At 38.1% G+C, this 68,574-nt stretch overlaps 1 protein-coding gene across 1 annotated transcript; it reads left to right on the forward strand.

Moving 5' to 3' along the window:
• The first annotated feature begins 8,581 nt into the window (after positions 1–8,581).
• GALNT3 (polypeptide N-acetylgalactosaminyltransferase 3) lies at positions 8,582–60,423 on the forward strand. The gene is made up of 11 exons (XM_027558840.1): positions 8,582–8,868; positions 37,358–37,980; positions 41,779–41,951; positions 46,585–46,734; positions 48,427–48,661; positions 49,134–49,251; positions 50,681–50,881; positions 52,934–53,065; positions 53,265–53,366; positions 58,440–58,592; positions 59,318–60,423. Exons 2-11 carry the CDS (start codon positions 37,466–37,468, stop codon positions 59,438–59,440), a joined length of 1,902 nt encoding a protein of 633 aa, XP_027414641.1. The 5' UTR covers positions 8,582–8,868; positions 37,358–37,465; the 3' UTR covers positions 59,441–60,423.
• Positions 60,424–68,574: the final 8,151 nt, after the last annotated feature.

Consider the following 68,574-nt stretch of genomic DNA (forward strand, 5'->3'; position numbering starts at 1 on the left):
TGCATGTCAGAAGTTTTCTCTGTACGATCAGGGAGAGTACAAAGGGAGCACAAACATAAAACAAAGGGTACTTGCTCTTGTTGAGAGACCAAATTTAGATGAACTTGTTAAATACATTAAAAAACTCAAAAAAATAAAAAATAAAAAAACTCCCCCCGAAACTTAAAAGAACAAATTAATCCTTTTCATGATTTTGTGGTTGGTCAGGAGAGTAAAAAGGCTGACTTAAAACTCAACATTCAAAAAACTAAGATTGTGGCATTTGGTCTCATCACTTCATGGCAAGTAGATGGGGAGACAATGGAAACAGTGACAGACTTTATTTTGCTGGTCTTCAAAATCACTTCTGATGGTGACTGCAGCCATGAAATTAAAAGACACTTGCTCCTGGAAGAAAAGCTATGACAAAACTAGACAGCATTTTAAAAAGCAGAGACAATACTTTGCTGACAAAGGTCCTTCTAGTCAAAGCTATGGTTTTTCCAGTAATTATGTATGGATGTGAGAGTTGGACCAAAAGTAAGTTGAGTGCCGAAGAATTGATGCTTTTAAACTGTGGTGTTGGAGAAGACTCTTGAGAGCCCCTTGGACTGCCAGGAGGTCAAACCAGTCAATCCTAAAGGAAATCAGTCCTGAATATTCATTGGAAGAACTGATGCTGAAGCTGATGCTCCAACACTTTGGTCACTTGATGTGAAGAACTGACTCATTGGAAAGACCCTGATGCTGGGAAAGATTGAAGGCGGGAGAAGAAGGGGGACGACAGAGGATGAGATGGTTGGGTGGCATCACTGACTCAATGGACATGAATTTGAGCAAGCTCCAGGAATTGGTGATGGACAGAGAAGACTCTCATGCTACAGTCCATGGCGTTGCAAAGAGTCAGACATGTCTGAGCAACTGAAATGACTGACTGACTGAGGTGATTCTTTAGCTGGTATCTACCTGGGCTCTGACACAGAGTTACATTTAGCTGATGGATGGCTGGAGTCTGAGCTCAGCTGGGCATCTGGGACATTTGGGCCTCTCTCTCTCCCCATGGTTTTCCATTTCAGGCTTCTTCATGATATGATGAAGCAACATTCCAAGAGACTAAACACAGAATGTGAAAAGTCTTCTAACGCCTAGTCTTAGAAGTCACAGAACACCACCTCCACCATATTCTGTTGGTCAACACAAGTGGCATAATACTCCATGTTTAAAAGGTGAGAAAACAGATTTTACCTGAGGGACACCAGGTTGTGTGAGCTGAGCCCTGCTTGCATCATGGAATCCTGTCAATAGACAAGTAGGGCTGAAATGCACCCTGAGCTCCCTTCAGCCACCTGGATACCCTGGAGTGAATTTACATCTACTGGGAGGATAGGCTCATCCCCTTGGCTCATCACAAGCCATGAGCCTGTGAATTCTCTCTGCCCATTAGTGACATTCTCTAATCCACACTCGCACACACACACACACAAGACACTGTTGAGGCTGGTAGAGGCCCAGTTGAATATCATCTGAGTTTGAATCGAATACACACTAGGTCTTGATGAAGGCTAAAGGCTTTCCCACATAATTAGGTGGTTATTCCAAGGCTGCATAGAGTTTGCAATCGGGGGAGAAAGGGAGAGGAAAAGAAGTTGGACATTGTTCCTGATTTACCTCCTCTGCTCCCTGTTCACTCCCAGGAGTGAAGCCACATTATTAGGCCTTGGGAGGAACGTGTCCCCAAGATTGTTCTTAAGCCTTCAGAGGATGTCCCACATGGATGAGTCCTTTGTCCTCTACTCCTTCTTTATCATGTCTATGCTATTTAATCCCTTTCTGCAGTATCTCCATCTCCGCTTGCCTTTTCTCTGTGGTCCATCAACTCTTCTAACAGAAATAAACACATTTCCTTCCCTAGCAGTGATTTTGTGTGTGTGTGGCCTCAAATGTCAGTTACTTGTCAGGGACTCCTATTATTGAAGTTTTGCTGAGGGGAGGATCGGGCTGTTTTAGCGTTGGCTGACTCCCTCAGGAATAGAGAACAGGTGCATCCCAACTCTGTGATTGGACATATGTAAGGAGGAAATGACTTTTCTGTTAATCAACTAAAAACAAAGCCACTGAAAAATATAATTTCCTTCAAAGTTTTCCTTCTAGTATGCATGAAAAATCAATATTTCTCTCTTAAACTTAATTATAATGATGCTATTTCTTTTTGGTATAATACCTTAGACGTATTTTGCTAAAAGAGCATCCCTATCTTCAATGATTAAAATTATGGATAGATTTTATAACTATTTAGCAATAAATGATACCACACCTAGGTAGCATCTCTCAACAATTCTCCCTTTATGATACTGGAGTAAGGAGGAGGGAAGGACCAAGAGAGGAGGGAGGGTTATTTTATGCCATTGCAAGGAATGGAAAAATATCAAGGTGATTTGGATTGATTTTGGAGGCTTGCTAGTAGACCAGGGTCTTCAGCTGTGTTAAAGAGTCTTTGGAGAGATGGAGGGAAGAATACTGTATCAAAAGATGTACAAATTTTCAAAAGTGGGAAGCTAAGTGTGGTATGATCAGGAGACCCTAAAAGATTTAACTTATTTAAAATAAGGGGGCACATCCATATTTCTAAAGTAATAAGGTTTTAATTACAATGAACATCCTTTACATAAAGGCTTGGTAACTAAGATTCTTACAAATAGAAAATGCTAATTTGTTTCTATATTTTACTGTTTGGGATAAGATTCTTCTAGTGATATCATCATTGTTTAGGATCTTGAATGGCTGATATAAAAGTCAGAAGGAAATCATTACAAATGTTTCAACAGATGAAGACAGTAGTGACTAGATGAAGAGCATGATCATCATAGTACTGTTTGCAATAACAAAATTTGGAGACAGTCTTCACTATCCAGTAATAAATGACCGATTAAGTACATCTACACAAAAAGAAACAATGCTGTAATTTGTTGCAAATTACAAATACAAAATAATGTTGTAGAGAAGTGAATTAATTGATGTGGAAGTATATGTTAAGCAGAAAACTTTACAGAACAAGATCCCAAAATGATCTAGATTTTATTTTAAAGATGTGTCTCTATCTCCCTTCACATCTCACATTCCTCTCCCCCAACTTTTTCCAATAAAATATCTTTGGAAAGATATACAATGAAAACAGGTCTGGTAATTAGTACTGATTTATCCTCATGGCAGAAATTCTGGATTTTTCAAAATTCATCTGCATTTTCTGATATTTCTATAGTGAACATGAATTGCTTTATAATTTATTCAATCATTTTAAAGAAAACAGAGAGATAAATTGTGGGGAAAAACAGATCAAGGATACTTGGAGAACTTCTCTGAGGTTAACGTCATGCAGGACTATCACCATCTTTTCCCACAAAACATCCTTTGGTGCCACTGTCAGAATTTAAAATCAGCTAGATTGAATTTAGCCTGACTCAGCATAGCATTTGTTTTTTTTGTCTTATGCTAATGCTTGAAAGCTTGAAACTCTGCACTCTATTCAATCCATTTCATCAAATATTTATTGAGCACCTACTATGTGCCAAGCATTAAGGATACAAGATTAACAAGACATAATTCTGTTGCAACTTAAGTCAATAAGTGCCCTCATAGAAATCTGTATGTCTTAGAAAGTCCCAGATGGTTGTTCTGATGATATTCTTCAAGGGAAAAATCATAAACAATCCTCATACAAGACAATGTCCAAAAGACTTCATACTAAAAATAATCTATCCATGTTTTCACTCATAATATTTTAAGCACAATGTAGAATTATGCTGAATCACTATTTTTAAAAAAACACTCACATATTTGTGGCTCTTCACTATGATACCAGCACCATTCTCCTTTTAACTCAATAGCTTTTCAATTCTTTTAGTAGAAATTATTTCAATCTTTTTAGTCTTTGAGTCAAAACTGTCAGTTTGACTTTGATCCTGAACTGGAGACTCCAGTTTCCACACAAGGAAAAACTGTTTTTAAAGTTTAAATCAGGCAGTATGTTTCAAACTAAAGTTGCTAAGTTCAGGAAAACGAAAAATGAAACAGTTAGCAAATCCAAAACACTTAAAGTTGGACTTGGTGAATCTGAACAATTTCACTAGTTATATTACATAATTAATTTTTGAATTAAAATTTCAGTCTCAGTTAAGTAATTTATGTGTTTTCATTTTTGTTTTCTTTTAGAGGTTTTTTTTTTCCCCCTGACAATTTTCATGGCATTTACATGAATCAGTGTGTAAAGGAACTTGGCAATCACATTATACCATTGTCTTATTTTGTGGAAAAGAAAATGTAATCCCAGAAACAAGTAACTCATAGGGGTGTAAGTTTCTTTGCATCAGTTCAGTTCAGTCGCTCAGTCGTGTCCGACTCTTTGCGACCCCATGAATCGCGGCACGTCAGGCCTCCCTGTCCATTACCAACTCCTGGAGTTGACTCAAACTCACGTCCATCGAGTCAGTGATGCCATCCAGCCATCTCATCCTCTGTCGTCCCCTTCTCCTCCTGCCCTCAATCCCTCCCAGGATCAGAGTTTTTTCCAATGAGTCAGCTCTTCACATCAAGTGGCCAAAGTATTGGAGTTTCAGCTTTAGCATCAGTCCTTCCAATGAATACCCAAGACTGATCTCCTTTAGGATGGACTGGTTGGATCTCCTTGCAGTCCAAGGGACTCTCAAGAGTCTTCTCCAACAGTGCCTTTGAAATATAAGTATGTGATAACTGGTAACTACTGTTATTAGAAACTTGTCCCTCAGATTCCTAGTCCATTACTCTTACTTGCCTAAATTATTTCTCCAAACTGTTTGGTTAAAGCATTCTTTTGGGCTTGTACCCAGCTCAAGACACTCTGATTATTGTTTTTTTCATGATATTTAGTGGATCTATTTATTAATTTAACAAATATTTATTGAGTACCTATTAAATTTCAGATACTGGTCTTGCCACTACTTTATATATTAACAGAAATTATTAAATAGTGAGTATTATTTTGGGAGTGGTTTAGTTGCTAAGTGCTGTTCGACTCTTGCAACCCACGGACTGTTGCCCACCAGGCTCCTCTATCCATGGGATTCCCCAGGCAAGAATACTGGAGTGAGTTGCCATTTCCTTCTCCAGGGGATCTTTCTAATCTAGGGATTGAACCTGCATCTCCTGTTCTGCAGGCAGTCTTCTGCATTGCAGGTGGATTCTTTACAGATGAACCACCAGAGAGGCCCGAGTATTATTTTAAACCCATATAAATGAGCATTTTGTGGTTAGTCTTGTGTGTGTGTGTGTGTGTGTGTGTTTTCCTGTGGCAGAGGGGAGTGGAGGTGAGAGAATGTCTGTCTTCCTTCCTGTGTAAAATCTGCTTGGTTTTCTATCTTAACTGACATTTTATACCAAATATGTAGTGTTAAGATAAGCTTGTTTCAGGAACTTCCCTGGTGGTCCAGTGGTTAGGACTCAGCATTTCTGGTTCAGGAGATGCAGGTTCAATCCCTGGTCTGGGAACTGGGGTCTGCCTGCTTCATATAGTAGCCAAAAAAAAAATAAAGCTTATATATGTATATATAAAATATGCTTGTTTCTGAGAAGCATGTCTACACTAAGTCTCCTGGGTTTTATTTTATGATGAAATACTGATTTCCTCTTTATAAAACAAATTCTTTATTTCATAATTTTGAATAACATGATACTTTCAAAAACCCTTTGTCTGATTAGATTTAGGACATTAAACATTTCAGCATAACAGTATTTTCCTCTGGGCCTGCGGCATTTTAATTTTATTGTTAAGGAATAACTTTCATTAATTTTAAGACTTTGCTTCAGAATGAAATGAAACAGTATGTGTAATGCAAATAGTAATGCCAGACAAAGAAATATTGTTTTTCTTATTTAAATGATTTGTCTTCATTGTAAAAGTGACCATCAATTTTTAGCTCTTTCTGATTTTTCCTGGTCTTTTTTCACTCATGCAGCATTTTGGTCCTATTTACTTGTTCTCCCCTAGCTTCTCTTTCGGCTTCCCAGGTGGCTCAGTCAATGGAGGAGACTGTCTGGAGTACAGGAGACAAGTGTTCAATCCCTGGGTTGGGAAATTCCCCTGGAGTAGGAAATGGAAACCCACTCCAGTTTTCTTGCCTGAAAAATCCATGAACAGAGTAGCCTGGCAGTTATTATTTGACTTAGAATTGCCGTCAAAGAATTTCAGTTCTTGGATTCCAGGTTGCTTTTCTATATTCATCTGCTCTATCCTGCCCTGTTAGTGAAAATTGCTTGTTGCTTGGTGGGACATCAAAAATCTGATAGTCTTTGGCTCCTGCCTCATTTAGGGATGAGGAGTACCAGATAAGAAACATAGACTCCTTGGTTTAGGATTTCTTAGTTTATTAATTTCTCGGTTCAAGTTTATTGGCTTCGTATTTCTCCCCAATTTCGCAAAGGCTGACACTCTAATATCTGCTTAAAAGCAAACAACAAAGAAAGTAGCGGAATTTTTTAAAAAGGAGCTGGGGGATGTGGAATTTAGGTAGTGTTTTTAGCTCTGGATCTAACAACAAATATGATCAAGTTGGTATGGTAATACACATAAGTAGCTCCTGAACTTTTGTGGGAAGAAAGGGAGAGCTTAAAAAATTGCAGGCAAGTACTGATATAAAAGGGGCTTTTCAGGTGGTGATAGTGGTACAGAACCTGCCTGCTAACCCAGAAGACATAAAGAAACAAGGGTTTGATCCCTGGGCAGGGAAGATCCACTGAAAGAGGACACAGCAACCCAACTCTAGTATTCTTGCCTGGAGAATCCTTTGGACAGAGGAGCCTGGCAGGCTGCAGTCCATAGGGTCACTAAGAGTCAGACATGGCTGAAGCAACTTAGCACACACACACACACACACACACACACACACACACACATATTAAAATGTCATAAACATAAAATGGTTTCTTGATGCTTGCAGTTCAGTTCAGCCGCTCAGTTGTGTCCAACTCTTTGCGACCCCATGGACTGCGGCACACCAGGCCTCCTTGTCCATCAACAACTCCTGGAGTTTACTTAAACTCACGACCATTGAGTCAGTGACGCCATCCGACCATCTCATCCTCTGTTGTCACCTTCTTCTCCTGCCTTCAATCTTTCCCAGCATCAGGGTCTCTTCCAGTGAGTCAGTTCTTCACATCAGCTGGCCAAAGTATTGGAGTTTCAGCTTCAGGTAACCACAATATACAAAATAAACAACTAACTAAAGTTTTAAACCCGATTTATGACTGTAATATAAAATAGTACTGTGGATGCTAAAACCAATGTTAGATGAACCAAGTCCTAAAACTACACCTGTTGATACTGTACTGACCAGTATTTCTAAGCCTTTACTTTTCAGTTCAGTTCAGCCACTAAGTCGTGTCTGACTCTTTGTGAACAAACCTTTACTTTAGTAAAGTAAAACTAGTAAAGTACTTTAGGTTAAGAGTATGTACCAAAATGCTGGAGGAAGGCCACAGGTAAACTTTATGGAAAAACCTGCCACCAGGTAATTAAGCATGCCACTGAAACATTTTCAGCTATTTTTCTCTTAATAGTCCCATGTACATTCAAGATACAGCTAAATAAATGAGTAAGTTCATAGGAAGGTAGAAAGGTCATTTTAAGTCCTGGTTTCGGGTGTGTCAATGCTTGTCAGAACAGCAGCAGGAAGACTGAAACAGAAAGTTGTATCTATCATAGAAAGATTTAAAATTTGTCTTTCTTTCTTCTTTTGGTTTTGGGAAGAACAGCAAATCCCACCAGTTCCTTAGAGACTGCGTTCTCACTTCCCAATAGATGTTGGGTTTAAGCAAAACTGCGGAGAAGCAAGCCCTCTCTAGGAAACCTCAGCGTCTTTGCAAACAAGGACAGCGGGTTGTTCTCTACTGTCGCTGCTTTCCCTCTCATCTGGCAATCGGTTTGCCTTTCGATAGCAACCCAGGAAGGAGTGGCGCGCCCCAAATTCGCGAGGCTCTGCCAAATACCAGAAGCTCTTCTTTGGAAGACAGAGGCTCCTCCTTTGGACGTGAGGCGCCCCTACCAGAGCGCGCGCTTGCAGAAACGGAAACCACTAGCTGCGCTGAAGTGAGTCAAGTGATGAAATCAAGACTGCATGGGAAGGAAGCTCACCCAATAGCTCACGAACCTAAGTGGTGACAGACGCTGCTGAACTCTGCTCGTGGAAACCCTACGAGCCAACCGTCGCTAGTCATGAGGTGGTCCTCGGAGGCACGGGACACCCCGATCTCCGGACAGCCCACCCCTTCATTTTGGTAAAACGCTGAGGAAGACAAGTGTGTCTGAGGGATATCTAGATCCTCTGGTTCCCTAAGGACTCAGACTGTGTCCCGGTTACAAGGTGACCCCTGACATCAGGTCAGCGCAGGACTCCTCAGGGTAGACAGGCTGAGACTCGCCCGGAACGGAGAACCAGACTCGCCTCTCGCGCGGACAGAGGAGCCGCGCGGCGGCTGCGCGCGGCCAGGGACTGCGCCCTCGCCCCGAGCGCGGACCTCGGTCCTCACCTGGAGCGCTCAGGTAGAGCTTGGGCGGGGCGGGAGGCTGGCGCGCAGGCGCGGGGCGGGGGCCTCGCCCTTGCCGACGTCGCAGGCTGGAGCTCACCTGGGAGACTCCGAGAGGAAGCGGAGCCTCGGTTCGGCCTCTCCTGGCAACGCCGGAGGCCCAGCGGGAAGGCAGGAGGCGGCGGCGGAGGAGGAGCTGGACTAAGCGGCAACTGTAGCGACAGCAACCGGAGCCGTCGCCGCCGCCACCTGCACCTGGCGCCCGGCCCACGTCCAGCGCCCGCCGTGCCGCCGCTTCCCGCCGCCCTGCCCTGCCCTGCCCTGCCCACCCGCCAGGTGAGTCGGCGGGCCGGCGCTGGTGTCGGGGCTGGGGACCCGTTGTCCCAGGGCAGCATCGGAGGTGGGGAGGGGGGTCGGATGGACGCGGAGGCTTACGTGGCGGGGAGACCGGGACGGTCCTGGTGGCCGGTTGGAAATGGTCTCGAGAGCGGTGTTTCAGTTGCCCTTCGGGAGAGGCCGAAAGAGGTGCCCGAGGCCGGGGGAGGTGACGCCCCGGGGGTCACTCTGTCACCCGCGGTGCCCTCTGTAAGGAGGCTCCAGAAGATCCAGCCCCGGGCCGAAGTCCCGGGGGCCCGGAGCCTGTCCCTTTGAGGGTCGCGGACTGGGGGTGGGGTGGGGAGGTGTGAAGGGCAGGGACCGGGGCGGCCGCGCTTCCTCTCGGGCTAACAGGTTGTAGGTCTCCTCCCTCCCCGGTGTGGGTGCCGGAGCGGCGAGCCCGCGGCGGGAAGGGCCGAGCTTGGCAGACAACTTTCCCAGCCGGACCCCAGACAGTCCTAACTGGAAACCGCGGCCGCCGAGCCATTCGAATGGTTTCCGAGTGGTTTGGAAGGCGCTCTGTGGTCGGGACGCGGACATCCTTCTCTCTCTGTCTGTTTGGTCTCTGCACTTTTCCGGGTGCGCTCCCTAAGCCAGAGCTGCGCCCACTTTCCGGTTTGATCAAGAAGCTATTTTCTTCGTGTCAGGAGGAAATCCAACTGCCACTCACCGACCGCACACCATCTCGTTAAAGGACCTGTTGACTTAACAACCTGCATATCGCGGGTTTGGTCTGCCTGTGGCATATGACTCAAAGGTTCAAAAAAACTTTGTTTCAGGAACCTGCCACGTCTGAACCTGGGTGTGCCAGGCCCAAATTCCTTTCCCTGCCTAATTAGGCTTTTCTGAAGCCCAAGAAATGAGGGTAAAACCGGTGCTTACCTTAGATTTTTATTTTCTTTTCTTTCAAAGTCCATCGAACACCTTATTTTAAAATTGATCAAATAACTGTTTCTGTTTTAAGAACTCCATGGAGTTACCAATTCTTCTGGTTTTCAAAATACCTTATCAAGTGAACAGTGAACATAATTTGCTATAGAAGTTATGCTGCAATATTGAAGACATTTTAATTCAATTTGTATTATTAAAAATCAAAGTTGCTGCCTTTATTTGAGAGTTTCTGGTTGTGGGGAAATCTATTGCTTTTTTTACTATGCAAATTTTTCCTTGAATTTGTGGCTAAACTATGTAAGGTTAGAATCATGCCCTACAAATAAATTTCTTTAAATTTAACTTTTAATATCTGTAGTCTAGCATACATATTAGTTGAAACATTCTGAACAGTTTGTACCAAGCATCTTTCTTTTTGCATTGCTTTGACTAACATTTTTACATAGAAATTTTAATAATATACAGTCTCACTGTCTAGATTTTTTTAGTTCTATCTTTGCTAATTTTTTTTAACATAGTTTAAATTGAACACTTAAAATGCCTTACGAAACACAAATAATATTTTAAGGTGCAATTAAAGTTAAAAATTCAATCACAGCACAATAGGAGATTATTATTAATGACAGCTTTAACCAGTGCGTTTTGCTTTTCATAAAAGAGCCTCACCTTCCCTCTTCTCGCCATACAGAGAAATATATGTGCTAAATACTGTTTAAAAATTAGATATGGGTATTGCTCTCTCTTCTGAGGGGCTTCACAGGTGGGTCAGTGGTAAAGAATCTATCTGCCAGAGCAGGAGATGAGAGTTCGATCCCTGGGTGGGAAAGATCACCTGGAGAACGAAAGGGCAACCCATTCAAGTATTCTTGCCTGGGAATCCCATGGATAGAGGAGCCTGGCAGACTACAGTCTGCAGGGTCATAGTCAGACAGGACTGAGCAACTGAGCGCACACACATTGCTCTCTTGAGTGTATGGTATTAATTTAATCTTATTGATTATTGGGCCAGATGTTATTAGATTATCTTTGCTTTTAATTCTAGAGAGAAATGTAACATATCTGCATTATCTAGAGTAACAGTGTGTCTCATTTAAACTATCTGTAAAATAGAAAAAAATAATACTTCCCTAGATTAAGATAATGAGGACTTAAGTCAGGACTGCCTTCTAGCCCTACCATTCTTAGGATCCCCTTCTCACATTGGATATCCAGTCAACCCATCCATTTTGTGATGAACTGAAGCTGAGAAGAGATTCTAACTTCAGTTCACCTAGCAAGTTAATAGTAGACATGGCCTTATTTGAGTGACTTGACTCAAGACCCATGTTATTCACCACCCACCTTCTCATTTATCTTAAGATGTTTATCTTTCTGTCTTTCATATAGTTTGTAAGTCCTTTGTAATTACAGAACAGTCAATTGTTCTTTGTCCAGCTCTGATTTACTCTAATTTCTACTGCCCAGATGATGCCTGACTCCAGGGAGACTGAGTGAGGCTGTCAGTCTTTTCTCTCACTGTGAGCACATGTGTATTGATGATGATATGTGGCTTGAGATTTTTAATCCTTCCTTGGTATTTCAGAGCCACATTTAATTTTTTGACTCAACTTGGACGACATAATTTAGTCTTCTGATCTTTTATTATATTGGCTTAAAATGTATTTTATTTTAAGCCAATAAAACATCAATGTTTTTAAAACTTTTTTTTTTTTTTTTGGACTGCAGTCCTCAGAATTGCATTCTATTCTTCAATACAATAGCCTGAAGTATGTGTATATATAAATGAAGCAAGGTTTACAAGGCAGTACTAACCTTACAACTGGATGTTCTCTATTATTTACTGTAAAAAATATTGGTCCTAAAACACTGCATTGATTTTATGGGCCCAGATGGGCTGGAACCTACAATAAAAATGGTGATGTCCTATTGAATTTACATTTTTTTAAGGCTGATTTTTCTAGCAGTTTATGTCTCTCTCTCACACACACATTCACGGGGAAGAAAATCAAACTGTACTTTAAAAAATGTATAAAATTATACTGTAATCCTTATGAAACATTTATTGGATGGCTAGAGGCTCTAGGACCTGGTGCTAGACCAATCTCTCAAACATTAGGAACTGCATGAAACCTTATTGTACATCATTGTTATCTTAAATGAGTTCTCAGTATATTGTGGTATGTTTGGGGATAGGAAAAATTGGAAAGGTTTTTCTGAAGGGATTTCAGTGGTAACTATTATCAAATGAAAGCTTGAGAGAGAAAAAGAATTATGTCCAGCTCTAAGTGCTAACTTTTATGGCTGAGTTATATGGTGGGTAGAGGGTGAAAAATATTATTATAGTAAACTGGCAAGTTTATTCTTTGGTTTGTCGTTTGTTAATGTATGTTTTCCTTTTACTATGAAACAAACATAAGACATATTGTAGAAATCATACCATTTACCCACCCCCTGCAAAAACTAGATTGGGAAATTGAGAAATTTGACTGGATCCCTAAAGGACCTGTAGGGATGTACGCTTGGAAACTCTGATTGGATGATTAAGCCTTCCATAGAAGCTTTTAATTTTAACCTGCCTTCTGATTCCTGGTAAAAGGAATCTTTCTCCAAAAGCAAATATTACTGTTTTAATATTTTGGAAATGATTAATGCCCAGATCATCTTCAGATGTATTTAACTTTTTGGTCCATAGAATATAAAAATACATTTGTTATGCTAGATCTTTTATGACTGTAAAATCTTATTGAGAAAGAAATATTTTTAATCACCTATCTAATTACGCATCTAGTTAGGATCAGAATGATTAGTTTGTTATAATTTGAGTAATCAAAACACAATTACTATGGGGCCAATGCTGCTGCTGCTAAGTCGCTTCACTCATGTCCGACTCTGTGCGACCCCATAGACGGCAGCCCACCAGGCTCCCCCGTCCCTGGGATTCTCCAGGCAAGAACACTGGAGTGGGTTGCCATTTCCTTCTCCAATGCATGAAAGGGAAAAGTGAAAGTGAAGTCGCTCAGTCGTGTCCGACTCTAACAACCCCAGCGACCCCATGGACTGCAGCCTACCAGGCTCCTCTGTCCATGGGATTTTCCAGGCAAAAGTACTGGAGCAGCAATGAATTCAAATAGTGCCAGTAAAGACAAAAGACCAACATGCATTAACTTATGGCAAAGCAGAGACAAGTAGGACTCTGAATTCTAGGTCATTAGTGACTACTGGCAATTAGATGAAATCTTCTTCAGTCATTCTCTGGGTTGGCCTCATATTTTTGGCGCTAAACAGAGATTATTTTCCCAAGTACACATTTTTCCCCTATAATTGTTACAGTTTCAAACTGTCCAAACTAGTTTTTTCATCTCATCTATCCCATTGCCTGCTGGACATCTTTAAGATGTCATAATTACCTGAGATTATACATGTGTAAACCAGAACCTTCATCCCATCAAAACAGCAGCAGCAACAGCAAAAGACAACCTCTTTTACTTCCTGTATCTTCTTTATGAGCATTAGTACATTTACTGTATCTTATCCACAAATCCAAAACCAAAAGAATCTCTGATAACAAAAATTTTTTTGGTTAACTCATTTTTCAGTAGAATTCAGTACATTTGCCATGAAACCTGAGTGAATTGTCAGGAAGCTGTTTATCATCTACTCTGCTTGGTGGATGTGTCTGGCTGAAGAAATAGTTCTGTGCTTGTTTGAGTGTGTGTGTGCCAAGTCATTTCAGTCATGTCTGACTCTGTGCGACCCTGTGGATTGTAGCCCTCCAGGCTCCTCTGTCCATGGGATTCTCCAGGAAAGAATACTGGAGTGGGTTGACATGCCCTTTTCCAGAGGATCTTCCTGACCCAGGGATTAAACCCTCCTTTCTTACATCTCCTGCATTGGCAGGCGGGTTCTTTACCACTAGCTCCACCTGGGAAACCCCTCTGTGTGTGTTTGCTGCTGCTGCTGCTGCTGCTAAATCGCTTCAGTCGTGTCCGACTCTGTGTGACCCCACAGACAGCAGCCCACCAGGCTCCCCCGTCCCTGGGATTCTCCAGGCAAGAACACTGGAATGGGATGCCATTTCCTTTTCCAGTGCATAAAAGTGAAAAGTGAAAGTGAAGTTGCTCAGTTGTGTCCGACTCTTAGTGACCCCATGGACTGCAGCCCACCAGGGTCCTCCGTCCATGGGATTTTCCAGGCAAGAGTACTGGAGTGGGGTGCCATTGCCTTCTCCGGTGTTTGACTACATGGTACCATCCAAGTGCTGCTGGGGGATACTCTGTTATATTGGCTATGTAAACCATATCTCCTTTATAACATCCAAAATATCTCAATTTTTGAAACATATTAGGCTCCTGGGATTTTGGAGAAGGGGTTATTGATCTGTATCACCATTCAGGTGTCATGCCAGAAATCCAGAGGTCATTTTTTACTCTCATTTTAGCTTCTAGAACTATCAGAATACTGAATCTCTTTAAGGTTTTCCACCTATTTTTTTTTTTTTTCTTGTTTCACAAATTCCTCTCCTACTTCTACTGCTCTAGTTCAGGATCTCGTCACCTTTTGTCTTGGGTACCATAGTCCCCTGCCACCTGATATCTCAACGGATAGTGTTAAGCTCAAATCCATCCTCAGAAGAACCCCTGAGGTGCTAATCTCTTTAAAAATATAAACCTGAACTTCTTTCTCCTCTGCTTCAAATCATGTAATGACTTTTCATAGCTCACAGGATAGAGAATCTATGGCCCTTAATATGGCCCCACCAGGTATGACCCTCATTTAACTATGGATTTATACTCAGAATTTTTTATTTCAGCAACAGATGTCATCTGTTTGGTTTGTTTTTGTTGTTCCTCTGCACTGCTCAGAGCACCTTCCCTCTTATGTTTACTTCTATAACTTTTTCTGATTCTTAAGAGTCAACTGAGATCTCACATCATTTAGGATACTGCCACCCCAAGCAACATATACTCCACATACACCTGAGCTGGGTGAGGTGTCTTTTTATCATGTGACTTACATATGTGATATAATATAGTCTGCTGGCTCACCTGTGAACTCACACACAATTTTTATTAATAAATTATTTGCAAAACATGTAAAATTTCTCTTTCCACTTAAACTATTATGGAATAAAAATATTGGAGTAAAAATGGCACAGAAAGGAGAGAGAGGCATTGGGCAGGAAGAATATTTGCTTTTTTTAATAGACATTGCAGAAATTGGGAAGTAGGAAACATACTTAATTAGGCTATTTAATTTATATTGCTATTATTTCCATCTGATTTCTGTGAATTCAGTGTTATTTTTGTGCCTTTTGGTTCTGTTCCAAGATCTGGGTTTTACCATTTAGAAGTGAAAAGTTAATTTTGTGATTGAAATGCCTTGCAGCTTTTGTTTGCAAATATTCTACAATTGAGTACATTTGTATTGGTGAGAAGTTTGAGAGATCAGCTTTCACGTAAAGAATATAATGTAATTAGACTAGACCAGAAAAAAAAGATGAAAGATTCCTTCCTGGAAGTCTCCCTTCGCCAAGTTCTGTCAGTTTTACCTCTTAAATAAATATTTCTCAAATCCATCTACTTTTCTCTATTCCTAGCACTAGCATCTCTTGCCTGAACTTTGGCAATGTGTCCTCCCTGTTGCCTCTCTGAACTTCTTTCTAGTTGCTTCGCAGGGTACCTAGAGGGATCTTCTCAGAATATTGGTCTTCTTACCCAGCTGCTTAAAGCCTTTCATTGCCTCAGGGTAAGTCAAACTCCTTAAGATAGCCTAAAGGCATGGCTTGATTTAGTTCCTGCCCAGAGCACATCTCTCTCATCATCACTCTCTGTTCTAGCTCTCAGTTCGGTTTAGTCACTCAGTCCTGTCTGACTCTTTGTGACCCCATGGACTGCAACACACCAGGCCTCCCTGTCCATCAACAACTCCCAGAGCTTGCTCAAACTCATGTCCATCGAGTCGATGATGCCATCCAACCATCTCATCCTCTGTCATCCCCTTCTCCCACCTTCAATCTTTCCCAGCATCAGGGTCTTTTCAAATGAGTCAGCTCTTCGCATGAGGCGGCCGAAGTTTTGGAGCTTCAGCATCAGTCCTTCCAATGAATATTCAGGGTTGATTTCCTTTAGGATGGACTGGTTTGATCTCTTTGCAGTTCAAGGGACTCTCAAGAGTCTTCTCCAACACCACAGTTCAAAAGCATCAATTCTTTGGCGCTCAGCTTTCTTTATTGTCCAACTCTCACATCCATACATGACTACCGGAAAAACCATAGCTTTGACTAGATTGATCTTTGTTGGCAAGTAATGTCTCTGCTTTTTAATATGCTGTCTAGGTTGGTCATAATTTTCCTTCCAAGGAGCAAGCGTCTTTTAATTTCATGGCTACAGTCACCACCTGCAGTGATTTTGGAGCCTAAGAAAATAAAGTCAGCTACTGTTTCTACTGTTTCCCCATCTATTTGCCATGAAGTGCTGGGACTGGATGCCATGATCTTAGTTTTTTTAATGTTGAGTTTTAAGCCAGCTTTTTTGTTCTCTCTTTCACCTTCATCAAAGGGCTCTTTAGTCCCTCTTGGCTTTCTGTCATAAGGGTGGTGTCATTTTCTGCATATCTGAGGTTATTGATATTTCTCCCAGAAAACTTGATTCCAACTTTAGCTTCATCCCACCCAGCATTTTGCATGATGTACTCTGCATATAAGTTAAATAAGCAGGGTGACAATATACAGCCTTGATATACTCCTTTCCCAATTTTAAACCAGTCCATTGTTCCATATCCAGTTCTAATTGTTGCTTCTTGACCTGCATGCAGATTTCTCAGGAGGCAGGTAAGATGGTCTGGTATTCCCAACTCTTTAAGAATTTTCCAGTTTGTTGTGATCCACACAGTCAAAGGCTTTGGTGTAGTCAGTAAAGCAGAAGTAGATGTGTTTCTGGAACTCTCTTGCTTTTTTGATGATTCAGCACATATTGGCAATTTGATCTCTGGTTCCTCTGCCTTTTCTAAATCCAGCTTGAACATCTGGAGGTTCATGGTTCATGTACTGTTGAAGCCTGGCTTGGAGAATTTTGAGCATTACTTTGCTAGCATGTGAGATGAGTGCAATTGCGCAGTAGTTTGAACATTCTTTGGTATTGCCTTCCTTTGGGATTGGAACTGACCTTTTCCAGTCCTGTGGCCACTGCTGAGTTTTCCAAATTTGCTGGCATATTGAGTGCAGCATTTTAACAGCATCATCTTTGAGGATTTGAAATAGTTCAACTGGAATGCCATCACTTCCTCTAGCTTTGTTTATAGTGATGCTTCCTAAGGCCCACTTGACTTCCAGGATGTCTGGCTCTAGGTGAGTTATCACATCATTGTGATTATCTGGGTCATGAAGATCTTTTTTGTATAGTTCTTCTGTGTATTCTTGCCACCTCTTAATATCTTCTGCTTCTGCTAAGTCCATACCATTTCTGTCCTTTATTGTGCGTGTCCTTTATTCTAGCTCTACTAGCTTTTTTTCTTTCCTTTTCTTTTACCAAGTCCCTCCTGCCTTTAGGTCTTTGTGTCATTCTTCCTGCCTGGAACTCTCCTTCCCCTTTCACCCTATCTAGCTAAAACTTACCTTCTGATTCCAATTTAAGCTCTTACTGTAACTGGAATTTTTCATGGGTCTTTTTCCCCACCTCCAGCTATGGATTAAAGTGAAGACTGAAGCCTAAAGAGGTAAAGTCCTACTTAATTACTGGGAATATTACCTTAAATAAAATTAAAGTTTCCTCTGCTCCTAAAAGGAGCAGACTTTCGTATGTGACTCATATGTATAAAAAATAGATTTTAGTTATTAATGCCTTTATATTTTTACCAAATAACAGTAGTTAATATTTATTGTCTTAATAATTTTTGTCCTCAGTTACTATTTTACTACTGAGCAGTTATGTGCCAGGCATATTTTAGGAACTTACGTGAATGAGTTATTTAATTTTCAAAGCTGCTCTGTGAAGTGCATGTTTTTGCCCCTAATTTAGAGATAGGAAAATTGAAAAATAAGTAATTTTCCTCTATCTACAAGGCTAGTGAAATGTCAGAGCCAAGATTCAAATCTAAGTCATCTCATTCCAAATCCTATACTTCTCCTGACTTACATGTAAATAAAATTAAGTAGGATTTAAAAGATTCTGCAATAGCAACAGAAATCCTCTCAACCCTCATCTCTCCCAATCGTGCTATGAGAAGGCAATCGCTTTCACCTCTTTTAGATGTTTCTTCCCATTTTTACCTTTTGAAATAATATGCTTATACTGCTATTTCTTAATGTATTATTTTGACATTACCTACTGACTGCCCACATGGTAGATAAATCTTAAGCTTTTGCACACACATACTCACTGCACTCCCTACCTTGATTTGCCAATAGATGTCACAGTATAGTCTCACATTTTGTTGGCATTTTAGTATGTATTTATTGTTAAGTCTTGTTCACCAGTGAGCCGAGCAAGTCTATTATGAACATGCTTCCTTGTAGAATTTTTAAAAATCTTTGAGTTAATCATAAACTCACTTAAGAAAAAAGAACGTGTTTAGTTTTTCCATATATGGTTTTCTATATAACCCAACACTGTCTCAGTAAGATATTTTTCACCTAATCAAACCTATCAAATTCATGGGTCCCTTCCTAGAGCTCTCTGTCTTCTTGTTTCTGTTTGGACTATTGCTTTCTAGTCCTGTTCCATAGCAATTGTTTGGGCTCTTTCTTTGCTGACTTCTGACAGAGTTCGTATTTATTAGATACCATGACTTCTGTTGTTTTCGCGCTCCCTAATTTGGATGGAACACCCCCAGCATCCAGTAGCCCTTTTCCTTTCACTGTGTCCTTTAATACCCAGTTTTCCTCTCTGGAGGCAATTAATGCTTTTTCTTTTAAAAAAAAAAAAAAAGATGTATATATTTTCTCTGTTTTTGAAATGCAAATAAATTTTGCTTTTTTTTCCCCCATTTAACTGTATTGTGGAACTAACATCGTATCAGCATATAAAGTTGCTTCTTTGTTTTTAACTTTGCTTACTATTCCATCATATGACTCTATCATTATTTATCTAGTTCCCTTTTGGTAGAGTTGTAGGCTGTTTCAACATTTTGATATTAAAAAGAATGCTTTACCCTGGAGAAGAAAATGGTGACCCACTCCAGTATTCTTGCCTGGAAAATCCAATGGACAGGAGCCTGGTGGGCTACGGTTCATGGGGTCGCAAAGAGTCGGACATGACTTGGCAACTAAACAACAACGACAAACATGGAAGCTGTTCTTTTTTCTTTTATATGTTTTAGAATTTTCCATAATAGAAACTTCAATAGAAATTTTAAAAAAAGAATGCTTTAATGTAAAAACTTTACAGGTTGTCATTTCACTTGAATACTAACATGTGTGGGATAAATTTCTAGAAATTATTCTCATACTTGGTTGATACTTTGATGGAGATCTGGGTAGTATAAGACCTTGCATGTTGGATGATTCTGCATCAAATGGGGTAAGAATAAAGGGTAAAAGAATACGTGGGTAATACTGGTGATAAGTGGGCCCTTCTGGAGAGCCATTAATAGTGCAGAGAGGGTTTCTAATGCAAATTGTTTTCTTTGAGCTTTTGACCATGACATTTGTTTTTTCAGATATGACCCATCTCTTTGAACTTTGTCATCACCTCCTTTAGTGTTCATGGCTTCTTGCTCCATTACTTTAGCTCCAGGTCTACCCCTGAAGTAATCCAGAGCGGAGATTATGTTGTTATTTTTCAGTCACTTAGTCGTGTCCAACTTTTTTGTGACCCCCATGGACTGTAGCCTGCCAGGTTCCTCTGTCCGTGGGATTTCTCTGGCAGGAATACTGAAGTGGATTGCCATTTGCTTCCCCAGAGGATCTTCTTGACCCAGGGATTGAATCTGCATCTCCTGAATTGCAGGCAGATTCTTTACCACTGAACCACCAGGGAAGCCCAAGCATGTCATTACGTGGTCTTTTTCAGCAAGCCAAGAACCTATCTTTAACACACTTCACAGCTCAACAACCTTCCCAAACTCCACACTGATTTATTTGTTGAGTTCAGCTAACTCTTTATTTCCAAATCGTATCCTGAGCCTCCACACCTCTTCTGCTCTCACCTGGATTACTTTTACTAGTTTCCTAATTGCCTTCAGCCTCCTCTCTGGCTTTCCCAACCATCTCCCCTCAGGGGGAAAAAAATCTATATTCATCACAGCTTCAAGAGCAATCATTTTAAATTTCAGTTCTGATTAGTTCATCACCCTGCTTAAAATCCAATAAAACCTCTTCCCTTTGCCTGAAGGTTTAAGTGTAAATACAGATCCCACAGAATTAGGTACCCCTCCCTTCTCTACATGGAGCTTGGCATTCAACATGTGTTTCACAGGCCTCAGTGTGTGGTATCGTCCTGACAAAAATTGCCCTACTTGAGGTCATCTGTTGAAAGAAGAATTAAAGTTTAGGCTGACATTGTTTTATTTCCAACTGAAACATACATTAAAAGGATTTTTTCATACTTTAACCATAGGATGCAGAAATTTCAAATGATAACTGAATCAGTGGAGGGATATCGTGTGCTTCAAATCAGGCACATGTCTGGCCTAATCTTAAAGGAAGACATTGCTTTTATGCATAATTAAAATAAATAATGTTATGGATTTATGGAGAATATATTTTGTTCTTTTATATCTGGGGATGTGTTAGCTAATGGAAATGGGGTAAGTAAGGGAAATATATAAATGCTGAGGTGGAAGTTTTTTTTTTTAATTTCTAGGCTAGAGGGTTGGCAAACAGCCCTTGGGCCAAATTCAGTCTACCACCTGTTTTTGTAGAGAAAATTTTATGAGGACCAGCTATGCCCTTTTATTTATATATTGTCTATAGCTGTTTCTACACCATAAAAATAGAGTTGAGGAGTTGCAATATGGATGATTTCCGCCCACAGAGCAAAAAATATTTATTGTTTCGCCCTTTCCAGAGAGTTTGCTGACACTTTCTAGAGAGGAATGGAAGTTGAGAGCTTGAGAGCAAGTATTTACTAAATGAGTTGTACATAAACCTGTAGAAAGATGAATGCAGAGGGATAAAGGTTTGAGCAAGCAATCTTCACTTCTCCCCTGTTTCTTAATACTCTGAGACCTCAAAAGAAGAGTGCATGGACAGGCATATATCTGCAACTTGTGAGTTTTGGACCCCAAAAGGAATGTTTGATTGGATTTATTGTGTGCAACTTGCACACCCATCTTCCAACTGTATTCCATGACAAGGCCCCATGCACACTTCCTTCACGAAGATATTGAGAAAAAAACAATGAAGGGGCCCCTGCATTGTTGAAAAAATCTATAGTTGCTATCTTTAGTAACCCATGAGATTGGCTCCCTAATTTCAGTGGAGATGGTGGAATCCTATAGCAGCAGAAACCAAGTGGCAACATTTAACCACCAAGGATGAATCGGGTTACCTGTGCAATAAAGGAAAGCAGGGACATAGGTGTAATCAGAAGGCATTGGCCCTCAGATGGGGCCAAAACCCCAAATGGTTTTGTGGGTGAAGTCATCAACAGACTTCTGGCACTTTGTGTATTTCACAGGAGAAGCTCTAGATCAGGTAGCAAAAAGCTTTAGTGGCCACAGTTGAGCGTCATGACCTTTCATCCAGTTTCCAAACCTAAGTCAGTTCCCAAGTTGAGAGTGATTTGATTGATGTGCCGCCCTGTTCCCCTAGAGGAAGAGCACTGTGTCACTGCCTCAAACATATACCATAAACCTTTCTCTAAGCCTTTCCCAAAGGAACCTGTAGCCATTTGTTAAACTGCAGTTTGAGGAAAAGGAAATAATCATAGCTTTCACACTTAATTCCTGAGGACCAAAAATATCCTTGTGGTCCACCAGTGAAAATGGGGACTTAGAATGGATGTGGAGTATATGGAGTCTTAGCTCAAGCCTGACTCACGGTATGCTCAGATGGTCAGAAGATCCACTCTGTGGATCTTCCCCCAGTTTCTCAAAGTATAATTGGAATAGATATACAATATAACTATATTAGCTTTCTAAATCACAGGTCCAGAACCACTATGGTAGGGGACCTAAGTGGAAGACCTTAGGACTTTTCCTTTGTAAGACAGTAGATCAGAAGCAATGCTATATCCCAGAGGAAATTGTTGAGATTAATGCCACCATCAAAGGCTTGAAATAAGACTAGTGATATTTGTCACATCTCCATTTACCTCACTTATTTGGCCTGTGCAAAAGTTGGATAAATCTTAGAGAATGACTGGACTACCATAAATTTGGCTGATTCCACATTACAGCTGACCTTTGAACAATATGCAGGTAGGGGCACCAACCCTCCAAATAGTTAAAAATCTGAGTATAATTTATAGTCAGCCTTCCAACTGTGTAGTTTCTCTGTATTGGCAGTTCTGCATCCGCAGATTCAAAAAACCTCAGATTGCATAATGCTATAGTATTTACTATTGAAAACATACACGTGTAAGTGGACTCATTTATTTCAAACCCATGTTGTCCAAGGGGCAGCTGTAGTTGCTGACCCAGATATAGTATCTTTACTTGATCAAATCAGCACAGCCCCTGGCTTTTGGTGTGTACCTACTGATATGATGAATTTACCAGGACTACCAAAAGCAATTTGCTTTTATTTAGCAGGGCCAACCATATATTGTCACAGTTTTGCCTCAGGGTCAGGTTAGTCCTTCTGTTCTAGAAATCTTAATCATCCCAACATTCCACAAAACATCACACTGGCCTACTCTTGATGCTATTTTATTGATTGTATCCAATGAGCAGGAAGTACTTGGTACTTTAGATGTCTTAGTAAAGTATATGAGAACCAGAGGGTAATATTGATAATTGATAACCAGAGGGTAATATAATATTGATAACCAGAGGGTATATTACCAGAGGGTAATATTGATAATTCAGCCCCACAAAAATTCAAGGACACTTAAGTAACATTTCTGGATATTCAGTAGTCACTGTGCCCAAAAGGCCCTTCTGGATTTTGAAGCAACATGTACTACCTTTGAACATGCCACTTCAGCTTGTCTACAGAGTAACCCCTAAGGTTGCTAGTTTTGAAAGACTATCAGAGCAATAAAAGGCTGTGCAGCAAGTCCAGGACACATGCATACTGTGCTCCCAATCTGGCTATGTGACCTAGCAGAGTCAATGATTTTCTGAGTGTCTACAGGAAATGGAAAGTCTGTACAGAGCCTCTGACAAGCACCAAGAGCAGAATCACAGTGCAGATTTCTGAGATATTGAAGTAAACCTCTGACCTCTTTAGCTAACTCTTCACACTTTGACACACAGCCTTTGAAACATTTTTTGGTTTGCTACCAGGTAGATCCTGAATACATGAATGTAGGGTGTCAGTTTATCATGTGGGCCAGACTTCTCATCATTGAGTGTTGTCTGAGCTACCTTGCCATGAAGTTGGCCATTCTCAGCAACAATCTGTCATCAAGTGGAAATGGTATTGTCAGGAAGAGGGAAATGTCCTCCTCTGCTCCTCCCGAGTCCCTGTGACTGGACTAATAATAAAATTGACACGAGAGACTAACAGAAATAAAAGAAACAACTTTTAATGCATGCACACAGAGTTCTCATAGAAGATGGGACCTAAGAGGTAGCCAGAGTAGACATCTTTTACACTTTTTACACAAAGAAACAATACAATTTGTGAGGAATTGATAGGACAAAGAAACTTAGGCTTTGAGTGCTCAATTGGTCAAGAATCTAAACAATTTGGGCTGTAGTATTAAATTAAAGAAGTAACAAAGTGTGTGTGTATGTTTAATACAGGTTTCTTGGCCCCAGATTCCTTGTCTCTGGCAATAGGGTGTCCTCTACCTACAGAAGGAGAGCATGCCCCCATTTACATGAGAGATTTATTTCCTGCTTCCTGGTATACCTGGTATACCTGGTATACCTTCCTGGTATACCTTCCTGTATACCTCCTGGTATACAGGAGGGCTGAAGGGTCCCTCTTTCATTCAATATTTCTTTTTTTTTTTTTTAGTTACTCAGTCATGTTTGACTCTTTGAGACCCCATGTACTATAGCCCCCTCCAGGGTCCTCTGTCTATGGAATTTTCCAGGCAAGAATACTGGAGTGGGTGGCCATTCTCTTCTCCTGGGGATCTTACTGAACCCAGGGATCAAACCTGGGTCTCCTGCATTGCAGGCAGGTTCTTTACCATCTGAGCCACCAGGGTAGCCCAGATGTTTCATAAGTAACTTTAATTCAAAATAATATGCCATTGAGGCATATTTGGTGGGGAGGCCTAGCCCTCAGCTCCAGTAGTATGTAAGGGACAGAGCTTGTACAAATTTGGAAAGTACGAGCAAATGACTCAGACTCCTTTGATGGCAGCTCCTATTGTATTTCTCAAGCCTGGGTTACAGGGGAGTCTGCAGAATATGCTGGTACCATTCAAGAGCTGGTACCCAGCAAGAAAACTCCAGAAAAACATCTACTTCTGCTTTATTGGCTATGCTAGGGCCTTGGACTGTGTGGATCACAACAAACTGTGGAAAATTCTTGTGGAAAATTCTTAAAGAGTTGGGAATACCAGACCATCTTACCTGCCTCCTCAGAAAGCTGTATGCAGGTCAAGAAGCAATAGTTAGAACTGGACATGGAAAAATGGACTGGTTTAAAATTGGGAAAGGAGTATGTCAAGGCTGTATATTGTCACCCTGCTTATTTAACTTATATGCAGAGTACATCATGTGAAATGCTGGGCTGGATAAAGCTAAAGTTGGAATCAAGTTTTCTGGGAGAAATATCAATAACCTCAGATATGCAGATGACACCACCCTTATGACAGAAAGCCAAGAGGGACTAAAGAGCCCCTTGATGAAGGTGAAAGAGAGAATAAAAAAGCTGGCTTAAAACTCGACATTCAAAAAACTAAGATCATGGCATCCAGTCCCATCACTTCATGGCAAATAGATGGGGAAACAATGGAAACAAGAGAGTTTATTTTCTTAGGCTCCAAAATCACTGCAGATGGTAACTGTAGCCATGAAATTAAAAGACGCTTACTCCTTGGAAGAAAAGTTATGACCAACCTAGACAGCATATTAAAAAGCACAGACGTTACTTGCCAACAAAGTTCCATCTAGTCAAAGGTCCAGTAGTCATGTATGGATGTGAGAGCTGGACCATAAAGAAGGTTGAGTGCTGAAGAATTGATGCTTTTGAACTGTGGTGTTGGAGAAGACTCTTGAGAGTCCCTTGGACTGCAAAGAGATCCAGCCAGTCCATCCTAAAGGAAATCAGTCCTGAATATTCATTGGAAGGACTGATTCTGAAGCTGAAGCTCAAATACTTTGACCACCTCATGTGATGAGCTGACTCATTAGAAAAGACCTTGATGCTGGGAAAGACTGAGAGCAAGAAGAGAAGGAGGTGGCAGAGGATGAGGTGGTTGGATGGCATCATAGACTCAACGGACATGAGTTTGAGCAAACTGGGAGACAGTGAAGGACAGAGAAGTCTGGCATACTGCAGTCCGTGGGGTCACAGAGGTCAGACACGACTGAGCGACCAAACAACAAATTCAAGAGTGGATAGCTATAGCACTACAATTCTCCTCATTGTAAAGTGCAGTGGAGAAGGAAAATTCTCCCAGTCGGCAGAATTTTGAATGCTGCTGCTGCTGCTGCTATGTCGCTTCAGTCGTGTCCGACTCTGTGCGACCCCATAGATGGCAGCCCACCAGGCTCCTCCATCCATGGGATTTTCCAGGCAAGAGTACTGGAGTGGGTTGCCATTGCCTTCTCCAATGCATGAAAGTGAAAAGTCAAAGTGAAGTCGCTCAGTCGTGTCCGACTCTTCGCGACTCCATGGCCTTCAGCCCACCAGGCTCCTCCATCCATGGAATTTTCCAGGCAAGAGTACTGGAGTGGGTTGCCATTGCCTTCTCCAAGAATTTTGAATAGTAGATATAATTTGTATAGTGTATCTGAAATGAGGGATGCCAGCAGTAAAGGTGTATAATGAGCCATGGGCAGTTGCTCATGGTTCAACTGTATGGTCAGGGACTTAGGAGAAACAAGATTGGAAGATTGGTGACAAGGAATTTTGAGGGAGTGGTATAAGGATGGACTTTTCAAAAAGGAGAGATCCTGAAGAAATTCATGTCCCATCTGAATGCCCACCATAGAGCACCTATTTCTCTTAATAATGAAGTGGACAGAATTACACACTCTATGGATGCCAGTTAGCCTTTCTCCTGTCTCCCCCAGTGCATATGCAGAGGGCCCATGCATAGTAGCCATGGTGGCAGAAACTGAGGCTATGTGGGCACAACATGGACTTCTTTCTAAAGTTGCCTGGCTAGTGCTACTGCTGTGCCGGGAGCCAGCACGGGAGTTCCCACCCATGACAAAGGTCATGCGGAGAGGATCTGACAATGCAAAGGCGAATCAGAACTCAAGAGGCCCCCTGGACCTGCCCGAGCATCTACCCCAAAACCAAAATCTGTCTGTTTCACTATTTCACGACTTTCACCAACTCTTCTGACATTAATGGGGGGGCTATCCCCGACCACCTTTCTCTGTAAGAAAATCAACTTAAAACTCTAGGTAATAAGTCTCCTGGGCATAATAGGTGTGTTTCAATTCAAACCCCTCTGATGACTTTTTCTGGCCTGCCTGACAGGTTTGTTTGGACTCCTGCAGCTACGGATGTGATTGTTCACAGCCTCCCAACCACTAGATGCATGGGATGCTTAAGATATTCTAACAGTGCAGAGCTTCTCAGAGAGTTAAAATTGTTAGAATAGAACTAGTAGAGGATTTCTTTGTTGAGCTAATGCTTGCTGCCAAGTTTCCATATCCCTTACCTACTGTGTCCCTGGGAGTGTATTGATTAATATAGTTGGTGTATAGAAATGTAAGTAGTAGCTTTAATGTTTGTAACCTTGGACCCTTGATTTAATTCTTTTCTTGATATAGCCCACCACACTTTTGCCCTATAGGAATGCAACTTTATCTAATGCTTTCGGAGGGTGGCACCTGACTTTAGAATAATCTCCTTTAGAGAAAAACAAGTTTTCTGAAGAAAGGGTCATAAAATGTTAACAGGCCTCCTGGCCAGAAGATGATGTAAATCACCTAAAGCTTTTGCATATGATAAGTTTGCAGAAAAAAAGCTTGGCTTCGATAAGGATCAAGGACCGCTGACCTTGCATGACTTTACCGCCCCCACCCCATTATCCTCTATGCACAACTTAAGGTATAAAAACTACTTTGGAAAATAAAGTGTGGGCCTTGCTCATCAGACTTGGTCTCCTCATGTCAGTTCTTTCTCTTTCCTTTTCCTTTTCATGCTGATCCCCTGAAGCGCAGGGGCCCTCTGTGTTCACTTTCCTGCCTGGGCTTCTAAGACCCACTCGAGAAGGTGCCTAAGGTGGGGCACCTTCCGCGATTTGAAAGGGCGCCTGAGGCCTACGTGAACAGAGTAAGTCCTGTGCTGGGGCTTTATTGGCTTTCTGCGTAAACCAAGGAATATCAGCTTCTTTTCTCTCCTCTATTTTCCTAACTGCAAAATTCTTTCCTTATCTCTTTATCTATCCTCTTAATCGCAGACGCAGTCCTCTGCTGAGTTCTTAGTCAATGAGAAATCAACATTGAGTGCCTAGGGGCACCAGCCAGCCACTGGGTGACAGGTTGATTATATCTGATTTTCCATCATTGAGGGAGCAGAGATTTATCCTCATTAAAACAGACAAATATTCAGGATATGGATTTGTTTTATCTGCCAGCATTAACAGCACAGAATGCTTGCAGACAGAGTTCACTCAGAATGAATAGTGGAAGAAGGAAGCCGTGAGTATCAGTTATGGTCTCCTGGCCAATGAGATAAATGAGGATTGCAGTAGCTTTGCACATTTTTCTGTTGCCTTTTGTATGTATATGTGTATTTGTATCTGCTACCAGTTTTCTTCTTTCCTTCCCATTTTTTTTTCTAATATTACACCAGAAGTTGTTAAAAGTTAACGTTATAATTCAGTCTTTAGGTGACAGAATATTAGGTGGGACTGTGACAGAATTGGAGAAGTAATTCACATAGTCCTAACAGTGGATACAATGGCTGTTGGCACTCTGTGTCTCCCCATTTTGAGGTTTCCCCTTCACTTGTGAGAAGGGTGCATATTGTTTGGTGGAATATAGTTATTTTGCTATTGGGATATACTTTTCAATAGCCCTACCATGAACACTGGGAACGCACAAGAGAGCTGGCTGTTCAACTTTTATCTCAGGCACTAGCTTGGAGCTACACTGGCCCAAGGTACCCATGAAAGTTTTACAGTAGACTCCTGCCGAGGACAGCTTTTCAGCTCCATTGGCAGCCAGAAGTTTTCCTGAGCACCTAGCAAATTCCGGGGTTTGATACCTTGCTAGGAATGACTTCTTTCAGGACCCCAGAGGGAGTGTCTCCACTAAGGCACCCCATGACTCACTATTAGGGAGCCAGTGCTCTCCCATCTCCATTAAGATCTCTGGATCTCAGCCCTTGTGATGGGATAGTTCTTGGACCTTCAGCTCAGCTTAGGGGTAGTGGTTGCCCCTTATATCTATCATATCTGTGTTCTTTACAATTCTTGTTAACTCCTACTAGCCAATTCTCTGTTACTCCAGTTCTCTCTTAATAATAGATTAACCTTTCCTTGTTCAAATCAGTATCTACTTTCTGTCTCCTTGCTAATCCCAAAGCCATCAACTGTGGTGGTTCACTAGCTAAGTCGTGTCCCACTTTTGCAACCGCATGGACTGTAGCCCACTAGACTCCTCTGTCCATGGGATTTCCCAGGCAAGAATAATGGAGTGAGTTGCCATTTCCTTCTCCAGGGGATCTTCCTGCCCCAGGGGTTGAACATGGGTCGCCTGCATTGCAGGCGGATTCTTATGCCATTTATCTTTCATGTGTTATGTGAAATTCATTCATAGGTGCAGGTGTGGCAGGAGGTAGTATTTGAGCCTCCCTCCCTACCTACCTGGTTACCCCCATGGGTAGGTGTAACTACGTAATTACTTTTTTGTTCCAAACTATAAAGATAGGTTGGCTGGTCCACAAATCAAGATCTACAACCTTTCACCTAAGATACGTTAATGAGGATGTTTATCTGACCAGATATGGTTTAGAAGTTGAATGTCTGACCACCCTCTTTTCCTTACTAAAGCCTATGCTTCACAGTCACTGGAAGTCAAACCTATCACTAGGCTTTTGCCTCAGCCTGAAGATACCTTGGTTCAGAAGCCATCCTACTTTATGACAAAAGTCATCCTACTTTATGACAGTTTCATGCATTTTGTTGTCTGCGGGTGGCATTTTCCAGTCACCCAGCACAATTTTACGTAGTGTTGAGCTGGGGTCTTTGGGGTTTGTCTGCTGTGTGTGGCTGTCTCAATGTAGTTTGCTTTGTTTTAGTGTCTGTCACTTGTCATACATCCGGAAGTTACTTCCTGCTCAGAATTGTTGACAAGGATGTGCATGTGGACTTAAACAATCAGAACTAAGAAACTATAAGTAGCAAATCATCATGAAATTTTATTCCATCAATAAAGACAAACAGAAATGACTTCCTATCACTCCTCTGTTCATTAACATTTTCAACAGCAGATGACAGGCACTTAAAATTTCTGCCCAAGACTTAAGTGAAAGTCGCTCAGTTGTTTCCGACTCTTTGCAGCCCCATGGACTATACAGTCCATGGATTTCTCCAGGCCAGAATGCTGGAGTGGGTAGCCGTTCCCTTCTCCAGGGGATCTTCCCAACCAGGAATTGAACCCAGGTCTCCCACATTACAGACGGATTCTAACTGAGCTATAAGGGATGCCCAAGAATATTGGAGTGGGTAGCCTATCACTTCTCCAGCAGATCTTCCCAACCCAGGAATAGAAGCGGGGTCTCCTGCATTTGCCAACTGAGCTATCAGGGCTTAAGGCTTTATTATCAGGGCAAGTTTTGTGTTTAATTCAGTGAGGAAATCCAGATATGATGCATGGAAAAGCTCCAGTGAGTATTAATTCACAATAGTGTACTTTTGCTAGTCTACAATCTAGGCTATGATTTGAAGATGTAGTTTTGTAATTTCTTGCTTTGTGTAGTTATTCTTAACTCTTTGTAGCATGCTTTAACTCAAGTTGTAAGCAAGTTTCGTATACCAATTAGGCTTTGTGCCAGCTAAGTTCAACTGAAACCAGACCTTGAATCCCTAAAATTGTAAAGGTTTATTGTGACAAATACAGAAACAAGATATGGAAAGAACCACTGTTTGCTTATTTTATTAAATGTTACTCTTATGTACAGTTATGAAGTTCTGCATTGCACTGCTTTAGAAGATTGTTTTACTTGAAATTTTAAAATGAAACTAACGACTAATATTCTTGCAATGTATGCTTTTTCACCTGGAGGGACAATAATGACTATAATGATGGATCTTATTTTGATATTTTCCCATCTGAATCTGCATTTAAACAACAGCCCCAGATGATTTATTGTCATGTTATAGTTGAAGAAGCCACGGTCTAAATACTTGGAAGCACAACTTTGTAGTTAGATTATTTTATTTTACTTTATTTTTTTAAATTCAATATGATATTTGAACTTTATTCCAGAATACTAAGCATATTTTAATATTTTATTTATTTTACTTGGTTCTTTATTTCTTTTTCATCTTTACTAATTAGATCAGAATGAACTGATGTTACTAGTTTCTCAATATTACCTTAATATCATTCTAGCATTATGTTTAGCTATGTAAGTCATAAACCACTATAAAGGAGAAAGGTAGACAGACTTCATGGAGTACACATTTGAATTTGGAATACAACTTTCAGTTTCAAAATTAAATTAGCATGTCAAGCAACCTGAAAAAATGTAATACAACATGAAGGAATTAAGGTGCATTCTGTAAAAGACTATATTCCCTACCTAGATAAAAATTATAAATACATTTTTACATATGTGTGTATGTTGCATGTACTGAAAGAAATGATAATATTTTTAAATTGCCACAGTTAAATATATGATGAGATAGCTTTTTTTTTTTTTTTCTCTTTTGCTGTCTCGTATACAGGGTTATCGTTCAGATGGAAGCATATTTTTACTCTTGAGAACAATTCATTGATTTTAAGCCAGTCTCACAAACTGTTAGAATTGTGAATATTATTTTAACCTTTCAAAGTATCATTTATAGGTATCTTTATTTATTATTAATACCTTTTTATAATGTTTACATATATACTAAGATATAGATTAATTTTTTAAGAGCAGTACTTCTCTGAATTTTATTTTTTTTCTAACGTTAGACATTTGTAAGGATTTAGAATTTAGAAAATCTGAATTTTAATTACTTTTTTCTAGTTTTGAAAAACTATTTTATGGTATTCCCTTCTCTTCTGTGAATGTGATCTTTTATAATTAGCAAGTGACCATTTTGGATAGGTATGTTTAAAGATTTTAGAAAGAGAACAAGAACAAAGCCTTTGTCTGCTAATCATTTCTAATGTGCAAATATCCTTAGCTTGCTGTTGTGCTGAGTTTTTGTTTTTAATTCTCAAACTTAATAATCCAATTGGAAGTTGTTTCTAGGAGAGATTTGTTTTGGTTCATTGGCTGTTTTTACACTGATCATCAAGGTTGGCAGGTAGTATGGTCTAAGAACGTGGTATTATTCCCAGGAATAGGAATTAAGACCCCTCCCCCCCAGTTTCATCTTACCCATTAATTAGTTAGGATTGTGTCTTTTATTGTTCACAGTCTCAGTTTTTCCATCTTTATTATGGGAATAAAATATTATTTTAAAAATGGTTTTACAGCATCATAATTTGGAATATAACCTCAATGCCTCATTTATATCAGCAATTAATCCTTTAACCTTTTCAGGAAACTTTGGGTCATTCTTGCTTTGGATTTTATCTTATCTCTCTGTGTCAAAATAACTTGCTTAATTTATATCAAGAGTCTATTTTGAAAACCTGTCTTTGGAGTATTAGCAATTAATAATGTGGTTGTCTTTGGTTAGGTGCAGTCCCTTCCTTATCAGGTGCTAGTTTTGCCCAAAGTCTTGTTACCTAAGTGAGTGATTCTTAACCTTTGCTGCCTTTTAGAATTATCTGGAAAGTTTAAAATAACAACAAAAACAGGGCCTAGGCTCCACCACTAGAACAATAAAAAATTATATACTTTAAATATGTACAACATATTGTACATTGTGTACATTTCAATAAAGCTATAAAAAGTTCTTAAAAGTCTCTTTTTAATAATGCACAGTGATCCAAACAGCTAGAGTTCCTCTCCATAAAAGCCACAATGTCAAAAATAAATGAATAAATAATAAAAATAAGTAAAATAAAATCAGATTCTGTAGAGATGGGGCCTAAGGCACTGCAGTTTTAAAGAGCTTTCTGCTCACGTGTGTCCAGAGTTGAAAATCAGTGGTGGAGATGCTTCATGTCGAGTGTAATTTATCATTAATGGAAGCTTGATACTGTACATTAGCAGCAAAGAAGATCACAGTATACACAGTCCTGAGGGAACTATGTTGGAATCTTCAGCTGATCAGCAATCGATAAAAAAAATCTATTCCCTTAGAAATAATCTGAGAAAAGCAAACCATCATCTTCCTACTTTAGTAGACTCTACCACTAAGCAGTCTCAGTTTCTTAACCCTCTGTTGTCAAAATCTACAGTCTCATCCTCCTCAATCTTTATTTCCAAAAATATGCTCTGAAAATAGTTTTTTCTTTAAAACTTCATTTGTCCAGAAAACCTCACTTGAGTTGTTAAGAGACTATTTGTAGTTTTCCCCCCTAGATTTTCCCCTTATTTCCTTACACTTATAACATCAATTCTTGACCCTAGCGGCCTTATTTCAGACAATTCAATGAAAATCTCAGGCTTTTACATCAGTTGGGGAAATGCTGCTGGAATGACCTTGGCCAAGCCACTTAATCTATTTGACTCTCAATGTTTGTCAGTGAAATGAAAGTATGTACACTCGGGTAGGAAGTGTCAAAGTATGTGGGACTTAACGTTTAACAAAAGCTATTTCTATTGTTTATGATAATAAATGAAATCTTGGTCTACTTTCATCCCTTCTCTAGTCAGTGAACACTTATTGGGTACCCATTATGTCGCCAATATCGGTAAGTGTCAGAAAAACAACCATGAGTAAAGGAGTAAATGCTTGTCCTTTATGTGCTTTTCTTGACTCTCCTAGTAGAGATATCCTATACTAAATCCTAACTGAGTGACTCCCTTGGGTAGATAAACATATGGACTGGAGAGGATTACTGCACTATTGATGAACTCCTCTAGTTTATAGTTTATCCTTAAAAAAGAACTCACTTCCAGTGGCCTCAATAATTCTATCCTTTTTTCTAATTCCCCACCCTATCCACAGATACAACTTCTGGCATAAAATGTTTTAGAAAAACCATCACTATTATAGAAAGAGCTAATAATGTCATCTCCCTCTACTCTGTACTTTCCCAGGACTCTTTCTTGTTCTGCATTGTGTTAAAACGTTCTAAGGAATGAGACCAGCTCATTCCTTCTCAAATTCCTAATCGAGCCTACTCTGGCTATGGAAGAAATCTAGGATCACTCTGTAGCACTAGAGAAAGGGGTTTTTGGTGATTGTCTCAGACAGAAAGGAGGATGAACACAGGTTGATTTACATCTGTTGTCAAGCATGAACACTATGCCAGAAAACATGTTTATGGGTAGGATGGGGAATTAGAAGAATGGAACTAGTGAGGCCATTAGAAGAGAGAAGGGTGATCAGGTTGTATTTTGTAGGTTGGAGACCATTATCCTGTGAAAACTCAGTATTTTTTCTATCCTTATCTCCCTGGAACATCTTAGATCATTGTTGCCCTGTTGTTTGAATGTGTCCTAGATCCTAAGCCCAAAGATGTTAAGGGCATGACTATAACTCAACCATTGGATTCTCTGTGAAAAGTTCATTTCTGATTTTGCACTGAAGTCCGTTAGACCAGGTCTCATGACATTTACTTTTAAAGATCAACCACTGTCAAACAATTAACATCTCTCAAGGGTAGTATGCAGATTGTATCCACTTGATTTGGACACATTATCTGTCAGTCTGTTCTCCCTTGTTTCTCCTTTTTTCATATTCCTTTGCTCTTTCCTTCCAGTTTCTCCTTTTCCTCCCCCAACCCTTCAGTTTAGTTCAGTCGCTCAGTCGTGTCCAACTCTTTGTGACCCCATGAACCACAACACGCCAGGCCTCCCTGTCCATCACCAACTCCCAGAGTCCACCCAAACCCATGTCCATTGAGTTGGTGATGCCATCCAACCATCTCATCCTCTGTCATCCCCCTTCTCCTCCTGCCCTCAATCTTTCCCAGCATCAGGGTCTGTTCAAATGAGTCAACTCTTCACGTCAGGTGGCCAAAGTATTGGAGATTCAGCTTCAACATCAGTCCTGGGTGTTCATCTCCTTTAGGATGGACTGATTGGATCTCCTTGCAGTCCAAGGGACTCTCAAGAGTCTTCTCCAACACCACAGTTCAAAAGCATCAATTCTTCTGCGCTTAGCTTTCTTTATAGTCCAACTCTCACATCCATACATGACCACTGGAAAAACCTTGACTAGCCTGACTAGACTTGACTAGACTGACCCTGTTGACAAAGTAATGTCTCTGCTTTTTAATATGCTGTCTAGGTTGGTCATAACTTTCCTTCCAAGGAGTAAACGTCTTTTAATTTCATGGCTGCAGTCACCATCTGCAGTGATTTTGGAGCCCAGAAAAATAAAGTCAGCCACTATTTCCACTGTTTCCCCCAACCCTTAAATGTAGCTTTTTCTCTGGCCTTCTTTATTTCACTGTTGAATTCTTTTGTAACCCAAGACTGTCAAACGTTCATCTCTAGCACAGAGCTTTCCCTAATTTTCAGTCCTATGTATCTTTTTCCCTGGAGAAGGAAATGGCAACCCTCTCCAGTATTCTTGACTGGAGAATCCCATGGTCAGGGGAGCCAGGCAGGCTACAGTCCACAGGGTCCCAAAGTAGGACACGACTTAGCAACTAAACCACCACCACCATGTATCTTTTTACTCATGAGAACTCACCTTGGAAATCCTTCCAGCATATCAAATTTGTCATGGCCAAAATGGAACATCCCATCTCCAATCTATCTTTCTTTCTATATTTCCTGCTTTTGTTATAGGCATCACTTTACCCATCCACCTCCTCTTTTTCCCTTTCATTCACAAAGTCTTATTTGATCTCAATTCCTTGAGTCTCTTGAGTCAGCTCTCTTCATTCTTCCTGTTTCCTTCAATGATTTGGTACACATTACCTTTGCTGGTGCTGAGGAATTTGTGATTTTTCAAAAATATAAATATGATTATGGTCCTTCCTTAAAGTCATTCAGTACTTTCCATTCCATTCATTCAGGACAAAATTGGTAGAGTCCAAATTTACTGTGTGAGCTGATCTTTAACTGACCTTCTGGCCTTACCTCCTGCCCTTTCCTGCTTGTGGCTTCCATTTCTGCTGTACTCAAGGACTGATCACATCTTTTCTTGCTCTTAGGCCTTTGCCCCTCCATTCCCTGTCTCTCCTCTCTCTTTTGTCCACCAGCCTAAAAATTGCTTATGGCTGGATGATATCTCTGGGAAATTCTCCCTAACATTTCTCCTCATCTTCCACGTGCTTTCATAGTCTCCATCATATCACACTGCTTCATTGCCTGTTGAAGTGCCATCATTCTTATTGGCCTCTGCTCCTTGAAGCTTACCTTTAAGGTATCTTTCCTTTCATAGCCGTAGCCCAGCACAACATTTGATAGAGTTAAAATGACATAACCACAATTGGGTGGTTCTGAAACTCCTTATATCTTAAAGTGATGTTAAAAGCTTAAGAGATCATTTTAATTTTTACATGATACCGTTGAAGCAACCAAGCTGAGAAATATTGGAATCTCAGTTTTATGGGCAATAAACATCATAACCCCCACTCCAGTACTCTTGCCTGGAAAACCCCATGGACCAAGGAGCCTGGTAGGCTGCAGTCCATGGGGTCGCTGAGGGTAGGACACGACTGAGCGACTTCACTTTCACTTTTCACTTTCATGCATTGGAGAAGGAGATGGCAACCCATTCCAGTGTTCTTGCCTGGAGAATCCCAGGGATGGGGGAGCCTGGTGGGCTGCCGTCTATGGGATCACACAGACATGACTGAAGTGACTTAGCAGCAGCAGCAAACATCATAACTGAGGTATCTTTCGGAACCAAAGTGTCCATTCTATACTGAAAACATATAGAGCAGTCCAATTAGAAAGAGTATATCAAACTAAGTTTGAAGGTTCTGCCTATTTTCTTTATCCAACTTAAAATTTCTTGTTAAAGACTGGAAAATCCATCTTAGAACTTGGTTTTCTTATTTTAAATCTAGCGATAACTTTGGAAAAGAATTTAATTAAATAAAGTGCTAGCTTTTACTTCTATAAATGGCATTTTCCTTAAAATATGTTTAGGATTAGGAGCACAGGCATTTTCCTTGCCCCTTGTCCCCTGCTAATTACTTGCTGACTGTAATGGTGCATGGTGTATAATCACGTACTGAACCCTTCACATTACATTTTTTTAAGCATTGTGAAGAAAGTCCATCTTCACTGTGATTCAGGCTGTAGTCAATTTCTTCTATTACATTTTGTTTCTTCTGCTTCTGGTGGCCTGTATTAGAATTTGGTAAACATACTGCTTTGTTCTTAGGGTCATCTACAAGCAGGATTTTATCACACCAAATACTGGTTGTATAATTCAATGATCTCTATCGCCTCTTTAGAGACACTTCAAATGAAACTTACTGCCTTTTTTTTTTTTTTTGCTACTAGATTTTATGTTTGCGTGAGCTATGAAAAATAGCCTTTATATAACATTATCTTAATTTTCCAGTCTTTATTGGTTATGTCAAATTCACAAGTACTATCAGGTGTGCAGATTTGGGAGGATGCCGGTTTACTTGGTGGTGAAGCTGCTTTATCATTTTAATTGATTTATATGAAGTTCAGATTGTTGATGAACTTCTTAAAAACCACGATTTTAGATGTGTCTCTGACAGTACCTGTCAGTGTACTTTTGTTTTCTTCTGGATTACCCCTTTCTTTACAATCAGTTTAATGAAGTCCTTTGGCCTCACGGTTATTGAACTAAAATTCTTTTTAAACTCAAAATATATTTATAAAACCTATGCATGTTATATGGTAGATAGTAGTCAGAGTTAACACATAATGTATTTTTTACTGGAGAGAAATCTCTAATATTTTATAAACCCAATAGATTACAGTTAACGATAGCAATTGTCTCCCAAGTGTAATTTTTTGAGGCCAAGATATCTTTGACTGTTATTAACCATAAGAGTGTGTTGTTTACAGCTTTTGTTCAGTTGTTGTCTGAGTGAGTGAAGTGAACCATGCCTATAGGGATGAATAGCTACTAATACCATCTATCATTTCTGTTTACAGGGATTACAATTTAAGGAACCTTCTTGCCAGCAAATCTATGATAAAAAATATACATAACAGAGGAAACTGTAACTATTATTTGTCAAGTGACAAGCTTTTAATGTCAGAATGGCTCACCTAAAACGATTAGTAAAACTGCATCTTAAAAGACATTACCATAAAAAATTCTGGAAGCTTGGTGCAGTAGTTTTTTTCTTTATAATATTTTTGATTTTAATGCAAAGAGAAGTAAGTGTTCAGTATTCCAAAGAGGAATCAAGGATGGAAAGGAACATGAAAAACAAAAACAAGATGTTTGATTTAATGATAGAAGCTGTAAACAATATTAAAGATGCAATGCCAAAAATGCAAATAGGAGCACCTGTCAGGCAAAACATTGATGCTGGTGAGAGACCCTGTTTGCAAGGATATTATACAGCAGCAGAATTGAAACCTGTTCTTGACCGCCCACCTCAGGATTCTAATGCACCTGGTGCTTCTGGTAAAGCATTCAAAACAACCAATTTAAGTGCTGAAGAGCAGAAGGAAAAAGAACGTGGAGAAGCAAAACACTGTTTTAATGCTTTTGCAAGTGACAGGATTTCTTTACACCGAGATCTTGGACCAGACACTCGACCTCCTGAGTATGTTGAAGCATATTAATTGTTTAGTATTTATCTCGAGGGTTTGCCTGGAAGGGGCGTTAGTTAAGGTGATACTTGTTCTTTAGCCACTTAGAAGCAAAGAATTCGCAAATACCAGTTGTTTAATCTGTTTCAGTGATTTTTTGCTTATTATTATTGAGGGTAGATTTCTGGATCTATGATTGGTGAGGCATTGCATATATGAAAAATTACAATCTTAGAAATTAGGAAACAGAATTCTAGATCTGACCTCTATAGAAACACAAGGAAATCCTTTATTCTTAAAAGCTTTAGTTTTCTCATCTATTAAGCAGGAAATATGGGGTGGATTTTATGGGAAATGTGGGAGGTGGAAGAGTTATTTCTGTTCTTCTCTGTGTTGCTATAGAATAGAAATATTAAAAATGTGCCAAGATTTTGGAGCTATTAGATAATGATACTTTATGAGCTAAATCACAGACTCTGTGGCTACTTTTAGTGCTATAATTATATTTCAGAATGCCCTGTGTTTTGTAACCTTTCTTTTAAGAGCCAATATTGTCATAATTACTAATTCAACTGCAATTCTTTCTCTGGGGTATTGTTGAACAAGTTCTTGTATTTATTGAGTTTTCTCCCTTTAGCTTCTGAAAGGCCAGAATTGCTTTTTATTGTTACTTTGTTTACATGTTTATCTCAAATATATTTTGCATAACATTCTCCCACCCCAGATTCTTCTGTGCTGACTCTTTGTTCTTAGTTAACTGTTTTGTTATCTTTGAGGTAGTATTCAAATACTCTGTTTGGACTGAAATGGTGAAAACGAATTTCAGCACTTTCAGGCAATCTGTAGGTTTGTTAAAAGTACAAGCTAGACAAACTGTAAACAGTGCCTGCATATTTTGCTTTCTAGTTAAAAGAGAATTAAATTTATAAGTGTGGCTGAAGAAATGTACTTTTGGTAGACTTAGGTCTATTGCTGTCTTCATATTTTTCTGGATCTGTTATCATGAATACCTGGTCCTACTATGAGTCCCTCAGTACTGAAGCTGTGTAAATTAGATTTCTGTTGCTCTATTCTAATGAATATTATTCAGGGTTAAATTGCTTATTATTTTAAATGAATGTGTGAAAAAACAAATAAGTGGAAAATATTCTAGCTGTTCTAACAGGGCACCAAATAGTTCCTTTTTTATGCTGATAGGTTAAAATGCACTATGGCACTTTACTGATTTTGGAAGAAGTGTTGATTGAAAAGTAATCCCCATCACAAATCAAGAAGCATGCTTTTTGTTCTTTGACATGACAAAATGAGCTTAAGATAAGCCTTTTCCCCAGTATAGCATTGAGAATCTATAGAAATATTCGATAATGTTAATCAATAAGTAAGTGCAAAATAGCTAAACAGACAAACTTTTTTTTGACAGTAATGCATACTTAGAACTGTGAAGGGTTGAAGATTTAATATTTCCATAGTTTTAACTTATATCAGCAATAAAAACATTTTCTGAAGAATTGCTAATCTTTTACATGCTCATTAGAAATATGGATCTTGTTTCTCCCAAAGCCAGATGGTCTTGTGCCTGATAACTTAAGCACATTTCTATATGCCAACTTTTTCAAATGGTTTGACTGGGAATCTGTAATTACTTTGGCAAGTCATTTTAATTTCACTACTTTAAATGACATGTGAAACAACTTTTAAAGCATAAATTGAGCATGCTAATTGTTTCAAAATAAATGAGGTTTATGAAATCATATTGTGAAATTTTATTATCATTTGCATTAACAATACTTTTACTTGATATTAGTACTTATCAGTTAGGTAAATAAACCCTAGTTTAAACTGAAAGTCTTATGAGATTAAAGAGATAACATTTCACTAGTGTGAATTTTTGTAAAGTTTCCTACTTTAAATCTTCAAAAACTTTTTATATTTCTTAACTAATACTATATTAGTTAGTCACATGGCAAATAAATATAGGGAATTTTTTTTTTTTTAATCTCAAAGCTTCCTCCCCCAAATGCTTATAAGACAAAAAATAAGGTTTTCTCTTTTCTTAAAAAAAATACTACAGTATGAAGGTTTTCATAATTTTTACTTATACTTTGTTGTTTTATAAAACTTCATGTATTAAAAATACAAACTTACATTTCGCTATTTGTTTCTGTGTGATTTTAACTCAAGGATAGATAAATTGGTTGGTTGTGTTTGGACTTTATTTTCATGAGTAGATGAGTAGTTTATCCAAAATTCACTTTAGAACAAGTCGTTTGTTTTCATCTACCAGTGCGGATGAATGCGATTATTTTCTTCTGGCTATACATATATGTCACACTTTAAAATCACGACAGTCCTAGAGAGCAAAATCACTTTCGTGCAGAACCTTCCTCCTCTTTTCCTACTCGGTGGTATTGACACCCTCTCAATAGTTTACCCCTAATCTAATTCCTTCATCACTACAAATATTTCAACCTAAAGATCTCTCAGAAAAGGATCTGAAACACATTCATAATGATGTATGGCTATAAAAGTAGTAATTAGCCAGAGTTTGTAGAATATCTCTTTTAGGGTGGCTGCTTCCCCAGGCCTCTAGTACCATCGTGGGGGCTCTGGTTTTCCCATCGGCCCTGGCAGAGCAATGGAAGTGTGCTGGGCTCTTATCTCCATGAGTGACAATGATTTCCTTCCCTATCTTTGGATTTGACCAGCACTGTTTGATAGTTCACACACTATTTATAGTGGTATTTGACCGTGTGGGAGGATTTCGTAGCCCGTTTTCTAAAAGTGTACAACCTTTTATGGTTATCAAAGATCCAGTTGTTTTATCTTTACCATAAACCACACATATTTTATGTCCCAGGTTCACTCTGTCTGATTTTACTGTGTTTTGAGGCCTCTCCTATGTGTTATTTCATTTGATCCTCACCTCACCTCAGCTGGGGAAGGACTGTGGTCATCTCTAGTCTCAAAGGCTGGAGATTGTATAGACCCACCCACATCCCAATGGGTTCATGTGAAGATTATTTTCCTTGAGGGTGACATTGCTATAAAAATGAATTCAAGATCTGTTTATAACTAATGTTTTTTAGCAAATGAGTAGGATCACTCATCAGTCATAAGCCACCTAGGGTCTCTCTCCTTACTGGAGCAAAATCTTTAACACAGCAAGTCATGTGATATATGGTAGGTACTTAACAACTTTTTGCTTCTGATGATCATTATAAGAAAATAGGCTTTGTCGAAAGCGAATTTTTTTTCCCTTTTGGTTCAGGTACAGGTTAAGGAAATTGATTAAACAGAAAATATTACATACTTAGCAAATATCTAATTTAAGATAATCTCTACAAAGATGAGTATTAATTTAATAAAGCTGCACTGTTAAAAATTGCAAATATAAAGAGAAAGGCATCATTTCTACAATGAAAGAAAAAAAACTTTTTTTTTTTTTTTAATTTGAGCAGTTAACACTTATTTGCCATTTTACAGTTTGGCTCACTTCTAGGTTATTTTTCTTATCTAAAATGTTATTTATATTTAAAGTTATATTGTTGAGAAAGCTTACAAGAGCATGTTTTAATCCATGACATGTGATCAATATCAGCGGACATGATCTCTAGGTGAGTGGTCTATTTGTAAAACTTTTGTTTCAATCTGTTTGCCTTTATATAGCATTAAGATCATCTTACATAGAAATAAACTATGCACCAGCATTTCTACTGTGTTAAAGATTAAAACAATGATAATTTTAGCAATGGTATAGCTGTGAAATAATGTAATAAAATTCGTTATCGTTCTTCTTCTTTGACTTTTTCTAGATGTATTGAACAAAAATTTAAGCGCTGTCCTCCCCTGCCCACCACCAGTGTCATAATAGTTTTTCATAATGAAGCATGGTCCACGCTGCTTAGAACTGTCTACAGCGTGCTGTACTCTTCACCTGCCATACTGCTGAAGGAGATCATTTTGGTGGATGATGCTAGTGTAGATGGTAAGAAAGCACACGCAAATTAGATTATTTCCTGAGTAAATCCATGTGGTGTTGTCCAAAGTCTTTTTGGTTGTATTTACTCTCTGTATGCCACCTCAGAGCCTGAATAGAGTGTCTTGGATGCTGTGTATGATGGGTAGAAGGAGAACCCAAGGATGTCCATAGATATTTTGGAGTTTATAAATGTGTGAAACACCATTATTTATATTTTTGTAGTCCTCAGTGTGAGATTTTTTTCTTTTCAAGACATGATTAGGAGCACATACTTGTGCCTTGAGTTAGGCTGCCTTGGTTTGAATCCCATTTCTGGTCCTAACAAGCTATGCAACTTGGGCAAGTTACTTAACCCCCTTATACTCAGTTTTTCTGTCTGTAAAATAGGGAAAATGTTATATTTCATCAAATTTATTGTAAGATACATTATTAGTGTATGTATCATTAGAAAAAAAGACCCTTACAGTCAATTAAACTAACATACCATTGATTATAAAAAGTATATAATTGTATGGTTTAGAATTGAAGAAATATATTAGTATACAACTCCTAGGGTTGTTTTAAAGATTAGATGAATTAATATAAATAATATATTAATAAATAATATAAAAGAGTAGTTAAAAATTACTGAGGAGTTACCACATCCTGTTTTATTTTTGGTTCTTTTAAATATTCTAATACCACTTACAAAGCTAGCTAAAATCGTTAATGAATTTTCACTTCAGTTTACAAGTCAATAGTCAGTTGCTAAGTTACACATTGTCAGTTGGACTCACAGGATAATTGGACAAATACTCCAATTTGCTGAATTTTCAAACATTACAAATATTTTAGGTATCAAACAGGTACAGATTATTTCAATGAATGCAAAGTTTATTCCTGAATGAGCCCAAGTTTGGAACTAGATTTCTTAAACTCAAATTCCAGCTTTTTGGAAACACTAGTGAGCAGTTTCCTTATCCGTAAAATGATGATGACATTCTTCCATCATATTCAAGCACCATCTATTATTAGGTAAATCATTACTTTATGGGGCTTACTCTGGTGGTGAAGATGGTAAAGAATCTGCCTGCAATTCAGGAGGCCTGGGTTTGACCCCTGGGTTGGAAAGATCCCCTGGAGAGAGGAATGGTTACCCACCCACTCCAGTATTCTTGTCTGGAGAATCCCAGGGAAGGGGGAGCCTGGCGGGCTGCCATCTATGGGGTCGCACAGAGTTGGACATGACTGAAGCGACTTAGCAGCAGCAGCAGAGCCACAAACACTTTCGCTTTTTTTTTCCATTGCCATAGACCATGAGGAGGAAAAAAGTTGCCTATTATGTCATATGTCATCAATTAATTATAAGATATATCCAGATTTTAGACATGGTAGTAAGTGGATAAAGCACAAAATTATTAACTTGGTTTATTTAAATATTTCTACATACAAGTCTAGACATCCCTATGGTTTCAAAATAAAACTAAACTAAAATAGCCCAAGTGAATAGAGGTTATATTATTGAGCTAAATTAACATCCAGATGGAATAGGATTGCTCATCATCAGAGATCTTTGACTTAGCTATAAAACCTATCCACCAAATAGAGAAGCTTTATTATTCAAGTTCCCTGGATTCAAGTTACATTATATCCAGATTTCTGATTTGAATCTTTAATCCTCTGAGCCAGGTTGCTTCACCATCTGATTGTAATCAGTTGGTTTATTTATTGCTTGATTTGTTCTGTATTTTTCTAATTCTTTGTATCTATTGGGACCAAAGTCCATGGATTTTTAAGTGATATCTGATTAAGTTCTCTTGTGTGTTTTACATAAAAAAAAAGAAAAATCCAGAACTTTATTTTAGAAATCTTTTGCTTTGGTTTCTTGAACTCTTTTCTCAGATAATTTTTATTTTGTTGATTTTTGAAGAAGTCGGACAACAGGGACACAGTAAGGCTGCATCTAGTAAGCCTTCAGTTGAAAGTAACTTATATTATTTAATTGCACAGCAAGATTAATAGTGAAAGGAAATCAGAATAAAGGATGATATCCATTTATAATCTTTCTGTTTCAACCATTTTAATCTTTTCTTTCCTAATCACTATCTAAATAAATATATAATGTTTATATAATTATACCCATGAAAGAAATCCAGTTTTGAAATCTGACATTTTCACATCACATTGTTATTAGCCTGTTTCTGTTACCTTCAAAACTTACTTTTAATGACAGTAATGAACCAGATACGTTTTGCTTAACCATACAATTTGTTTACCCTTTAGTCTTACTATAACATGATATTGCAATAGATATCCTTATGCTTATGTTATTTTCCTTTTTTTGAATTATATCTTTAGATTAGTCTGGAACGGCAGGGCTATTTGGTTAAAGTGTCTGAATTTTTTTTTTTTTTTTTGTAATTCTTTATAGCAATCAACAATAGATTTGGAAATATTTTCTTGACAAAGCGCTATCTTTGCATAGTAGTGTAATTGTCTTATTGGATTCAGTCAGAGAACTATCCAAGGAGTACCCACTGTAGAAAATGTATCCCTAGTTATGGTAAAGGAACTTGTGAAGTAGAAACCATAGTCCCTGACTTCAATTTGCTCGATGGAAAAGCATGAATATGTGGGTTATCAATTAACAGATAGCTAAAACCCAGTGACACCAAACAAAATATAATGAGCATTTCCAAAGCATAGACCATGTGCTAGTTTTGTTGTTATTTAGTTGCTAAGTTGTGTCCAACTCTTTGTGATCCCCGTGGGCTATAGGCTACCAGGCTTCTCTCTGTTCACAGGATGTCCCAGGCAAGAATACTGGAGTGGATCGCCATTTCCTTCTCTAGGGGATCTTCCTGACCCAGGCATAAAACCTGGGTCTTCTTCATTGTAGGTGAATTCCTTACTGTCTGAGCCACCAGGAAAGCCCAATGTGCTAGTTAGTCCCTGTCTTAAATATTTTATTTGTATAACTGATCTTTCATTGTATCCTCCCAACAGTCCCCTATGAGGGTAAATCCTATTATTCTCATTTTATAGATAAAGAAAGCGAGGCACAGAAAGGTAAAATAACTGGCCTAAGTTCACATAGCTAAAAGTAATGGTGCTATATATCAGACCCAGGAAATTTGACTTCATGGTTTTGTGTTTTTAAATTCATAAAATTAGGAGTGTGGATGGGGGTTAAATTTAAAAGGCAGGTAAGAATTTACAGGAAATTCAAAAGTTGTGGGTGAATAAAATTTCTTAACTTGTGAACAGTGAGAGGGTTTATTGAAGGAATCTGTAGTGACTCCATTTAAAAAATCGATTCCTGTAAAGATATTTGAAATGTTTCTATTTTATAAGTTTCTGCTTTGAGAATTTATCATTAAAGCAGAAATATCTATGGTTATATTTTTTTAAGACAAATTACAATCCTACTTGTCTTTCAGAGAATTAATTTTGAGGTACTTAGAAGGTGTTAAAAAAGTTAATCTGTTACTCTGAGATAGTAATGTTTAGATAACACTTACTTTTCCCCAAATGTTATTCCTAGACTCTTACCTCTTTCATGAATGTTTAAGCTTTAAATAAGCAACTATCCTTTCTGAACCACAGGAGAATTAAAAAAAATGTGCATAATTACAGATAAAGTCAAAGTCACCTCCAATTGCTTCTGAAATCTGGCAGAAGCAAACATCTACCCAGGAGGCTTCCAGGCATTCTCAACATTCCCAAGTCTTTTTGAGTCTGTGTGATGGCCCAAGAAGGCCACGTGAAGAACTACATGATATATTCAACAAAAAATCGAGCATTTAATGTGAAAAAAACAGGCCTAAGGAGTTGTTTAAAAATATGGACAACACTTGAGTAACTTGACTGACATTTGTTTCTTTTACCTATTATTTTAACTCTTGCTTAGTATGTATGTCATCCAAATAGGAATACTGAGATCTTAAATTACACACCCATAACTCAGATTTTCCCTGCTTATAACCTCATTACTGATTTGCATGCCCTTTTCTTCCTTCATATTTTTATTGGAAAAAATCTGTGTCAGGAGACTCTAGAGCTTTCAAAATTTTTTTGCTGACTCTTTGTAGAAATATTCACAAACTACTGTAGCCCTGCATTTTTCTACTTGTATTTTTCTCAAGATTTTGGTCTTAAAGTTATTTTGACCACTGACTAAATGTCAGAGAATTTTTTTGAGACTTCACATTTTTCTATAAATTTCCAGATTTAAATACCAATTTTAAAAAGAATTTAAAAAAATTTAAAAAGAGAATCAAATATCTTTTTGGCCAAATTCAGTTTCTTTCTTTCCTTTGTCTCTCTTCTCTGGCCTCTAAATGAGTGTTCTTAACTCCTGGGGTCTATTCCATTTGAAGTCTCTCACTCCTCCCAAACACATTGTATTTATTGACATGACACGGACAGGATGCCTATGTGTTATAATGTCATGCATTATAATCATCCAAAAGTTAAGGATTGTATATGTAGTTTTTTCAGTAGAGTTAAGGATGTAATATTTTTTATCTTAAGGGGTGGATGTGTACAACTGTTAAGATTATACACACAGAGGAATCATTGCCTTGTGCTTTCTTTAGCTTTCATGTTACATGTGAAATAAACTTAGAAATGAGTTAATCTTGATTTTTTTCTCTTACAGAGTACTTGCATGATAAACTAGAGGAATATATAAAACAATTTTCTATTGTAAAAATAGTCAGACAAAAAGAGAGAAAAGGTCTGATCACTGCAAGGTTGCTAGGAGCAACAGTAGCAACAGCTGAAACGCTCACATTTTTAGATGCTCACTGTAAGTATGCACAGAGAAACACAGTTGTACCATTTTCCCTCTCCCTCCCTCTAATTCAAAAGGTAAGGAAAGCTTTTCTTTAAATGCCTAATAGCATTTTCTTCAACATCGCTTCCAACTGGTGAGTATAGCAGTGATAGCACAAGCAGATTATAGCTCTGGGTAGGAAATTCCTTTCGCTTATTTAAAGATCTTACCTCCTTTGTATTTGAGGTTCTTTAACTTTATGTCTTCCAGTGACCACCTTCCCCAGTGAGTTATCCATGCCTGGAACAGTTTTTCAGATGCTTGTTTTGTATTTAAAAAAAAAAAAAAAGTGTTTTTCCTTATCATTCTTGATTATTACACTTTAAAGTGAGTGAAAGTTTTGTTTCTTTTCTTTCCCCTTCAAAGATTCATAAAGTCCTTCTTGTGCCAAATGAGAGGTGTCCCTTCATAGCTTCCTGTGTGTTTCCCATGAATGTTGTTAGTTTTTGTTTGTTTTTGTTGCTGCTGGGGTTTTTTTTCTTTGTATTTTAATTTTTTCTCCAGCATCAATGATTGTAAATACAGTAGTTGAAGACTATTTTTAGAGTCAATGTTTAATGTTCACCATAGATATTACTTAAATGTCACATAGTCCCTGGAGCTCCAAGCTTCCTGAGTTTTACTCTGTGTATGAGTGTTTAGCTTTGGATTGGCCAGCCCTCAGGTGCTGTTTGACCAAGCAAATGGTTTTGAGCACACACTAATTGTTACAGAAGGGCTTTTGGATTTGCTTGAGTCTCTTTAGAGCTTTCACATCCGGTATTCTCTCAATACCAGGCATTTAAGAAAAGTCTAAAGGTAATCCAAGAGAGGTGTTTTCAAAAGGAAATGGCCCCTTCTCCAGTATTCCTTCTCCTGTTCCAAAATTACAGTAATATCAGACTGGGCATTCTTCCCCTCCAGGCAGATTTGTCTGAGGGTCCTCCTGGGCCATGACTGCAGATGGCTGGATGATGAAAAGTCCTGAGTAGGACTGCACATGCCATATCCCCTGAAGTCTGTGTGCGATGTGAGAGCCTGGCCTGGGGCCAGAATCCGACCTTTTGTGCCACACCTTCATCCCCTGTGAAGTGCTGAGTTGGTTTGAATGGTTCTTTTCCAATTGCTAAAATCAGAATATTCTGATTCCTTTACTTATTTTCTCCTACAACCCTGTCAGAGAAATGAAGATTTCCATTTCTATACCTTACTCAAGGAGACAAGTTTAAGTAAATCAGAATATTTTTGGAGCTGCTGCTGCTGCTAAGTCACTTCAGTCGTGTCCGACTCTGTGTGACCCCATAGACGGCAGCCCACCAGGCTCCCCCGTCCCTGGGATAGCAAAAAGTCACCCTTGATTCATAGTCCATTTTAAAGAGAAATACACAGTGTGAAACTTAAATATATCAGTATCATTTTACTTCCATTCCAAGGTTCAAAAAATGTCACTCCCTCCCCATCAAAGTCACTCCTTAGCTATGCTTAATCTTGCCTGCTTTTTTTTTTTTCATCCTACCCTTATCTCATTACAAGAAACCTTTAAGAAATCTCCCTTATATAAATGTTCAAAATAATAATAATGACTTAGATATTCTCATTTCTCTGCAAACTCTCTTCCAAAATACAAAAAGAAAAAAAAAAACCTGGAGTGTTTTGTTGAATTGATTAAAGCTGTATTCTTTCCAGGTGAGTGTTTCTACGGTTGGTTAGAACCTTTGTTGGCCAGAATAGCTGAGAACTACACTGCTGTCGTGAGCCCAGATATTGCATCCATAGATTTGAACACGTTTGAATTCAACAAACCTTCTCCTTATGGAAGTAACCATAACCGTGGGAATTTTGACTGGAGCCTTTCATTTGGCTGGGAAACACTTCCCGATCATGAGAAGCAAAGAAGGAAGGATGAGACATATCCAATCAAGTAAGACGATTGCTCTCAAAGTCTTATATATAGTTAGTTGTTTGAATGTCTATGCATTCTTTGTTTTTTACAGTAATTTCCACCAAGGTGATTCACACTAACAAAAATAAAGAATATTCTGTATGGAAGGAATAAAAAAGTACTTTATTTATGCACTTGCTTATACACAATTTACCTAGTAGGAAGTAGAATTAAGTGAGCTCTATGTCTTCCTTATAATCATTACTTAAGAATCTTTAAGTTTAGTTAAAAGACAAAATAATTTTGCTCTGCTAGGGAAGGATACTTACCAGTTCCTCCCCATCCCCCAGAACTTGACTTTGAAGATTGCATTTTTAGTTTTTATTAATCTGTATAAAGCCTTGAAATTGTGATCTCTCTTTATTTGTAAATTTGATTCAGTTGCTCTTAAAATAGTTCTTTTTTTCTTATTTGGTTGTGTAACAAAGTTTGACAATGGATTATTTTTCAGAACACCCACTTTTGCAGGAGGCCTTTTTTCCATATCAAAAGACTATTTTGAATATATTGGAACTTATGATGAAGAAATGGAAATTTGGGGAGGTGAAAATATAGAAATGTCTTTCAGAGTAAGTTTATAAATATAGCTCACATACTAAACAATGAAACATATATTTCTAGTTGGCTGATACAGATTATCATAGATGTATGTAGTCTTTACTTTTTGTGCTTTCTTAAATTGTTAGAAATTTTAGAATCAATATATTTTCTTTTAAAATGTAGCTTATTATATTTATTCATATTTATTCATTGCTGCCAATGTAACAAGAGGAATCAGTTAAATGATTGTGTCCAGGCACTAACACCAATTAATGCACTTGTAGCTACTGAATTCCAGCCAAGATAAATATAATTAAATCTAGTGCTTCAGGAAATTGGTTGACCATCAAGGGAGTCAGAATGGAAAAACATTTACATATAATTTTAAAGAACATTGAATTTAACTCTTTGGATTAAATGAGCTTTTTTTCTATACATATTAAAAGTTAATATGAGAAATAAAACAAAGGTTTTAGATCTCTACATGTATGTATTTGATTTCATAAGTTCATTTTTTTCAATAGCTTTGTCATTCATTTCTCATCACTTAGGCTGGAATGTAGTAGAAAAAGAACTGAACTAACAGTTGAAAGTTTTGAGTTTTGGCTCTGGTTTCATCATATAATGGCAATGATTATCTTAGCCAAGTTTGAGTGGCCTAAGGGCAGGGGTCTTATTTTATTCATTTGAGTATTCCCAGCTCCCAGCACATGTTGAATCTCAAGCACAGTTGAACTGAACACATCACTAAGCTTTCTCACTTGCTTAAAAGAGAGAATGTGATCACAGCCCTAATGTTAGCACCTACTATTAAACATGATGTTTAGATTTCTCATTTATGGCAGAACAGATTGTCAAGACATCTAAGTGAGCAGGTACTGACTTAGCGATTTGCCATTTTATTTAGAGTTAAAGCAAATAAAGTTTTTTGACCCTCTTAAATGGCATGATATTTTTTAATATATATAATGACAAAGTTTAATAGGTTGTGTTTTGGAAAAATGACTGTCTGGAATCGTTTTCTTGATCACAAAATTGAATGTTCAAGAGGTAGAGTTTGGTCCCACTTACTCCAAATCTGCTGTGGAAGTCAAATGCAGAAGAGCCATTGGTCTTCTGTGAATACTAGAGAACTTGCATATTTTTTGACCAAAAAAAAAGAAATTTCAGAATTTATTTTTATGAGTGATCTGAAATCACTATTCTGTTAACGTAATTTCTGAAAATATGTTTACTTTTTTGGTCTCTAGTGTCTGTACTGCCTAATGCTAGTTCTTTAAGAACTTAAGTTGAATTGGCAGGGAACAGAGAAAGCTGTAAAGAGAGATAAAAGAGAAAGCTGTTTGTAAAGCTGTAATAAATCTCTTGTTTTTATTAGTATCTTAAAGGTGAACTTAAAAGCAACACTTTGATTTTCCTAAAATACTGTAAATTTAAACAAATATCATTAATTATCAGGTATGGCAATGTGGTGGGCAGTTGGAGATTATGCCTTGCTCTGTTGTTGGACATGTTTTTCGCAGCAAAAGCCCTCATACCTTCCCAAAAGGCACTCAGGTGATTGCTCGCAACCAAGTTCGCCTTGCAGAAGTCTGGATGGATGAATACAAGGAAATATTCTATAGGAGAAACACGGATGCAGCAAAAATTGTTAAACAAGTAAGTTAGAACTAACAATTAACAATAAAAATCCACAGAAGTTCACATGTCCTTGGATTTGTTTGAGTCAACTCAAGTATAAAACATTTTTTAAGGAAATATTTTTGAAGCTGGTCTTTTTAACTCAAAAATGTATAACTAACTGATGCCAGTTTTCTCTCTCTACACTCTCTCTCTCTTTTTTAAGTCAAATAAACTGCATTTAAAACCTGAGGCAATATATAGCAGAAACCAATGCAATATTATAAAGCAATTTCTTCCAATTAAAAATAAATAATTTTTTAAATTGAGGCATTCTACTTGATGTTACTTTTTTTTAACGTGAAAGATATTTAGTTTTTGTGACTGCTTTGGTTCAATATTTTACTTAATGAAAATAAGATTAAGTGGAACTGCTTTCAACTGGTTTTAGGTGATGTGATTAACTCCTGAATCAAGGTGCTAAGTGGCATTTTGAATTAGAGAGACAGTGTCAGATGTGGCAGAATGAACCAAGATATCGAGCTTTTTTGTTTCCAGTTCTGGCTCCACTTTCTGGAAGGGTGACTTTGGCAAAGCCCCTTGACACTATAAAATGGTCATGGTACTTTATAGGGTGATTGGCAGGTTGACCAGACATGGAGTGTATGCTCCACCACATTTCTTCTCTCTCCTTCCCTGTCTTGATATAAAATACTTACCTGTCTCCCAGAACAGCTGTGAAATAAGGAAATAAGTACTAACAAAGGCATGGCACTATGGTTATTATTGACCTGTCCTAGATAAAAGCTCTGTAGAATCATCATGCCTAATACATTTAGAATTGAGTCCCAACAGTTTCAATATTGGATGTGGTAACTAAACTAGACAGTTTAAGGACATGCTTTGGTAAATGGCATCCAATTCTTTGTAAGAAACCGTGCCAGTTCGTAAGGAAGTATATATTGGGATTAAAGGGCATCAGCACCTCGGATGTCATAAAGATCTGGTCCCCTCATTTGTCTTTTTCTCTGGTCTCTGGTATCTCCCTATAACATGTCGGTACCAAGCAATATCAGAGCAGTACTGGACTGGATTGCTAGCCCTTCACCCGCGGCCACCGACACAAGTGGGGTAGTTTGTATACTGTATAAGGTACTTGGCTAAGCAGGCGAGTGGATACTACATACCGCTTATGATTTGTCACCCACAAAGTGGCAAGTGACCCAGAAAACCCATTTTTACCTAGGGCAAATAGACCTACATGATAAAATATATAAGCTACCCAGAAGTCCTTTAGAGTTTCCTACCTTTTGCTAAGACCCCTCCCTGGGTTCAAAACATTGAAGTTGGCACAGAAAATATTTTTGTTAGTTGAACTGATAACGCTTGAGTATTTACTTTTACACATATCTAGGTACTCATAATTTTTCTTTAAAATTTTGCCTATATCAAATACCTTTTCAATTTAGAAGTGCTTTTAAAAAATATTTTCTTATTCCTTTTTAAATAAGATAAAGGGAAATAAAATACAGTTGATTAAAAACTTGACTTTTTCTACTAAAACATTGTTATTGTTAGGATATAATTAGGAGATATTATTAGGAGTAAGCAGCACCCTTAAAACTAGAAAAAAATATTCCTAAAGTATAAAAATTATTATTATCTTTGTGGTCTTGACTGGAGAAGAGATATAAATTACATGGTACATTGGCGCTGTTTCTCACACCTCACTTATAGATCACTTTAGTGTATAAAACTGGGATACATTTCAAATGTCCCACTACCATTTTTTGCTTTCAGCATTTCATTTAGGATCTCTGTCCCATGAAAGAGGTTTGTGGCACAAAGGAAGAATAAAATAGCACAAGGCCAGCACTGCAGTGGCCCTTGATTCTCTTTGAAGCCAGAAGTGAGCGGCCAGGCGTACTTGTTGCCCGAATGAATGGTGACTGTAGTTAAACTGCATATTACATTTTGACCCAGAATTTCTTTTTTTTAAAGACCTAATGTAAATACAAATAATAGCATTTGAAGTACTTCATCAGTGCTGTTTTAATTATGCATTCCCCTTCACTTCTCATCTTCCTCCAGAAATCATTTGGTGATCTTTCAAAAAGATTTGAAATAAAGCACCGCCTTCAGTGTAAAAATTTTACGTGGTATCTGAACAATATTTATCCAGAAGTGTATGTGCCAGACCTTAATCCTGTTATATCTGGATATGTGAGTATTTTCCTGTTCCTTTTTATTTGGTATACTCTTTGCCACCAATATTTATGTGGTTCAAGGAAAAATGCTGTAATACTTTCTGGTTTATTGCTTTTGAGAGTTTTACATTAACACCACTTTCAGAAATTAGTTGAGAAAATATATAAACCACGTAGATTTTTAAAAAATTTATAACTTGAAAATTTCCCTTTAGATTAAAAGTGTTGGTCGGCCTCTATGTCTGGATGTTGGAGAGAATAACCAAGGAGGCAAACCATTGATTCTGTACACGTGTCATGGACTTGGGGGAAATCAGGTGAGCATTGCACGAAAAATCCTGCCTTCTGTTTAGTACCTGCAACCACAAGTAAGTTCTTGCATGTCTTTCAGAACCCATATATCAATTTCATGTTCAGGTAAACTGGTATGTGAAATACTTTTAGAGTAAGTTGGGCAATTAATATTGAAGTTGCAGAGTACTTTATTTTGATTTTCACTCTACCTCTGAAAACAGTTTGAGGTTGCTTACCCATTCAGTAGAAAGGCAAATGAGAATATAATAGAATAATGCCATCTGAAATAAAAACAAAAACAAAAACAGGATCTTCTGTGTGAACCCTTAAGGTTGCATGACTATTAGCATGGTGATTTTGCTAAATTATACATAAAGGCTATATTTTACTGGATTAGACAGCCAATAACATCATGTTCATACTGTACTTTTGTGGGCTACAATATTATCTCAACAGATTTTTAAAAAAATATGTCTGTTCTTGATTCTTCTTGATTGGTGACATCTTTGCTTGTTACTACCCTTTTCTCTGTTTTACTAATTAAGACTAAAATGTCATATGTCACTATGGATAGAGAACATATTAAAATATTATTTCTAGGTTTTAGCTTCCTTTTCTAGCCTTTTACAAGTTAATTCCTGGAAGATTAGACTCTCTCTCCGTTGTTAATTCAACAAATTCACTAAGTGACCCCTGCATACCAGGTACACTGCTGGGTTCAAGCAATTTAGATTCCAGCTCCTTCAGGAAATAGCTGTTTCAAAACTGGCATTTACAGTCAGGATGGTAAGGTATGGGATAAAGCTTTGAGTGCTCTGAGGGTATGGAGGAGGGCATCAGAATTAGGGTGTCCATACATTTGCCTGGGAAAGGTGACATTTGGGAACATTTTTTGAAAGGTACACGTAAGGGTTAGTGAAATAGCTGGTGGGAGTGAGAACAGATTGTCCTCAGGAGAGGAGCTGGTATGTCTTTTGGGGGAGGGCAGGATTGCAAGTGTTTTGGTATAGAGTCCAAGATGTGCATAGAGGATTTTCATGGTATTATTAATGAATACTCATGATGCCCCGTGTTAACAGGATGGAACTTTGATGATATCAGTTTTAAGAAGAAAGGGCCAGTTTATCTCCCAGTCCATATACTTCCATGTTTTTTTCTACTCAGCCTCAGTTTAATTCAGTTCCAATGCTTACTCATCCAAACCAATCAGTCTACTTACTGAAGGTAGATGATGCTGATGCCCAAAAGCTATAGGTAGGGAATAAGATCCATTGCTTGATGGTTAGATATAATTATGAAATAGGATGGAGATACACATAGATATATACAGACTTACATGTATATACATATACATAGATGTATGAGTATATATCTTCCTATTTTGAAATTTCCCTACACACCATATTTTAAAAGAAAAAAATAATTATACAAATAGTTGCCTTTTTTTGAAAATAACACAGGACTATCCAAGTAAAAATTAAGGTTTGGAGCAATGAGAAATATTTCCTCATTTATAAAAATCTTACCATTAAATGTGTGTGTGTGTGTGTGCTCAGTTGTGTCTGACTGCTTTGTGACCCCATGGACTGCAGCTGCCAACCTCCTCTATCCATGGAATTTTCCAGGCGAGAATACTGAAGTGGGTTGCCATTTCCTTCTTCAGGGTACCTTCCCAATCTGGTGATCAACCCGCGTCTCTTAAATCTCCTGCATTGGTAGGCAGGTTCTTTACCACTAAGTGTAAATATTTATAAATTTATTTCAGGGTTCCTATAGCATTACATCTATTTACCATAAAAATTGAAGATATATTTTATACACTGTTCTGTTTTTCTCCTATCATTGCCATAAAGATATTTTTATAGTTCTGTCTCTAAAATAATTTTTAAATTATGAATATCATGGGGCATCTTTTAGAAATTTTGGAATGGTTAAATAATTCACATGTTCTTTCAACAAGTATTTCTTTGACAGTCTATAAAGTAAGTCACATCCTTATAGTAGTGAAGAAGACCAAGTCTCTGTCTTGTGAAGTTTGTATTCTAAAAGGAAAGGAAAAAATAGATATGTAATTTTAGGTATAAATAAAAATAGGGTAGGGAAATAATGTGTGTGTGGGGTTAGTTATTTTTGGAGATTCAGGAAGACCACTTTGAGAAGGTGACCTTAGCCTGGAGGCCTGTAGGAGTTAGGAGAGGAACCATGTCCTGGAAGAGAGCATCTCGGTAGAGGGACCCAAAGCCAGCGGCCCAGTGGCAGGTAAATGGAGCGGGCACAAAGCCAGTGTGGCTGGAGTAGTTAGAGTGGTCTAGGAAAAGAGGGTGGAAAATGAGGTCAGAGACATGGATTAGGGGCCTGGTCATACAGGACTTCACTGGCCTTGTTAAGATCATGGATTTAATCCCAGTGTGACAGAAGCCATCTGGGGGATTAGGGGCCTGGTCATACAGGACTTCACTGGCCATGTTAAGATCATGGATTTAATCCCAGTGTGACAGAAGCCATCTGAGGGATTAGGGGCCTGGTCATACAGGACTTCACTGGCCATGTTAAGATCATGGATTTAATCCCAGTGTGACAGAAGCCATCTGAGGGTTTTGAGTGGAAGAATAATATTTTCTGGTTTATATTTTAAGATAACTGGTTTCTATTGCCCTGACATGGCCATTGATTTTATTTTGATTTATTTCCTTTAAATGTTATTTTCAGTCAAGCACTGCATTTAAACTAGTTTAGGAATTGTGGTTCCTTGAGTGGTAGATGTTTCTGAGATATCATCTAACTTAGTCATTTCCTCAGGCTTCCTTCTACTCTCGACAGATAATGATGTTTTTTGTAGCAGAAAACTCCATTGTAGTGGTATTTAAATATGCCAAATGAAAAACAAGTATTTTGATTATGTGAATAAAAAGACTAAATACTGTTGTAGTGCAGAGTGCAGTTTAATCCCTTACCACTTTGTTACACAAGCCCTTGCTTCTTCCCCTTTCTCTTCCGGTGCTTTTGTCCTGGTTCTAAGATAAAGTCTCTCCAGTGTTCTCAGCTAGCTAATTGCATACTCTTTGGCTAAGTATCTTCAACTATTTTCCATTCCTTATAACTTCCCTTTTAATGTTTTTTTAAAAAACATTATGAGTGAAGTAAAGTACTGGTCAGCCCTTCTCATCATCTTTGAGGTCCTAAAGTTTATCTTTTTTAAAGCACAGACAGAATGTTGTTTTCCTGATCTAAACCCATTTTCTTTCAATCTGAAGAAAGAAAGTCTTCCTTATTTCCATTTGAAGAGCTTTCAGTCTCCATCTGAAGAGCTATCAGTTATAAAAATGACTGATACTATATTTGTGGAAGGAGATAAATTAAGCATGAGGCTAAGGCCAGGGGAACTCAAGATTAATTCAGCTAATGTTTGTGGAGTGCCTACTCTAATACACGTAAAGGGTTTAGAACAGTCCCTGCCTAGCACATAATAAGGGCTCAATAAATATTAGTGCTAAGACTAATTACTTCCCTATTGAAAATCAATTATGTTCACTCATTTTCTCTTTGGAATGTCAACATTATGAAATATTTGATTTATAATGGATGTCATTACTAGATACACTGCCTGACTTTGGTCTACAGTGAAGTCAGCTAGCTACACCATAATTCTAATAGAGTGCTGTGGAAGTTGTCTCTGATGACTCTGGGAACCCTGAGGAGAGTGTAAGTTTGTGCACAGGACAAGTTCAGGGAAAACTAAGGAAGGAAGGTAATATTGGAGTTGACTTTTGAAGCATCAAAGGGAGTTAGCTAGGCAGAAAAGCATCCAGGGAAGTATTCCAGGGAGAGCACTGTAAAGCAGTCTTGGAGTTGTGGATACACACGTCCTGCCTTGGTAGGATTGTGTGAAAGGAGCAGTGCATAACTGGGACAGTGGTTGATGTAAGATTGAAAGTGGAAGATTTCACAGACCAGTTAAGAAGTATGGGCTTTATCTTAGCAACAGTAGTGATTCACTTAAGCAGGGAACGTAAGGGATCAAATCTATGTTACAAAAGACAAACCGGCAGCAGATTGGATTGTGTTATAGGAGCGGAAGTTGGAGGCACATGTGGAGGTGTTGCAGTAGAGATTTTGAGTGCCTGAACAAGAGAAATGAGGGTGTGGAAGTAAGGATGGGTAGGATGGTAGCATCTGAGAGGAAGATTTAGGAAGACTAAGGAGCCAATTAATTGGATATGTGGAGAGAGAGAAGCATCAATAATAGTAACAACAGCTAAAAATGAATTGAATGCTTACCACATCCAGTTACTGGTCTAAATGTTTTACACATATTAACCTATTTATAGTCATAACCCTATGTGTGCACTTGTGTGCTAAGCACTTGTAGTCGTGTCCAGCTATTTATGACCCTATGGACTGTAGCCCACCAGACTCCTCTGTCCGTGGGATTCTCCAGGCAAGAATACTTGCCATGCCCTTTCCAGACCCAGAGATAGAACCATGTCTCTTACCTCTCCTGCATTGGAAGGTAAGTTCTTTGCCATTAGCGCCACCTAGGAGCTATTAAATTACCTTTTACAGGCAAAGGAACTGAGGCATGAAAAACTGCCTCCCCCCCCTTTTTTTTGGTCCATGGAATGAGGGTTGCAGGATCTTAATTCCCCAGCCAGGGACTTAACCTGGGCCACTGCAGTGAAAGTGCCTAACCACTGGACCATCAGGGAATTCCCAAGAGTATGTTTAAATACTACTAGTTTAAATGAAAGTACTATTAATTGAGATGAATAAGAGGGAAGGAACACTTGGGGGGAGAAAAAGGAATGATGGGCTTGCTAAAAGTTTCCAGGCTCTTTTCTATGGCATACCTGTTCTCGTCTCCATCCTACCTAGAATCCAATTTCTGACATGGGGAGGAAGATAGTACCTTCTTAATTAAGTAACTATTGGTGATAGGCTGGAGAAAGGACATAATCTTTTCTGTTCCCCAAACTCAGTTTGTAATTATGATACCTATTTTTCAGTGAGTTGCTGATTTTTTTTTTTTTTTTAACTGACAGTTTTGCAACTGAGGATATAGGGTGCTTTTGTCAATAACAGCATTCTTCCTTTCACAGTACTTTGAATATTCTGCCCAACATGAAATTCGGCATAACATCCAGAAGGAATTATGTCTTCATGCTGCGCTAGGTGCTGTTCAGCTGAAGGCATGTGCCTACAAAGGTCACAAAACAGTTGCCACTGGAGAACAGATATGGGAGATCCAGAAGGTACCTCCTTGCAGTTAATTCACCCCTCTATATAATTATTCTGAGTAGCTCTATTGCTTATCTGGGAAAATATATGAAACAGTACATTAATGTTATCCATCAGAATTTCTTTGTCTTTGTTAACTTTGTCATTATGTATCTCTACCTTATGTTAAGAAAGAAGGTATCAATGAATTAAATACTCTTAGAGCAGAATGGTTGTAAAATGTCTTAGAGCATGATTTATGCAGATCAGCTTTCTGTGGATTATTAATAATAGTTGTTCATATTTGTTTTTCTGGAGTTTCTTATAATGCCTGTGACAGTCATACTTTTCTTACCTAAACTGATACTTTCCTTCCCATTTTTTGTACTTTTTCATGAATCTAGATTTGAGGGGATACGTGAAAGGTGGTTTTTTTCCCCCCTGTTTTTAAGCATATGTTTTAAAGCTTAGCTGGAATCTTCCAATTCTTACCTGCACATTGTTTTGTGTAATGTTAGAACATTTATATAGCACCTTCTTTGAATTGAACATCGGTGGCATAAATTGCGTTGCCTACACCAAAAACCAACAAGATTTAATTAAACATAGTAGATCTTAGAAAGATTAAAAGTTAAGAATGGTATATATTTATTCTGTTAAGTCTACCTTAAGCTTCCATGAGACCTTGAAGTGTTTTTATATTTCTCAGTTAACCCTGAGTCTTGAAACTTAATGTCTGTTTTATTTCTTTTTATTCTAGGACCAACTTCTGTATAATCCATTCTTTAAAATGTGCCTTTCAGCAAGTGGAGAGCATCCAAGCTTAGTGTCATGCAATCCATCAGACTCACTCCAAAAATGGATTTTTAACCAAAATGATTAAGTGTTCCTTAAAATTAAGGAGTTGAAAAAGGAGATATTCTTTCTCATAAAACTGTGACTAGGCATACACTGTAGTTTTTGAAAATTATGCAAAAGCAGCTAATTGTAACTTATTCCAAGTGCATTTTTTTCTTATTTATATCTTAAAATGTCTATGTAGCACTGCTACAGAAATCCCTTAAGTTTCCATTTCAAAGCACAATAACTAGTAATACCAAAGACTATTTTGAAATGTCCAGATGTAGAGGAAGAGAAGTTTATAGTATGATGAAAATAATTTTTCCAGAAAAGTGATGTTTGTGTGCTTTGTACACTTGAGAATATGCATAGTTACATTCACACACTCACAATTTAAAATATTTCTTCTAGTTTTTTGGGGGGGAGGGGGAAAGATTTGATACTATATTTTTTTAACATAGAAATGGATCAATGAAGGTCAAAAGTTGGCCTTTGTGTAAAACCAGGAAATTTTTTATAGATCTAGAATTTATTATATAAAAATGCAGGTAAACATTTTTTTTTTGCATTTTGTTAACTTACCTGTCAAATGTTTCCTTAAATATGAAATTAAATAAATAAGGAGAAGACTATTTTTAACACTTCGATTTCTTTGCAAATTTAAAAATATATTTTAGTCTGAAGTCTACTTGATTTGAAACACTGAAGTCTTCCTTAAAAGACTTTTTAAAAAGTAACTATACTGTGTGTTTTTCCAAAGAAATTAAAAAAAAAAACAAAAAACCTCTAAGTTGCTCTATGTTAAAAAGGTGTCTTTTTCCTTTCTGTTAGTCTTTTCTTCCTACCAAAATTCACTAATCTTGAATGTTTATGAAATTGAGTTTCAGATGTCATACTTGACTCCTTTAAAGTTAAATTTTGTTTGTTACCGATTCAGTTGTAGATTATCTTTGCAATGAAAATTTTCACCAAAAACCTTCTTTCTATCTATGGAAAATACAATAAAACCAATTTTTATCACTATTATAAAGGATTTGATTTCAGTTTATTTTTTGGATAAAATATATAATTGATAATAGGAGAAGCATGAATTTTGTGTACTGAATTTCTAAGCATCAATTGCAGAGTCATCAGATATTCTTAAGGGAAAAAAACTTAATAATAGCAATGGCATAAAAATGGGAAATAGAGAAGATTCTGTGTTAGATATTTAGAGAAATTTCTACTAATTTCTGATAACTTTCCTTGAGTATATGACAACTATTTGGTGTGTGATGCTTACTTGGAAGACTTAACGATTTTTCTTTTTGGTAATTTTATATATAGATCCTTCTATTTTTATTGAAGAAGTAAAATATGATTGGGTTCATTTTTTAACCTGGCTTCAATTGTGTGTAAGAGAATATTTTAAAATTATTAGCCCCGTCTTCTCATTGTACTTTGAACCTACATTAAAAATAAAAAAAAACCCTGCAGTCTTTATTACAATGCCAATATTATTTTAATTCAACTGATACTTATTGTGGGTCTAACTTTGTGTCAGAAGTTATGTTAGGCATATTGCCTTTAAGCCTAGGTCTTATACAGCAGAAACACAGATAATTTTGAAATAGCACAGTGCGTGACATTATGATGTTATATGTTATGATGCAAATGACAGTTCACTATTCATAGTGAATATTTCTTTACTTTAATAAGTACTTTAAAATATTACTTTATTTTACTTTAAAATAGTTCTTTAATACTTTAAAAAGTATGACTTTAAGTAATAAAAAGTAATACTTTAATAAAAGTAATACTTTAATAAGTACTTTAGTACTTGAAAAATGATGACTTTTTCTAATACTAATATGTATTGTGAAATATACACTAGAGCCCACATACGTGTGCTATTTCTGTTTCTCAGTCTGTTAACTCCAGAGTAAACATCCAGGAGCACAGATTGTTCTTGGAGCTCATTGTATCTCACAAAACCAAACAAATCCCCAAAGGGACTTTATAAATTATGAGCTTAGTAAAACACATTAAAAAAAACAAATCTGAGCTCCCTCTGTGTATCAGTCATATATCATCATGTTAAGACCCAACCAAAAATCTATTTAGATTAGGTTAATTTTCATATAATTTCATTAAATGCATTCAAAGGGAGAGTCCTTTCTACCTGATTTGGGAGTCTCAGGCTGTTGCTCAAGTGTCATATAATTCATTTCATTAGGAATTTGTCCTTAAGGGAGAGGATAGTATCTTTTACAATCTGAATTCTGAAACAATGCTAGCAGGAAATTATTTCTGGAGCCTTCTTATCATCTATCTGAGAGATTTGGATGCACTCAAGTGTGAAACTGTGGAACTTTTGCTCAACATGAAGCTACCTTGGAGATGATGTAGTGGCTGCAGAAGAGCCGGTATGTTGCCCTTATTCCAGAGGTACTAAACCCGCTCAGGTCAATCTGATGGCTGTAAAGCCATGACATGACCATACAATTAACCATAGCAGAAAATAAACAGTACACCAAAATTGCCTATTACTACAACTGACAATGACAATAAAGTTTTAAGTTCCTACATTGACAGAGATGTGGCCTTACTTTTGATAGACAATTTAGTTCACTACTATGTAAACCATTAAAATATAAGTACAAAAAGATAGGAGATTCAATTTTTGAGACAATAAAGTTGAATGCTTTGGAGAAACTAGAAAAGGTCAAATTGTTTTTTAAAAAAACACTGCCAAGTTATGTGTGGATAAGAATTATAAAAGAGAAAACAAAAATTAAATTGCATCACAATTGACCTAGTGTGGTTATGCAGAAAAGATGTTGCATAATTCTCATAAACCAATTCACATTCTTTTAATGTTTCTTGTATATCTGTTAATTCCTGAATATAATTTTTCATTTATTTTTCTAAGAATATTAATAGATTTAAAATTTTTGTGTTTACATCTACTGTATTGGCAATTTCCTCTGAGCTATATTTTCCCATATTGTTTTGCTTTCTGTGTTTCATAATGGCTACTTTCCTTAAATATCTAATGCTTCTTTACCTTTAACAGAGGATCACTGAATACTTAATGGAAAATTCACGAGTATGGGGAGGGCTTGTTGGCTGTAGTCTTTCCTATTAGATGACCTTATTGGGGCTCTTGCAATGTGAAACAAAATGACTGTTTAGATCCCAAGAGAAGAAGCTTCTGGTCACCTTCCTGGAGGGAATAGACTGAAATGTCATTGGGAGAAGAAGGCTGGGCTGTATTTTCAATATAGGACTCCGGTCCTCAACTGTGCCTTGTGTTCCCTGTTTGAGAGACCCTCTCTGTTTTTTACCCTCTCCAGTGAGTGAATATCTAGGCTTCTGCTTGAGGCCAGGAGAGGATCCAGGGGTCTGACTGGCAGATAGACTTTTAGCTATTCTTCCTCTTTCAACTCTGCTTTCTCTAAACCTCACTTCCAGAGGCACCAAGAACCACCAGCTTCTTTATTTGTATTTCAGTGGTCTCACAGTACAAAATGGATTACTGATCTACTCTCTCTCCATTGCTATGCTATGCTATGCTAAGTCGCTTCAGTCGTGTCCGACTCTGTGTGACCCCATAGACGGCAGCCCACCAGGCTCCCCCGTCCCTGGGATTCTCCAGGCAAGAACACTGGAGTGGGTTGCCATTTCCTTCTCCAATGCTAGCTTTGAGTTAATCTTCCTCCATTGGTCTGACCCTTACTATGAACTGGCTTGCGTTCCAAACTCCAAAATTTCATCATCGAAACTCTTTTCTTTCTTTCTGTGAATTTTCTCTGTCTTTTTATTGTGATTTTCAAGGGATTTTGGAAGGGACCAAAAGAGAATGAGGATTCAATCTGGTATTCTTAAGAAAAAACTTCCATGCATTCTTCAATGACCTCAGTCCGTCTTCTGTCACTAACACCTTCCAAGTTGTCAAATCCAATATCCCCTTTCCTGTCCTCATGTATCTCTGTAACGTTTGAGATGATTGACTGAAACCTCATTTTTGACGTTTCTTGAAACATTCTTGAAACGTTCTTCTTTTTTGTCTCTGGGCTTCTCTGTCTCCACAAGCTTATATCTGTAGTCCCATTGCTCTTCTCTAAACCATCATATCTTACATGGATTTAGATGATCTCTTAACTAATTTCCCTAACTTTTTGTCATCCTGACCCAGGCTGTGCTGCTTTCTTGCCTCATCCATGACCATGTTTCTCTGGCTCCTTGTGCTTCACGCACGGCAGCTGTCTCTTCTGTCTCAGATCGAGCTTGTTCTTGTCTCAGAGCCATTTCTTCATCTGCATGCTCTTCACAGCAGTATCTTTTACGTACGTCAAGTCTCAGATCAAATAACGTGTTCTCAGAAGAGATTACTTTTATAAAGTAACTCAGTCATGACTGCATCACCCTGTTTTTCCATTATTACATTTATGATTACCTGAAATTTACTGTCTTATTTTATGTGTGAACTTGTCATTTATCTCCACTAAGATGTCAGCTTCATGAGGGCAAGATAAGAAACAATGAAATTGCATTACATTTTAGGGAATGTGTACATCTTCTATGTGAAACAGCTCTGTATTTTTAAAGAATATTTTAAGCACAGAAGGGATGCCAGTTGGGGGAGGGCTATAAACATAAGAATGGAAGATGCAAAGGATTAATAAAAAGAACAACAAAAAAGGTTTTTTGCTTGGACCGATGAAAATAGATACAAAATTTAAAAAAAATTCTGATAGGAAAATTATGGGTCTATGTATCATTTCTTCAAAAGATGTTTTACAGAGAACATAGATTTATTTATTTAAAAATAAAAGTACCAATTCACATAGCAAATAGTAAATTTATGAAATTCATTAACTAAATAGTTTATATATGTGGAGATTTTAGTAGATATAAAAAAAGTCAACAAAGCTGATGGTTGATAAATTCACAGTTGATAAGGAAAGGTAAGATGTTTGGGATGTTGCCAAGCTTCCAGAGCGACACGAATGATGGCAGCATCTCACTAAACTTATCCCTTAAGTGCATCAGTCACAGACACATACTTCTTTGAACATTAGCTATGAGAGTATTTTTTTCTGTTTAACAATTTCTTAATTTCAAGATATTCCTTTAGAATCTCAGCTATCCATTGTGTGCATTATTATGGGAGGTGTCTTGACTTTTTCCCAATGAAATTTTGAAAATGTCTTCCATTTTAAAACAACATTGTGAAAAACATTTTTCTTTGAAAGTGTGAAAGGAATCCAAGGTGTTTTTAAAAAGGTACTTTTAGTAAGTTTTTTTAAAGAAGAAGAAATAATTTCTACTTATTTGTAAAATTTTTATTATCTGGAAGGAGCATTATTCATTATTCTGTATTAGAGTGCTTTTATTATTTTATTTTTCCATTGAAGTTCTTAACTCTGGATGATTTTGGTAGAAAAGAAATTTGTTGAAAGGGTACTGAGTAGTTCATAGAATCATTTATAACACTGGAGAAAACTAGAAAAATGGGAACGATAAAGCAAAGCATATAGCTTCGAAGCTAACATGCTGTAGAAGGTTGCTGGTGAGAATAGTTTCCACTGTTACCAAACACCAAACGAATGGTTGCCCCTCTTAGTCACCTGGCATTGGCATTGCCCACTGCTGACATTGGCTACTAGACGACCCTCCTTCTACAGTTGTGAATGAATTCCCGGAGTTACTGCCAAAGCTGCCGCTGGGGTAAATTCCCATTACCAGTATCCAGCAATGGAATTTATGAAAGTGGGATCTGGGTTTGGGGCTTCTGAAGAAGAAGGCTGACATTCACAGGAATAGGAAGGGAGTCCAGATGTCAAGGAGCTAAAAAAAATAATGACAAATCACTTTAGAACAAATCCTAGGATATGTAAACTATAACATGATTTATTTCCTTGCTATCTTTCGATTTAAAGAGTAAACAGCATATATTATGTATGAAAAGGTTTTCACTTAATCATATTGTGAGCATTTTCGCACTCCTCTTTTCCTTGCCTATAAATTAGGTCAAGGATATTATATATATATTTTTTTATTTCTGTGTTATTAGAGTTAAGTAGGAGAAGGCAATGGCACCCCACTCCAGTACTCTTGCCTGGAAAATCCCATGGACGGAGGAGCCTGGTGGGCTGCAGTCCATGGGGTCGCTAGGAGTCAGACACGACTGAGCGACTTCACTTTAACTTTTCACTTTCCTGCATTGGAGAAGGAAATGGCAACCCACTCCAGTATTCTTGCCTGGAGAATCCCAGGGACGGGGAACCTGGTGGGCTGCCGTCTATGGGGTCGCACAGGGTCAGACACGACTGAAGCGACTTAGCAGCAGCAGCAGAGTTAAATAATTTGTTTTCTACCAGCAGTGTTTTTTAGTTTGTTTTATTAAGTTAATTTTTTATTGAGATACAATTTATATATAATAAAATTCAGGGAGCTTTTGTTGTTCATCATAACATTTTTGAGATTCATCCATGAAACTTTATGTATCTGTAGGTTTGCCTTTTAATTACCAAATAACATGCCATATATGAATACACCACACTTTGTTTATCCATCTTCCATTGATGGACATTTCAGTTGTTTTGACTTTTTGGCTGTTTTGAACAAGAGTACAATGGATATTCATGTACAAGTATTTCTATGAATGTGTGGTTTTACTTCTTTTAGATAGATACATAAGAATGGATTTATAGATTTGATGTACACTTAACTTTAAAAGATACTGTCAAGATACTGTTGTTTTTTATTTATTATTTTGTTTATTTGGCCATGCTGTATGGCTTGCAGGATCTTAGTTCCCTCAGCAAGAATTGAACTCAGGCCCACTGCAGTGGAAGTGTAGAGTCCTAACCACTGGACCACCAGGGAAGTCCCCAAGTGGTTGTTTTTTAAATGGTTGTAATAGTTTTTATTCCCACAGGCAGTATATGAGAGCTCTTAGTGGCTCTGAGTCCTCACCAGCATTTAGTATTTGTAACCTTTATGATTGTAGGCATTCTAATGAATGTGGAAGGGTATCTTATGGTTTCAATTTTTATTTCTCTCATGAAGAGTTGTTTTGAACACCTTTTCATGTTCATGTTAGACAGTCATATATCTTTTTTGTAAAATGTTTGTCTTTTGAACATGTTTATTGGATAGATTTCTTTATTATTGATTTGTGGAAGATGTTCATGTATTATGAATAAAAATCCTTTGTTAGACATATGTATGGTAAATATTTTCCCCCAGTCTGAATTTGTTTTCTTAAAGATATGTTTTAATGTACAGAACTTCTTTTTATTGAAGTGTAATTTATCACACTTTATGTTTAGTGTTTTGTATGTTCTAAGAAATCTTTATCTGCTCCAAGGGTGTAAAATTGTATTTCCATTTCTTCTAGACACTTTATTGTCTTATCTTTAATTTTAGGTGAATAATTATCCTTGAAATACTTTTTATATATAGAGTGATGTACAAATTTGAGATTTATTTTTCATAAGGATATCTAGTTGTTCCAGTATCATCTATGAACTTTCTTTCCCCAAAGAATTGCACTGCTGTCCTTGTGTAGAAATCAGTGCCCTCTGTGTATGTATCTATTTCTGGGCTCTCTAGTCTGTTTTATCTAGATCTACATGCCTTTCCTTACGGCCATACTACACTATCTTGCCCCTTCATGGATCACGGGCTTGTCATGGCCAAGGGGCTTGTGTAACTCAATGAAGCTATGAGCCATGCCATGCAGGGCTACCCAAGACAGACAGATCATAGTGAAGAGTTCTGACAATATGTAGTCCGCTGGAGGAGGACATGGCCTTGAGAACCCCATGACAGTATGAAAAGGCAAAAAGATATGACAACAGAAGATGAGCCCCCCAGATCAAAAGGTGTCTAACATGCTACTGGGAAAGAGCAGAGGGCAATTACTAATAGATCCAGGAAGAATGAAGCGGCTGGGCCAAAGTGGAAATGACGCTCGGTTGTGGATGTGTCTGATGGAAAAAGTAAATTCAGATGTTATAAAGAACAATATTGTAAGGCACCCTCGTGGCTCAGTGGTAAAGAATCCCCCTACCAATGCAGGAGACAAGGATTCGATCTCTGGTCCAGGAAGATCCTGGAAGCTGTGGAGCAATGAAGCTTATAGGCCAAAACTATTGCGCCTATGCTCTAGAGCTGCAACTACTGAGCCCCTGTGCCACAAACACTGAAGCCTGTGTGCCCTACAGACCACGCTCTGCAGCAAGTGAAGCACAACAGAGAAGCCCTCACTCCTCACAATTAGAGAAAGCCCACACAGCAATGAAGACCCGGTATAGACAAACAAATTTTTCTTTCAAAGAACAATACTGCATAGGAACATGGAATGATAGGTCCATGGATCAAGGTAATTGGACATGGTCAAGCAGATGATCAGATTGAACATCAACATCTGAGGGAACTAAAATGGACAGGAAAGGGTGAATTTAAGTCAGATGACCATTATATTTACTACTGTGGACAAGAATCCCTTAGAAGAAATGGAGTAGCCTTCACAGTCAACAAGAGTCCGAAATGCAGTACTTGGGTGCAACCTCAAAAGTGACAGAATGATCTTGGTTCGTTTACATGGCAAACCATTCAACGTCACGGTAATCCAACTCTATGCCCCAACCGCTGATGCTGAAGAAGCTGAAGTAGACTGGTTCGATAAAGACCTACAGCACTTTCTAGAAAGTGAAAGTTGCTTAGTCGTGTCCAACTCTTTGCAACCCCATGGACTATACAGTCCATGGAATTCTCTAGGCCAGAATACTGGAGTGGGTAGCTTTTCCCTTCTCCAGGGGATCTTCCCAACCCAGTGATCAAACCCAGACCTCCTGCATTGTAGGCAGATTCTTTACCAGTTGAGCCACAAGGGAAGCCCAGGAATACTGGAGTGGGTAGCCTATCCCTTCTCCAAAGGATCTTCCCGATCCAGGAATTGAACCAGGATCTCCTGCACTGCAGGCGGACTCTTTGCCAATTGAGCTATCAGGGAAGCACTACACTTTTTAGAACTAACACCCAGAAAAGATATCCTTTACATCATAGGCGACTGGAATGCAAAAGTAGGAAGTCAAGAGATACCTGGAATAGTGGACAATTTGGCCTCGGAGTACGAAATGAACTAGTCAAGAGAACATGCTGGTTATAGCAAACACCCTTTTC

Source organism: Bos indicus x Bos taurus, chromosome 2, assembly GCF_003369695.1.
Source record: "Bos indicus x Bos taurus breed Angus x Brahman F1 hybrid chromosome 2, Bos_hybrid_MaternalHap_v2.0, whole genome shotgun sequence".
Taxonomy (NCBI): Eukaryota; Metazoa; Chordata; class Mammalia; order Artiodactyla; family Bovidae; genus Bos; species Bos indicus x Bos taurus.

Bases quoted from the DNA above. Each gene is read 5' to 3' on its own strand.
- GALNT3 (XM_027558840.1), top strand. From the start codon at position 37,466: ATGGCTCACCTAAAACGATTAGTAAAACTGCATCTTAAAAGACATTAC. The intron at 37,981-41,778 runs GTATGTTGAAGC...GACTTTTTCTAG, and splicing joins CCAGACACTCGACCTCCTGA to ATGTATTGAACAAAAATTTA. The intron at 53,367-58,439 runs GTGAGCATTGCA...TTCCTTTCACAG, and splicing joins ATGGACTTGGGGGAAATCAG to TACTTTGAATATTCTGCCCA.